We start from the raw sequence: 70489 nt of genomic DNA on the forward strand, positions 1-70489 counted from the left end.
TATCCTCTGCTATATGCATTTTTTTTTGTTAATTAAAGTAATCCAAAACTGGGATTGATATTTTTGCTCTTTTATTTTTACTTAAAGTACAATAACTTTTACCATTTTAATTTGTTTTAATAGTATATTGACAGTATTGTTTTCTTTCAAAAATCCAATTAATTTTCTTTACCCGATTATTAAAATGGTAATTGACAAAAACAAACTACATTGTCACCAGAAGAGCAATACAAAATGTACAAGTGATATATTAAAATCATCTTTCCAGCTTGAATTTCAATGATGCATTGGGGCAACGATTTTGTGAGAAACATCTTCACCCTTTAATAAAGATTTTCTTAATTCCTTACCTGTGTGCTAATTAGATATCACCTTGTTTTCACATTAAACAGACTTCCACATGAGAAAGCAGCAAGGATGCAGTGGCGTTAATGTTTCCTGGTGTCAACCTGTATTATTTCAGTAGATATTGAAATGAGGATGCATCTTGCTGCCTTTCCAATGAAGCAAGTTTAATTTAGTAATAGGTGAAAAACCATCCAAGAGCTGTTTAATCACTCAATTGGATTTTTTTGCCAGCATATTTCTTTTTCTCTGCAACCCACTGCTAAATTGTGCTTCCTAGCTGTTTTTATAAAATCACTGAATCAAATCTAACTCTGATTACATCAGAGAAGTCTAAATACCTAACACCATAACAGGGGGTTTGAAATTTTGACTTGTCTACTTAAAGATCACCAAAATCTGATAACAAAGTCAATTACATCCCTGGGTGGGATTGAACCACCAACCTTTTGGTTAATAGCCATACACACTAACTGATTGCGCCACAGCGACACTTTGCAAAATTACATACTGACAAAGGCTAATAAACAATCATCTAGAACGTTTCCTAGAAAAACTTTAAAAAGTCAATAATCTGGAGTGTTTTTGTAAGATGTTTCTGCCATCAACCAATGAAGAAACACATTGGTACTTTCCCATGATGAGTGAGTGCTTCAGGATCTCTTGCACTTACATGTGCAGCAGAGTACTGCAATGGAAGCATGCTGGGCCCATAACCCAGAGGTAGAAAGATTGAAACTATCCTCTGCTATATGCATTTTTTTTGTTAATTAAAGTAATCCAAAACTGGGATTGATATTTTTGCTCTTTTATTTTTACTTAAAGTACAATAACTTTTACCATTTTAATTTGTTTTAATAGTATATTGACAGTATTGTTTTCTTTCAAAAATTCACTTAATTTTCTTTTCTGTGTGCTAATTAGATATCACCTTGTTTTCACATTAAATAGACTTCCACATAAGAAAGCAGCAAGGATGCAGTGGCGTTAATGTTTCCTGGTGGTAGTGGGGTACTGTGTTTGTGCTTTCCTCTGGTCAGCTCTGGTAAAAGTCAGATTTCTTTGTCTCAGATCTTCCTCTAGCCTTGTTCTTCTTTCGAGAGTTCCCTTGTGCTGCCTCAGTTGGATCTCCTTCACTTGACAGGGGGGTACCCGAGCAGCGACCCTCCCCAGCACTAGCCCAACTCCTACTTACCTGCCAGGTGAGATACTATGATCAGGAAGGTGCTTCTCCCAGGGAAAGGCTCACCCATTGCACTCTGGGTGTGCTGCTCCTGCGATTTCCCCAAATGTGGGAAACTTGACTGCATAATTTGTGTTTCCCCTGGTCGGCTCTCGTATAATTCAGATCTCTTTGTCTCAGGTCTCTCTCCAGCCTAGTTTGCTGTCTGTTTCCACTTCTCTTTTCTTAAACCGCTCCCTTCTATGCCCTTGTGCACCTTAATTAAATCTAACTCTGATTACGTCAGAGAAGGCCAGGTACCCTACACCATAAGAGGGGGTTTGAAATTTTGACTTGTCTACTTAAAGATCACCAAAATCTGATCACAAGGTCAATTACATCACTGGGTGGGAACCTTTTGGTTAATAGCCCATGTAAGTGCAAGAGATCCTGAAGCACTCACTCATCATGGGAATGTACCAATGTGTTTCTTACAAAAATTCTCCAGATTATTGACTTTTTAAAGTTTTTCTAGGAAACGTTCTAGATGAATGCTTATTAGCCTTTGTCAGTATGTACTTTCGCAAAGTGTCGCTGTGGCGCAATCAGTTAGTGTGTATGGCTATTAACCTAAAGGTTGGTGATTCAATCCCACCCAGGGACGTAATAGACCTTGTTATCAGATTTTGGTGATCTTTAAGTAGACAAGTCAAAATTTCAAACCCCCTCTTATGGTGTAGGGTACCCGGCCTTCTCTGATGTAATCAGAATTAGATTTGATTAAGTGATTTTATAAAAAACAGCTAGGAAGCACAATTTAGCAGTGGGTTGCAGAGAAAAAAAATTATGCTGGCAGAAAAGTCCAATTGAGTGATTAAACAGCTCTTCATTTTCTGATTTTATGTTTATGCTAACAAATTTGCTCTCTGAAAAGTGTCCACAAAGCCAAGTCTCTGATTAACACCTTTGTAGGAATGGTTTTTCACCTATTACTGAATTAAACTTGCTTCATTGGAAAGGCAGCAAGATGCATCCTCATTTCAATGTCTACTGAAATAATACAGGTTGACACCAGGAAACATAAACGTCACTGCATCCTTGCTGCTTCCTCATGGGGAAGTCTGTTTAATGTGAAAACAAGGTGATATCTAATCAGCACACAGGTAAGGAATTAAGAAAATCTTTCTTTATGGGTGAAGATGTTTCTCACAAAATTGTTGCACCAAGGCATCATTGAAATTCAAGCTGGAAAGATGATTTTAATATATCACTTGTACATTTTGTACTGCTCTTCTGGTGACAATGTAGATTGTTTTTGTCAATTACCATTTTAATAATCGGGTAAAGAAAATTAATTGGATTTTTGAAAGAAAACAATACTGTCAATATACTATTAAAACAAATTAAAATGGTAAAAGTTATTGTACTTTAAGTAAAAATAAAAGAGCAAAAATATCAATCCCAGTTTTGGATTACTTTAATTAATAAAAACAATGCATATAGCAGAGGATAGTTTCAATCTGCCTACCTCTGGGTTATGGACCCAGCATGCTTCCATTACAGTACTCTGCTGCACATGTAAGTGCAAGAGATCCTGAAGCACTCACTCATCATAGGAAAGTACCAATGTGTTTCTTCATTGGTTGATGGAAGAAACATCTTACAAAAACTCTCCACATTATTGACTTTTTAAAATGTTTCTAGGAAACGTTCTAGATGAATGCTTATTAGCCTTTGTCAGTATGTACTTTTGAAAAGTGTCGCTGTGGCGCAATCAGTTAGTGTATAAGGCTATTAACCAAAAGGTTGGTGGTTCAATCCCACCCAGGGACGTAATTGACCTTGTTATCAGATTTCGGTGATCTTTAAGTAGACAAGTCAAAATTTCAAACCCCCTCTTATGGTGTAGGGTACCTGGCCTTCTCTGATGTAATCAGAGTTAGATTTGATTAAGTGATTTTATAAAAAAAACAGCTAGGAAGCACAATTTAGCAGTGGGTTGCAGAGAAAAAGAAAAATGCTGGCAGAAAAATCCAATTGAGTGATTAAACAGCTCTTCATTTTCTGGCTTTATTTTTATGCTAACAAATTTGTTCTCTGAAAAGTGTCCACAAAGCCAAGTCTCTGATTAACACCTTTGTAGGGATGGTTTTTAACCTATTACTAAATTAAACTTGCTTCATTGGAAAGGCAGCAAGATGCATCCTCATTTCAATGTCTACTGAAATAATACAGGTTGACACCAGGAAACATTAACGCCACTGCATCCTTGCTGCTTTCTCATGTGAAAGTCTGTTTAATGTGAAAACAAGGTGATATCTAATTAGCACACAGGTAGGGAATTAAGAAAATCTTTATTTAAGGGTGAAGATGTTTCTCACAAAATCGTTACCTCAATGAATCATTGAAATTCAAGCTGAAAAGATGATTTTAATATATCACTTGTACATTTTGTATTGCTCTTCTGGTGACAATGTAGTTTGTTTTTGTCAATTACCATTTTAATAATAGGGTAAAGAAAATTAAGTGGATTTTTGAAAGAAAACAATACTGTCAATATACTATTAAAACAAATTAAAACAGTAAAAGTTATTGTACTTTAAGTAAAAATAAAAGAGCAAAAATATCAATCCCAGTTTTGGATTACTTTAATTAACAAAAAAAATGCATATAGCAGAGGACAGTTGCAATCTGCCTACCTCTGGGTTATAGGCCCAGCATGCTTCCATTGTAGTCCTTTGCTGCACATGTAAGTGCAAGAGATCCTGAAGCACTCACTCATCATGGGAAAGTACCAATGTGTTTCTTCATTGGTTGATGGAAGGAACATCTTACAAAAACTCTCCAGATTATTGACTTTTTAAAGTTTTTCTAGGAAACGTTCTAGATGAATGCTTATTAACCTTTGTCAGTATGTACTTTTGCAAAGTGTCTCTGAGGCGCAAACAGTTAGCGTGTTCAGTCGTTAACCAAAAGGTTGGTGGTTCAATCCCACCTAGGGACGTAATTGACCTCGTTATCAGATTTTGGTGATCTTTAAGTAGACAAGTAAAAATTTCAAACCACCTCTTATGGTGTAGGGTACCTGGCCTTCTCTGATGTAATCAGAGTTAGATTTGATTAAGTGATTTTATAAAAAAAACAGCCACGAAGCACAATTTAGCAGTGGGTTGCAGAGAAAAAGAAATATGCTGGCAGAAAAATCCAATTGAGTGATTAAACAGCTCTTCATTTTCTGGCTTTATTTTTATGCTAACAAATTTGTGCTCTGAAAAGTGTCCACAAAGCCAAGTATCTGATTAACACCTTTGTAGGGATGGTTTTTCACCTATTATTAAATTAAACTTGCTTCATTGGAAAGGCAGCAAGTGATGTCATCCAAGCAGTGGGTCAAAGTTGGCTTCAAACCTCGTCTGCTTATGAAAAGAGAAAAGGGGTATGCAGGGCATGGCGGCCTTTTGCGGTGCTTTGATGACCCCTAGTTCGCATTAAATAATGCAGTCGAGTTTCCCACATTTGGGGAAATCACAGGGGTCAGCATACCCAGAATGCAATGAATGAACCGCACCCTGGGAGAACAGTCTTCATGACCATGGTATCTCCTATGCAAAATAAGTATGATTTGGGATAGGGCTGGGGAGGGCCGCTGCTCAGGCACATCTCTGTCAAGTAAAGGAGATTCAACTGAGGCAGCACAAGAGAACTCTCATCTGGGGACAACAACTGCAGGGAGAACACATATTTTCAGATGAACATGGGAGGGCAGAAGGCTGCCTAATACTGAAGCACCCCCAAACAACAAACCAAATGCAACAACTAGTGCAAGCATTCCTGGGGGAAGGCCTGCAGCAGATGGATTTGCATATGGCGATGTCATCCAAGCAGTGGGTCAAAGTTGGCTTCAACCCTCGTCTGCATATGAAAAGAGAAAAGGGGCGTGCAGGGCATGGCGGCCTTTTGCGGCACTTGGATGACCCCTAGTTTGCATTAAACACCTCCACCCTCCGTCGGTGTGGGGCTCATGTTGGCTATGCCCCAGCCCCTGAAGCATTCAAGCTGATTTCTTGCAGCAGCTGGGCACTGTAACAGCTCCAGAGCTGCTCTGTAAGGCAAGTAAAAGGGTGTGGGCCCTGCAGCACTACCTGTAGTTCGCATTGTGCGAGACCCCTAGTTCGCATTAAACACCCCCACCCTCCTTCGGTGTGGGGCTCATGTTGGCCATGCCCCAGCCCCTGAAGCATTCACGCTGATTTCTTGCAGCAGCTGGGCACTGTAACAGCTCAAGAGCTGCTCTGTAAGGCAAGTAAAAGGGTGTGGGCCCTGCAGCACTACCTGTAGTTTGCATTGTGCATTGGAAGGCACAAAGTAAGCAGACGGGAGGAGAAGTCAGGATAGTGCACAAGGGTATAGACGGGAGGGGCTCAAGAAAAAAGAAGTGGAAACAGACAGCAAACTAGGCTTCCAATGCACAATGCAAACTACAGGTAGTGCTGCAGGGCCCACACCCTTTTACTTGCCTTACAGAGCAGCTCTGGAGCTGTTTAATCACTCAATTGGATTTTTCTGCCAGCATAATTTTTCTCTTACGTCCTAGAGGATGCTGGGGACTCCGTAAGGACCATGGGGGATAGACGGGCTCCACAGGAGACATGGGCACTTAAAGAAAGACTTTAGATCTGGGTGTGCACTGGCTCCTCCCTCTATGCCCCTCCTCCAGACCTCAGTTTACTACTGTGCCCAGAGGAGACTGGGTGCTTTTCAGGGAGCTCTCCTGAGTTTCCTGACAGAAAGTATATTTGTTAGATTTTTTTATTTTCAGGGAGCCTGCTGGCAACAGACTCCCTGCATCGAGGGGCGGAGGGGAGAGATGCACACCTACTTCTGTGAGTTGATAGGCTCTGCTTCTTAGGCTACTGTACAGCATTAGCTCCAGAGGGATCGGTACGCAGGTCTCACCCTCGCCGTCCGTCCCAGAGCCGCGCCGCCGTCCCCCTCGCAGAGCCGGAAGATAGAAGCCGGGTGAGTATGAGAAGAAAAGAAGACTTCAGAGGCGGCGGAAGACTTCATGATCTTCACTGAGGTAACGCACAGCAGTAAAGCTGTGCTCCATTGCTCCCATACACCTCACACACGGCAGTCAGTGTAAGGGTGAAGGGCTCAGGGGGGACGCCCTGGGCAGCAATATAGACCTCTCTTTGGCAAAATAAATATATATGCAGCTAGGCACTGTATATATATATATAAGAGCCCCCGCCATTTTTTTACTATATTTGAGCGGGACAGAAGCCCGTCGCTGAGGGGGTGGGGCTTCTCCCTCAGCACTCACCAGCACCATTTTCTCCACAGCACCGCTGAGGGGAAGCTCCACGGACTCTCCCCTGCTTATACCACGGTAGAAAGAGGGTCTTAAAGAAGAGGGGGGCACATAATTAGGCGCATATATATATGGAAATACAGCGCTACTGGGTAAACATAAAATTATTGTGTTTTTTTCCTGGGTCATATAGCGCTGGGGTGTGTGCTGGCATACTCTCTCTCTCTGTCTCTCCAAAGGGCCTTGTTGGGGAACTGTCCTCAGATAAGAGGATTCCCTGAGTGTATGGTGTGTCGGTACACGTGTGTCGACATGTCTGAGGTAGAAGGCTCTCCTAGAGAGGAGCAGGAGCAAATTAATGTGGTATCTCCATCGACAACGCCGACACCTGACTGAATGGATATGTGAAATGTTTTAAGTGCTAATGTAAACTTATTACACAAGAGATTAGACAAAGCTGAAGCTAGGGAACAGTCAGGGAGTCAACCCATGCCTGTCCCTATGTCGCAGGGACCTTCGGGGTCTCAAAAGCGCCCACTATCCCAAATAGTTGACACAGATACCGACACGGATTCTGACTCCAGTGTCGACTACGATGATGCAAAGTTACAGCCAAAATTGGCTAAATGTATTCGATATATGATTATTGCAATAAAAGATGTTTTGCACATCACAGAGTCCCCTGTCCCTGACACGAGGGTACACATCTATAAGGGAAAGAAACCTGAGATAACCTTTCCCCCCTCACATGAGTTGAACGAATTATGTGAAAAAGCTTGGGAATCTCCAGACAAAAAGCTGCAGATTCCCAAAAGGATTCTTATGGCGTATCCTTTCCCGCCAATGGACAGGATACGGTGGGAATCCTCCCCTAGGGTGGATAAAGCATTGACACGCTTATCCAAAAAGGTAGCGCTGCCATCCCAGGATACGGCTACCATCAGGGACCATGCTGACCGCAAGCAGGAGGTTACCCTAAAGTCCATTTACACACATTCTGGTACCTTACTCAGACCGGCAATTGCGTCGGCCGGGGTTGTAGCGCGGTGGCAGCATGGACAGATACCTTATCAGCAGAGATTGAGACCCTAGATAAGGATGCTATGTTATTGACCATAGGGCATATAAAAGATGCTGTCCTATATATAAGAGATGCTCAAAGTGACATTAGTCTACTGGGTTCTAGAATAAACGCTATGTCAATTTCTGCTAGACGAGTCCTATGGACCCGGCAATGGACAGGTGATGCCGACTCAAAAAGGTATATGGAGGTTTTACCTTACAGGGGTGAGGAATTGTTTGGGGAAGGTCTCTCGGACCTAGTCTCCACAGCTACAGCTGGTAAATCAATTTTTTTGCCTTATATTCCCTCACAGCCTAAGAAAGCACCACATTATCAAATGCAGTCCTTTCGATCACAGAGAAACAAGAAAGTACGAGGTGTGTCCTTTCTTGCCAGAGGTAAGGGCAGAGGGAAGAAGCTGCACAACACAGCTAGTTCCCAGGAACAGAAGTCCTCCCCGGCCTCTACAAAATCCACCGCATGACGCTGGGGCTCCGCTAAAGGAGTCCGCCCAGTTGGGGGCACGTCTTCGAGTTTTCAGCCACATCTGGGTTCATTCGCAGGTGGATCCCTAGGCAATAGAAATTGTTTCTCAGGGTTACAAGCTGAAATTCGAAGAGGTGCCTCCTCGCCGGTTTTTCAAATCGGCCCTACCATCTTCTCCCCAGGAAAGGGAGATAGTGTTAAATGCAATTCACAAATTGTATCTTCAACAGGTGGTGGTCAAGGTTCCCCTGCTTCAACAAGGAAATGGAAATTATTCGACCCTGTTTGTAGTCCCAAAACCGGACGGTTTGGTCAGACCCATATTAAATTTAAAATCCCTGAACCTATACTTGAAAAGGTTCAAGTTCAAGATGGAATCGCTAAGAGCGGTCATCGCCAGCCTAGAAGGGGGGGATTTTATGATATCTCTGGACATAAAGGATGCATACCTTCATGTACTCATTTATCCACCTCATCAGGCGTACCTAAGATTTGCGGTACAGTATTGTCATTACCAATTTCAGACGTTGCCGTTTGGTCTCTCCAGAATTTTCTCCGAGAATTTTCACCAAGGTAATGACGGAAATTATGGTGCTCCTGCGAAAGCAAGGTGTCACAATTATCCCGTACTTGAACGATCTCCTCATAAAAGCGAGATCAAGAGAGCAGTTGCTGAACAGCGTATAACTTTCACTGAAGGTGTTACAGCAACACGGCTGGATTCTCAATATCCCGAAGTCGCAGTTGGTTCCTACGACTCGTCTGACTTTGCTTGGGCATTATTCTGGATACGGACCAGAAAAGGGTTTATCTTCCGATAGAAAAGGCCCAGGAACTCATGACTCTGGTCAGGAACCTATTGAAACCAAAACAGGTGTCAGTGCATCACTGCACTCGAGTCCTGGGAATGATGGTGGCATCATACGAGGCCATTCCCTTCGGCAGGTTCCATGCGAGGATCTTGCAATGGGACCTACTGGACAAGTGGTCCGGGTCACATCTACAGATTCATCAGTTGATCACCCTGTCCCCCAGGGCCAGGGTATCTCTCCTGTGGTGGCTGCAGAGTGCTCACCTTCTAGAGGGCCGCAGGTTCGGCATTCAGGACTGGATCCTGGTGACCACGAACGCGAGCCTCCGAGGTTGGGGAGCAGCCACACAGGGAAGAAATTTCCAAGGTCTTTGGTCAAGTCAGGAGACTTGTCTTCACATCAACATCCTGGAGCTAAGGGCCATATACAACGCCCTATGTCAAGCGGAGACCTTACTTCGCGACCAACCAGTTCTGATCCAGTCAGACAACGTCACAGCACTAGTTCATGTAAACCGCCAAGGCGGCACAAGGAACAGAGTGGCGATGGCGGAAGCCACCAGAATTCTTCGCTGGGCGGAGAATCATGTAAGCTGTCAAAGTCAGAAAAATATCACGATGCACACTGCCATATTTGCACCTCATATGTGTCCCTGCTGCGCATGCGTGCGCTCTCCCGTGCGTGCGCATACTCGCTGTTGCGGGCACCCGCAGGCGCACGGTATGCGCATTTACGGTAGAGATTGTGTGCGTCTAGCGGGCGACTCTTTCGTTACATATTTTCACCATATAATGCATTTTGTAGATTATGGTCCCTTTGATATATTCTGAAAGTTTAGTTAATGTAGTATGTTCCTGGACAGAGAGATCCCTCATTGTTTGATACGAAGGGTCAGACAGGAGTAATACAGTGGTGTTTAGTATCCATCGGAAGAGTATTTAATTAGCAATATTCCGGTGTTGGTTTGAAGCGGATCAATCGCTCGTGCGAATAGTTATGGACATAAGAAGTTTATGAACATTTACTGTATTTGCACTTACTTATCCATGCGGCGGGAAACCCAGTTTCCCTCCCACCTGAGCTGTTGGAAATAGTCACAGCCCACCTGTATGAATCAACCTATGACCTTTTGTTATAATGCGAAGACGAATTCCTGTGTCCAATGAACAATGAGATTGTAGGGACCATTGAATTGTATTGTGTGTGGGGCATAAATAGACAGGCCGATCACATCCAGCACTCACTCTTCATCGGTTATCATTGCTGAAAATCGGGAGCTGGATGTCCAGAGGCGCATGCGATCGTTTCCTTTGTGCGTAAGTTTTCTCCGTAATCATATTGTCTTTTCTTGTTATTATGGGCCATATCTTTCTCTCTCTCTCTTCTCTTTCTCTCATTTTCTCTTAAACGTACTTGTATTGTATTTACTGTGTAGTTACCTGGTTAGTTAGTCTATGTTATATTGTAGTGTATGACTTGTATTGTATTAATTCTTTTGCAAGTATAACATTCATAATATATATATTAGGCGTTGGACCCTAAGCACGGTATTTGTGTATTTCTTATAGTGTTAAGTATTCTCAGAGCGTCGGTGACGCTCGAACAGCTTTTGAGTTAATAAGGTTATACAGTGTTGCATTTACACCCTATCTCTACACTAAGGTTTTACAGCAAATTACATTGTTTGTGGTTTAGACATAAAGGTTTAACATTGTGAGCGTCGGCGCCGCTCGTGATCTCCTCGTGGTCTCGAGCGTCCGCTACGCTGATAGCGTAGCATTACGGTAGTCGCTCACCTATAAGTGTGCCCGATACCAACAGCGTATTCTCGTGAGCGTCTGTATCGCTTGAGCAGCCCGCTCCCGATACAGCGTCCGTTACGCTATAGCGAACCATTACGTTAGTCAGCAGCCAATAGCGTGCCTGCCTGTGATCTCTTGGCCGTGAGCGAACGTGACGCTTGAGCGTCTCGACCACGGCTAAGCGATTGTTACGCAACGAGCGTACCCTTACGGTACTCCATACGCAAATAGCGTACAGTGTTCTTAGACCTCACAAAGGGTTTTAAATAAGATAAATATTTAGCTTTATCAATTGGCGGCTCGTCCTGTCCTTCACATATCTCTGCTAGGTAATTTCAGCAGACATTATCCATCAGCAAAGGGCGGGAGATCATATTCTTCGCAGTGCTGACGGGATAAGCGTCTGTTTCGCTTAGTAAAGGGTGCTGAAGGAATCCGGGAACCGGAGGTAAGAACAACACACTAGTGTCTTTTAAAACTGTTTATTTCTATCTTGCGTACGCACACACGCATATCTGCATTTCTTTTTCATTCGTGTATTTTCATATATCACTCTCCTGTTTGCCATTTTATAATTGATAAAACGTGCTAAGAGAGATTTGTCGCTATTTCATAGTTAAAGTGTAAAAGTAATGCGTTAAGGGATAAAGTGTAAAGCACACACGCAGCTCTACCTAAAGGTAAAAGGAGAGATTGGTGTGTTGCACGGTAGACGACTGAGGATCATCTACATTGATAAAACGTGTTAGTTGTGTTACGGTGGACATTGGTTTTGTATACACGTGTCTCTAACAAAAGGCTGAGACTCGCGTACGCAAAGGCCGACGCACGCAGCGTAAATTATGCAACGGAGCATCTGGGTACGCCCACGTAACTCAAATCACACGATAGTGTTGATTTTTAAATAGCACAATAAGCGATAAATAGCGCAATAAGCGATAAATATCGCAACAGGCGATAAATAGCGCAACAAGCGATAAATAGCGCAACAGGCGATAAATAGCGCAAATCTATTTTAAATCCGAAATTTAAATTAACAGATCCTTCTCCAAATTTACAACACATCTGGTCTAAAGAAAAATTTCTGCGCAGAAATAGAAATAGAAACAAAAGTGTGTATGTGGTGAGTGAGTGTTTGTTTTTACAATTTTGGGGATTGAACCACAGAAATCATCGAGTTCTCGTGAAGTACATACGTGTAAGTGACATACGTGGTGGCTAGGGAGGCATCTCTGGTTAAACATAAAATTTGAGCATTAGAGTGTAGCAGACCAGGAGGTCATACTGTAACAGACCAGGAGGTCAGACCAGGAGGTCGCATAACAGACCAGGAGGTCCAAGTACAGCAGACAAGGAAGTCCGCTATAGAGACAAGGCACAACACCAAGAAGGGTTGGTGCGACACCCATATAGGCCATAAAAAGCTCAGGCTGAAGGAATTCGCAGCTGCTGAATGTCGATTCCACTGGTCGCTCCGTACATAAGATTAGTTGCTTATGTGCTGAACGATTGTACCGCACGTAATTGTGTGCATTAAGTTAGTCTGACCAGTACCATTTGTGTACAAACCCGGTCATAAAACTATTTGTACATTCTGACGTTATTTGTGTAATTTTTTATTTTCTGAAGGGAAGTTCGCTGGTCACTCAGGAATTGTCCAACAACCAATAGTTACTGGAAAGAGTAAGTGTTCTTCGGATATCTCTCGCATGTTCCAGTAAATAGAGGTTCATAGGGGCCCTGGGTCGAGTACGCCAGCGCTATATCAGTGTGTGGGCGTATTGGTCGGCGTGGGCGAGTGAGTGAGGTGCTCGGTAAACTTCACCGTCAACCTATCTTTTAATATTTTGGTTTTTTGTAAGGGTTCGCTGAAGACCCTGAGATAAAGGTCAGAGGTAGAGCAAGCAACACCTGCAAATTATGGGGGCCAGTTGTTCAGGAAGGGGGCGATCAACCTCGGTTCGGGTTGATTCAGTAAACCGACCAGTCGGGTCGGCAAGGTATGTAATGTGTGAAAAATATGGTTTACATACAGAAATTTTATGTGATGTATGGGAGAGAATGACAGTACATGACGGGGAGAAATTCCCAAGAGTAGGTAGCTTCAGCCCAGAAGTGTTAATGAATTTAAGGAGGAGGATATGTCTCATTAAATCAACAAAGAGACGAATCCAACATTATGATTATTTGCAGCTATGGCAACAGGAGGGTGAAATACAGAGAGGATTGGCTCTGGCGGCGGGATCTGGCCCTATCAGGAAACTGATAGCCACGGCCCCGCCGCCACCATACATATCAGGAGAGAAATTGGTTGCGGAGAATGACGCATCAGGGGGTAACAAACAGGCACTTAGCAACTGTATAAATGTTAAGGATAATGTTAATAAGTTAACCAATGCAAGCATTAACCCGTGCAAGTTGTACCCTGTTTTGAACTTTCCCCAGGAGTGTGATCAAGAGGACGAATCGGCAACAATATCGGCGCTCTCTCTAGCAGCCACTATATCAGAAACGACAGTAGGCACGGCCCAACCCATAAGATTAGTAACAAAGCCCCCTAGCGGAGGGACAGGTGAGGTCGTATCAACGGGTAAGTACGGCACCTTACACTATGCTGAAACCATTTCACCACAGGCTGTAGAATCTACACAGAATGATGTTAGTAGACTTAATCCTGTTAGGGTAATAGCTGTTCCAAATGGGAAAACTGACACATCAGGAGTCACTCCTATCAGGAACATTGCCATGTATATCCCATTTTCCAGAATGGAATTAAGGACCATAGTGTCTGAATTCCCTGACCCCAGAAAATACTTAGTTGCTAGCCAAAAATACATCAGAGACCTAGGAAACACTTTAGAGCCCAATAACAAAGACTGGCAGATATTGCTGAGGGCATGTTTACCCTCCAATGTCGACTCAGCTCAATTTTTAGCTGACTGTGGATTGGATCTGGATGTACCTCTTACAGATGTGTACAACAAAGATAACGTAAAAAGAATAAATTTACAGTTAAAGGAGTATTTCCCAGCTGTAGCCAAATGGAATAGAATTTTTTCCATTAAACAAAAAGAGACAGAAACAGCTGCTGATTATTTTCACCGGGCATTATTAGAAATGGCAAAGTACACTGGCATAGAGGACATTAGGACCAATGCAAACCATCAAGAAGTAGCAGTATCTGTGCTAATGGATGGTTTAAAAGAAGCATTAAAGACAAGGGTACAGACCACGCAACCATGTTGGCGAGGTCTGTCAGTGGCTACTTTGAGAGAGGCTGCTATTGATCACGACCGGAATATCACCAGACACAGGGAGTCGCAAGGTGATAAGTTAATGTCAGTAAGTATACAGGCCCTGACCACAAAACAGCCTGTGTTTATATCACCAAACCCTGTGGGTAAGTCAAATGTGGTAACATGTTATTTTTGTCATAAACAGGGACACATAGCACGAGACTGTAGAGCGAAAAATTCGCAAAGATCTTACCAACCCCCTAGACAACGACACGACACACGACATTGGGAGCAAGGTCCGCAGAGACGGAGTTATGAGCCACATGCAGGAGAAACAAAAAGATACCCCCCGAACAGAGACTGGCAAACTCCTGGCAGTTCCCATTTAACCCCTTCACAAGTAGTTGCTGCCAGCGGGATTCAGGGAGGTCACCATACCCAATAGGGGTGTAGCCATACCTGTAATCTGCAGCCAGTATAATTGATTGCAAGCCTTGGGAGTGAACCTGAAATTGCAATCAATGTAGCTGGTAAATCATTAAACTTTCTTGTAGACACAGGGGCGGCCAAATCAGTGATAAATTCGACAGTGGGCATGAGAACCACTGGTAAGACAATTCCAGCCATAGGGGTAACGGGAGTAGTCCAGCACTACCCTGTTAGCAAACCAGCCGAGATTACAGTAGGGCCTTTACATACCAAGCATTCCTTTTTGCTGGCTGCATCGGCACCGACTAATCTCCTGGGAAGAGACTTATTGTGTAAAATGGGGTGCGTCATTTATTGTACTCCTGAAGGTGTATTCTTGGACATACCTGAGAATCACGCTCAGGAAGTGCGAGACATGTTAGACTCCCCATCAAAATTAATGTCACATACCATTATGACAAATAGGACTCCATCCAAAGTAGAAGAAATGACATCCCAGATACCAGAGTCACTTTGGACTAAAGATGGACAGGACACTGGATTAATGGCAAACGTAGCTCCAGTAGTTGTACAAGTAAAAGATGGTAGGATAGCTCCAAAAATCCCACAGTACCCTCTGAAGCCAGAGGTGGAGTTAGGAGTGTATCCCGTAATAGAGCGCTTGCTACAACAGGGTATTCTGGTAAGAACGTCCAGCACTGCCAATAGTCCCATCTTCCCTGTGAAAAAGAGTGGGGGGAGGGGTTACCGGCTAGTGCAGGATCCAAGGGGGATCAACAAAATAGTTGAGAGTCAGTTCCCCGTAGTGCCAAATCCAGCTGTCATCCTTATGCAAATCCCTCCCACTGCGAAATTTTTCACTGTTATTGACCTCTGCTCCGCTTTCTTTTCGGTACCTCTGCACCCTGACAGCCAATATTTGTTTGCATTCACATACAGAGGAGTCCAATACACATGGACTCGATTACCACAAGGTTTCATAGACAGTCCAAGTATATTTTCCCAGGCTTTGCATGATTGTTTACAGTCTTTCCAACCAGAGAGTGGATCAGTATTAATACAGTACGTGGATGATCTACTACTGTGTTCTGATTCATTGGAAGCATCCCTGAAGGATACGAAACAGCTCCTGTTTCATCTTTCAGACACAGGACACAAGGTTTCCAAAGACAAGTTGCAATTATGCCAAACTAAGGTAAAATATTTGGGACACTGTCTAACACAAGGACTGAGACACCTGACCACTGATAGAATTCAAGCAATTAGAGACATGACTCTGCCAAAAACCCAGCAACAGATCAGAACATTTTTAGGAATGTGTGGGTATTGCCGTAACTGGATCCCAGGGTTTTCCATTCTAGCGTTACCTCTGCAGGAGATGGTCTCCTCAAACAAACCTGATCGGATTTCGCATACAGACGAGTCCGAGATGGCATTTGAGAGACTTAAACAGTGCCTAACGCAGGCACCAGCATTAGGTATGCCAGACTATGGGAAACCCTTTGAGCTGTACGGAACAGAAAGTGCTGGTTGCGCGGCAGGCGTCTTAACCCAAAAGCACGGTGATGCCAGCAGGCCAGTAGCATACTACAGCGCTCAGCTAGACACGGTAGCGCGATCCCTCCCCACATGCTTGCGAAGCGTCGCTGCGATAGCATTGCTAGTAACGAAAAGCGAAGATGTAGTGCTAGGTCACAACCTCACAATTCATACACCACATGCAGTGTCAGCCTTGCTAAATTCTGCCCAAACCAGGCACGTCTCATCAGCGCGGTTTACAAGATGGGAATTGGCACTAATGGCCCCCGTAAACATCACCATAAGGAGATGCAGTGCATTAAATCCTGCAACATATCTCCCAGGTGTGCCTGGACAGGCACAAAGGGTGGAGGATGAGAGTGGTGGGGAAGGAGAATTTAACACACAGGAGGACACACATGATTGTATGGAATATTTGACCCAAAATTTTACCGCAAGGCCTGACATCAGTGACAACCCGCTGGAAAATGTAGATCTAACTTTCTACACGGACGGTAGTTGTCACAGACAGTCAGACTCGGGAGACTTGTGTACTGGATACGCAGTCGTAGATGACCAAGGCACCATAGAAGCGGAACCGCTAGGCCCACCTCACTCAGCCCAGGTTGCTGAACTGGTCGCCCTAACCAGAGCATGTGAATTGGCTAAGGGCAAATCAGCCAATATCTACACCGACTCTAGATACGCATTCGGGGTAGTCCATGATTTCGGAGCCCTATGGCGCCTCAGAAATTTCATGACGGCAGCTGGTACACCGGTAGCGCATGCAGCTCACATCAAAAGGCTTCTAACAGCGATACAGGAACCCGACAGAGTGGCTGTTATCAAGTGTAAAGCACACACATATAGCCAGGACCCAGTATCACTTGGTAACAGCCGAGCAGACGAAGCAGCTAAGTTAGCAGCTGGTACCCCCAGACAGACAGACACCACACAACTGATGGTATTTAATACCATCAACACACAGAAGTTGTGTGAAATGCAAAATTTGTGTTCCACACAGGAAAAGGCATTCTGGAAGGCGAAGGGATATGGCCAGGAGTCCTCAGGACTCTGGACGGATGGACAAGGTAAACCGGTGGCCCCCAGAGCATATCTTCCATGTTTAGCTGAGGCAGCTCACGGGCTGACTCATCTGGGCAAGGAAGGAATGTGCAAGTTGGTAAGAGCATATTGGTGCGCCCCAGGATTTTCATCTCATGCAAGTAAGAGAGCAATGTCATGCCTTACCTGTTTGAGAAAGAATATCGGAAAGGCAATACCAACAGAACCATCTCATATCCCACCTGCAGGCGGTCCTTTCCAGGCAATACAGATTGACTTCATTCAATTACCCCCTTGTCGAAATTTGAAATATGTACTTGTTTGTATAGATGTGTTCTCAAATTGGGTTGAAGCATTCCCGGCGGCCACAAATACCGCTATGTTTACTGCTAAGAAAATTGTGCAGGAATTTGTATGTAGATATGGTATCCCTAGAATTATCGAAAGTGATAGGGGTACCCATTTTACAGGTGATGTCTTTCAAGGAATGTGTAAGTTGATGGGAATTGATAGCAAGCTGCACACTCCATACCGTCCACAGGCGAGTGCGAAGGTGGAAAGAGTGAATAGCACTATTAAAAATAATTTGAGCAAAGTTATGGCAGAAACAGGATTGACATGGCCAGAAGCTTTACCCATTGTACTGTACAGCATCAGAACCACTCCCAGGTCCCCTCTTAATCTGTCCCCTTTTGAAATCTTGTTTGGTCGACAACCGCATGTTATGATTAACCCTCAGGATGATTTGAAGTGTAACAATGAAGTGACTGTAAAGTACCTGGTTAATATGAGTAAACAGCTAAGGAATCAAAATAATAATTTGAAGTTGGTGATTCCTGATTTACCAGATAGTAATTGTCATGACATTGAACCTGGGGAGTATGTAATGATACGAAATTTTCTACGCTCAGGTTGCCTTATTGACAGATGGGAAGGACCATACCAAGTCTTATTGACTAGCACTACAGCATTGAAAGTTGCCGAGAGAGAGACTTGGGTTCATTCGTCCCATTGTAAGAAGGTTGCTGATCCAGAGAGGTCCCGTGATAAGGAACAGACGGTAGAGGACGTTGTATCACTGGAGTGTCTGTTCCAGGAGGACTGAGGCGGCACCTGAGCATTGAAAATCACAAGATCAAAAGCAGTTGTCGATTCCCTGTTCCCTTTTATTGTTTTTCTCCAACTTCCCATCCCCTCTCCCTCAAATTATTTTCCCCCCCCTTCTCATTCTTCTTCGTTTCCTCCTATAAGATGGACTTGCCCCAAGAGACTGTGATCCGGATTTTCCTGTTGACCATGATGTTGACCAGAGCAGTCTGTTCCGGCGAGAGTACCATGGAGGTCGAGAGAGGTTCTGGAATGGGTTCTGATGACAGAGATGGAGGCGTAGTTTTCCGAGAACAACATAATCAACAAGCAAAGGCGAGTATCAGAAAACGATCCGATAGCATTGACAATAGAAGGAATTGTGAAGGATTGTTAGCTGAAGAAAACTGTATCTGTAGGCTCTGTGACAACGTAGTCGAGGATGGGTGCATTAAAAATGCCAATCCAGTTTTAATATCCACATGGACCGGCATCCCTTGAGTGACTATCACTCCTTAGTGGGTAGCGTGTTAAATCAAACAGATTGTTGGGTATGCTCTCAAGTACCTCAAGGTCATAGCAAATCAGGACTAGTACCATTTCCTTTAACGATAGGGGAGGTACTTGAGCTAAGTGGTGGGAGACCGGTGGACAGGAGGTTTAATATCTCCAGTCCTCCTAGTTTGAAGCTCCACCAATATCATGTGGATAGATCCCTCATATGTTTTAACATTTCCAATCCCCGAAAGCCGGGAAATTGGGAAGTGTCATGGAGTAACCAAACCATGACCTTTTCATATAGAGCAGATAGAATGCCGACAGATACAGAGCTTATACGCCACATAGCCAGTAGAGGAAAATCTTTCCGGTATAGGTATACCCTAGGAAGTAGGATTACGAGAGTTGGAGAGGTATCACCAGGATACTGTGCACATATCGTACAAGCTGATACGTGTACTAGACAGATGGGAGAATTAGGGTTAGGAGATTTCACATGGAAAATGTGTAATATGGTTATGTCCTACTCCGTCCCATATGTTCTCCCCGATGATGCATATTTCATATGCGGGAGGAAGGCGTATAAGTGGCTTGCCCCAAACTCTGAAGGATTGTGTTATATTGGAAAAGTATTGCCTGAGGTAATGACTGTATCACATGCCAAAATGAAAGACATACACCGTGTTGCCCAAACTCCTTATACTCACACCCATTACGAGCACGTAGTTAAACGGCACCTGATAGAAAGAACAGAGCACCCGGCCTCTGACATGATCCATGAATCCACCGGGATTCAGTTTCTACTTGCGTTAGACCTCACTCGCACCGCCAGAGGAGTGTTGAATTATAAATACATATCTGCGCTCGCAAATTTGTTAGACAATATCACAGAAATGTATGATGACACGTTTAGGTATACTGGAAGAGAACTTCAAGCTTATAAAACAGAACTAGTTCAGCATAGAATGATTCTCAATTATCTCACAGCAGTAACAGGTGGATATTGTGTCACACTGGCAACGCAGTACGGCGTGAAATGCTGCACATATATAACGAATAGTACCGAGGACCCGGTCGAGGTCATAGACCAAAAGATGGACGATATTCTCCAATTGAAGTGGGAATTTCGCAGGAGACACAATCTCACCCTTGCTGCTGTGAGTAATGAGCTGACTAGTTGGGTGTCATGGTTGAACCCGCGAAATTGGTTCTCCGGTTTAGGAGAATGGGCTCAAGGAGTTATAATGGATGTAGGGAAGTTTCTCCTATGTATCTTAGGTGTTATCATAACGATTGGCTTGATATTTAGATGCGGTCAGGCTTTAACGAAGTGCAAACGAAGTACCAGGGTGATGAGTTTAAGGAGTGAGGAAATTGTAATGCGATTTCTACGGTCCGTTTCTTTCACCTGTTTTTCCGTTTTCCTCTGAGGTAAAAAGACCCACTTGGACGAGGAATTTGATGAGCCGATATACAGACAACAGATGGATTAAAGAAGAAGTTTTGACAACCTTATACACAGATTTTTGATGAACTATGCCATAGATCCCCAGTTTCCCTAGAAATTTTAAAATTACTCTAGCCCAACACTTTTGTAAATCTATGGACATTGACAAAGCTTTTTGCTCGCACCTTATGGGCAAAAGCACAAAGAAGACTGCATTCAACAGACACCAAACAAGACCTCAATCGACGAATGTTCATTAACCTGACATAGAATACCACTGCATTTACCGTAACTATGTATTTTCTTCATCTCTACAACCTTCAGGTAATTACAAACATAGTATAGGGAATACAGGCACAGATATCAGCAATCACATATTCCCCCATTCATGTATCATCAACTAAAATGTGCTCCCCATTTTTGTTACAACCAAAATCCGAAAAAAGCTCGGTAAAGTTTGACAGCCCATCCACAGACCCGTACCACGGGATAAGAAGGAATTCAAATGTATACTTCGCAATACCTCAAAGCTTGATTTAAAACACGTACGGCACGATGATACATGACCCCCCAAACATGGATTCATACACACATGCTTCTGCTATCTCACTAGGTCATACCCTTTTCCTACCTTCTCCTCTCCTCCCCTACCCAACCATGTAAATGTATTAACCCCTGACATATATTTTTCTCTTTTTGAAATGTTTTAGGAAGTGGCAGTTATTGTTGACTGCCAAAGGGTGGACTGTCAAAGTCAGAAAAATATCACGATGCACACTGCCATATTTGCACCTCATATGTGTCCCTGCTGCGCATGCGTGCGCTCTACCGTGCGTGCGCATACTCGCTGTTGCGGGCACCCGCAGGCGCACGGTATGCACATTTACGGTAGAGATTGTGTGCGTCTAGCGGGCGACTCTTTCGTTACATATTTTCACCATATAATGCATTTTGTAGATTATGGTCCCTTTGATAGATTCTGAAAGTTTAGTTAATGTAGTATGTTCCTGGACAGAGAGATCCCTCATTGTTTGATACGAAGGGTCAGACAGGAGTAATACAGTGGTGTTTAGTATCCATCGGAAGAGTATTTAATTAGCAATATTCCGGTGTTGGTTTGAAGCGGATCAATCGCTCGTGCGAATAGTTATGGACATAAGAAGTTTATGAACATTTACTGTATTTGCACTTACTTATCCATGCGGCGGGAAACCCAGTTTCCCTCCCACCTGAGCTGTTGGAAATAGTCACAGCCCACCTGTATGAATCAACCTATGACCTTTTGTTATAATGCGAAGACGAATTCCTGTGTCCAATGAACAATGAGATTGTAGGGACCATTGAATTGTATTGTGTGTGGGGCATAAATAGACAGGCCGATCACATCCAGCACTCACTCTTCATCGGTTATCATTGCTGAAAATCGGGAGCTGGATGTCCAGAGGCGCATGCGATCGTTTCCTTTGTGCGTAAGTTTTCTCCGTAATCATATTGTCTTTTCTTGTTATTATGGGCCATATCTTTCTCTCTCTCTCTTCTCTTTCTCTCATTTTCTCTTAAACGTACTTGTATTGTATTTACTGTGTAGTTACCTGGTTAGTTAGTCTATGTTATATTGTAGTGTATGACTTGTATTGTATTAATTCTTTTGCAAGTATAACATTCATAATATATATATTAGGCGTTGGACCCTAAGCACGGTATTTGTGTATTTCTTATAGTGTTAAGTATTCTCAGAGCGTCGGTGACGCTCGAACAGCTTTTGAGTTAATAAGGTTATACAGTGTTGCATTTACACCCTATCTCTACACTAAGGTTTTACAGCAAATTACATTGTTTGTGGTTTAGACATAAAGGTTTAACATTGTGAGCGTCGGCGCCGCTCGTGATCTCCTCGTGGTCTCGAGCGTCCGCTACGCTGATAGCGTAGCATTACGGTAGTCGCTCACCTATAAGTGTGCCCGATACCAACAGCGTATTCTCGTGAGCGTCTGTATCGCTCGAGCAGCCCGCTCCCGATACAGCGTCCGTTACGCTATAGCGAACCATTACGTTAGTCAGCAGCCAATAGCGTGCCTGCCTGTGATCTCTTGGCTGTGAGCGAACGTGACGCTTGAGCGTCTCGACCACGGCTAAGCGATTGTTACGCAACGAGCGTACCCTTACGGTACTCCATACGCAAATAGCGTACAGTGTTCTTAGACCTCACAAAGGGTTTTAAATAAGATAAATATTTAGCTTTATCAAAGTGCACTGTCAGCAGTGTTCATTCCGGGAGTGGACAACTGGGATGCAGACTTCCTCAGCAGACACGACCTACATCCAGGAGAGTGGGGACTCCATCAGGAAGTCTTCGCACAGATTGCAAGTCGGTGGGGACTGTTCCAGATAGACATGATGGCGTCCCGCCTCAACAAAAAGCTACAGAGGTATTGCAACAGGTCAAGAGACCCTCGGGCAGTAGCTGTAGACGCCCTAGTGACACCGTGGGTGTTCCGGTCGGTCTATGTATTTCCTCCTCTACCTCTCATACCCAAGGTGTTGATAATAGTAAGAAAAAGAGGAGTAAGAACAATTCTCATTGTTCCAGATTGGCCGCGAAGGACCTGGTATCCAGATCTGCAGGAAATGCTCACAGAAGATCCGTGGCCACTTCCTCTAAGACAGGACCTGTTGCAACAGGGGCCCTGTCTGTTCCAAGACTTACCGCGGCTGCGTTTGACGGCATGGCGGTTGAACGCCGGATCCTAGCGGAAAAGGGTATTCCAGATGAGGTCATTCCTACGCTAATAAAGGCTAGGAAGGACGTGACATCTAAACATTATCACTGTATATGGCGAAAATATGTTTCTTTGTGTGAGGCCAGGAATGCTCATACGTAAGAATTCCACCTGGGCCACTTCCTTCACTTCCTACAAACTGGAGTGAATTTGGGCCTAAAATTAGGCTCTATTAAGGTTCAGATTTTGGCCTTATCCATTTTCTTTCAAAAGGAATTGGCCTCTATTCCTGAAGTAAGTACAAACTTTTGTGAAGGGAGTACTGCATATTCAGCCTCCTTTTGTACCTCCGGTGGTCCCTTGGGACCTTAACGTGGTGTTAAGGTTATGGTTTGAACCACTTAAAATGGTGGAGTTTAAATATCTCACTTGGAAGGTGGTCATGTTATTAGCCTTGGCTTCCGCTAGGCGAGTGTCGGAATTAGCAGCTTTATCACATAAAATCCCCTATCTGGTTTTCCATATGGATAGAGCGGAATTGCAGACCCGTCCTCAATTCCTGCTAAAAGTGGACTCATCCTTTCATATGAACCAACCTATTGTGGTGCCTGTGGCTACGCGTGACTTGGAGGATTCCGAGTCCCTTGATGTGGTCAGGGCTTTGAAAATTTACGTGGCCAGAACGGCTAGAGTCAGAAAAACAGAAGCACTGTTTGTCCTGTATGCAGCCAACAAGATTGGCACCCCTGCTTCAAATCAGACTATTGCTCTCTGGATCTGTAACACGATTCAGCAGGCGCATTCTATGGCGGGATTGCCGTTGCCTAATTCAGTCAAGGCCCATTCCACTAGGAAGGTGGGCTCTTCTTGGGCAGCTGCCCGGGGGTCTCGGCACTACAGCTGTGCCGAGCTGCTACTTGGTCGGGTTCAAACACCTTTGCAAAGTTCTATAAGTTTGATACCCTGGCTGAGGAGGACCTCCTGTTTGCTCAATCGGTGCTGCAGAGTCATCCGCAGGAGCCCGTTTGGGAGCTTTGGTATAATCCCCATGGTCCTTACGGAGTCCCCAGCATCTTTTAGGACGTAAGAGAAAATAAGATTTTAAACCTACCGGTAAATCTTTTTCTCGTAGTCCGTAGAGGATGCTGGGTGCCCGTCCCAAGTGCGGACTACTTCTGCAAGACTTGTATATAGTTATTGCTTACATAAGGGTTATATGTTAGTTTTCATCGGTCTTGGACTGATGCTATGTTGTTTTCATACTGTTAACTGGGTAGTATATCACAAGTTATACGGTGTGATTGGTGTGGCTGGTATGAATCTTGACCTTGGATTAACAAAAATCCTTTCCTCGTACTGTCCGTCTCCTCTGATCACAGTTTCTCTAACTGAGGTATGGAGGAGGGGCATAGAGGGAGGAGCCAGTGCACACCCAGATCTAAAGTCTTTCTTAAAGTGCCCATGTCTGCTGCGGAGCCCGTCTATCCCCCATGGTCCTTATGGAGTCCCCATCATCCTCTACGGACTACGAGAAAAAAAATTTACCGGTAGGTTTAAAATGTTATTTTTTTCTCTGCAACCCACTGCTAAATTGTGCTTCCTAGCTGTTTTTTATAAAATCACTTAATTAAATCTGGGAGAACAATCTTCATGACAATAGTATCTCCTATGCAAAATAAGTATGATTTGGGATAGGGCTGGGGAGGGCCGTTGCTCAGGCACATCTCTGTCAAGTAAAGGAGATTCAACTGAGGCAGCACAAGGGAACTCTCATCTGGGGACAACAACTGCAGGGAGAACACATATTTTCAGATGAACATGGGGTGGCAGAAGGCTGCCTAATACTGAAGCACCCCCAAACAACAAACCAAATGCAACAACTAGTGCAAGCATTCCTGGGGGATGGCCTGCAGCAGATGGATTTGAATATGGTGATGTCATCCAAGCAGTGGGTCAAAGTTGGCTTCAACCCTCGTCTGCATATGAAAAGAGAAAAGGAGCGTGCAGGGCATGGAGGCCTTTTGTGGTGCTTGGATGACCCCTAGTTCGCATTAAGCACCCCCACCCTCCTTCGGTGTGGGGCTCATGTTGGCCATTCCCCAGCCCCTGAAGCATTCAAGCTGATTTCTTGCAGCAGCTGGGCACTGTAACAGCTCCAGAGCTGCTCTGTAAAGCAAGTAAAAGGGTGTGGGCCCTGCAGCACTACCCGTAGTTTGCATTGTGCATTGGGAGGCACAAAGTAAGCAGACGGGAGGAGAAGTCAGGATAGTGCACAAGGGTATAGAAGGGAGGGGCTCAAGAAAAAAGAAGTGGAACCAGACAGCAAACTAGGCTGGAGAGAGACCTGAGACAAAGAGATCTGAATTACATGAGAGCCGACCAGGGAAAACTCAAATTATGCAGTCAAGTTTCCCACATTTGGGGAAATCGCAGGGGCAGCACACCCAGAGTGCAATGGGTGAGCCTTGCCCTGGGAGAAGCAACTTCATGATCATAGTATCTCACCTGGCAGGTAAGTAGGAGTTGGGCTAGAGCTGGGGAGGGTCGCTGCTCGGGCACCCCCCTGTCAAGTGAAGGAGATCCAACTGAGGCAGCACAAGGGAACTCTCGAAAGAAGAACAAGGCTAGAGGAAGATCTGAGACAAAGAAATCTGACTTTTACCAGAGCTGACCAGAGGAAAGCACAAACACAGTCCCCCACTACCACAAATAATGCAGTCGAGTTTCCCACATTTGGGGAAATCACAGGGGTCAGCATACCCAGAATGCAATGAATGAACCTAACCCTGGGAGAACAATCTTCATGACCATGGTATCTCCTATGCAAAATAAGTATGATTTGGGATAGGGCTGGGGAGGGCCGTTGCTCAGGCACATCTCTGTCAAGTAAGTTGCATTTGATTTGTTGTTTGGGGGTGCTTCAGTATTAGGCAGCCTTCTGCCCTACCATGTTCATCTGAAAATATGTGTTCTCCCTGCAGTTGTTGTCCCCAGATGAGAGTTCCCTTGTGCTGCCTCAGTTGAATCTCCTTTTGGAGAAGACCTCAATAAGATTGTAGCTGATCTGGCTACTGCTAAAACAGCTTGCCTACCTAGTATGACTCCTACCACGCAGAAGGCTAAAAGTACTTTTCTTGGCCCTTTCATCCTCCAGGTAAAGCGTACCCAAGGTCAGGCATACCCAAAGCAAGCTCATGTTTCCAGACCTGCCAAGCCCAGACTGAAGCAATCCTGGGCTGCCCATCAGCCTGCTTCCAAAACGGACAAGCCTGCCGCATGACGGTGCAGGCCTCCCTCTGGGGGATCCCAGGGTGGGGGGCCCGACTTCTAGGTTTGGCAAAGAAAGGTATAATTCTAAGCTAGAGAATTCTGTTTGGAGCTCACCTTGTACTTTGTGAAGAAATAATCAGCATTGTGGCTGAGCAGATACATGTAGTGTGTGGCTGCAAACTGCATGGATCTGCTGCGTTGTAATGCTGATTCTTTTTTTTTGCAAAGTACCAATAGCTTCATATAATGTTCACAATTTTTATGCAGGATCAAATAGCTCAATAGGTAGGGTGTTTGATTAGAATTCAACAGGTTATAGGTTTGAATCCTGGGTATGGTAGTTTGAGATGTGTTATTTAATAAAGTATGTTGTTCTGACTGCCGGCATCCTATCACCTGGGATATCATACTAAATAAATGGAGTTGATAAAAAATTTTTTTTTTTTTTAACTAGGGACAATTTCCAGATACTTCTCTTTATAACTGAGATTGCCCCCTGGAACTTCACATCAGTTGACAACTATGCATGAGTGGGCAGTGCTTGCCCTGGATCTGTCCACCCATTTATGTGCCGCCATAAAATAAAGCATGACTAACAGTTATCCTGGGCGTACACTACACAATTATCTGTCAGGCTATCTATCCAGTCTGGATGGATGGAATGAAAATCTGGTAATGTATAGGAGCAAATGTCAATTAACCATTTGCTCCCAAACACTAGAAAAGTGGTCAAAAATGGTCATTACACAAATTGGTTAAACCCAAAATTTAACCAATTTGTTTAGGGGACCATTTTTGTCCATTTTTTAGTGTTTGAGAGTAAATCGTTGATGGTCATTTGCTCACATAGATAACCGGATTTCTATTCCAACCAGCCAGTGTTGGAGAGATGGTCTGCCAGATTACATAATGCATACCAGAGCCATAACTAGACTTTTTGGTGCCCTGTGACAGAGAATTATATGCCCTCCCCCCCATTTTTGCAATATGGACAAAAGGCGCATGCCTTGTGGGGAAGGGGCATAACAAGATTGGTCTCAGAGAAAGCACATGAGATATGAAGATATATCTAGTATACTTGACACTCAATGGTTTGTGGTATTGCAGGGGTGCCCTCCTTAAATGCATATACAGTCACACATGGCATGTTTGTGTAAATGGCATATCAGCAGTCAGCACTAACTGGTGACATGCCATTTGTACAAGTAAGCCATGTGTGACTAATATATAAACATACTTTATTAAATAACACCTCAAACTATCATACCCAGGATTCAAACCTATAACCTGTTAAATTCTAATCAAACACCCTACCCATTGAGCTACTTGATCCTGCATCTATTCTAACCTCCAAAAACAGATTCAGTTGCATTTTCCAGCGTGTTTTGTTTGCGCCTTTGCAAATGTCTTACATCGACAAACTTATTTAGTACTATTTTGCAAATAGGGTTACATTGTCGCAACATTGTGTTCCCTAATTGCTTGATTTTTTAAATGCAAAAATTGATAAAGACACCTGATAATTGCTCTGTGGAGTCTTCTTTTGTGTCTACTTCTTATCTACATTTAATTCCCTACCTATAATCAAGGCATTTTTAAATGCTGGGTGCTGCCAGGACGTGAGGCCTACCTAGTCTTTAGATCTGAATTTGAATGTACTTGTGAACTAACTTAATTTCCTACTTCTAAACTCATTCCTAAATTCACTACTTACATTAATCCTGTAGTTGGGCAATTTGAGCCTTCAATTGTGGGCATTGTTTTGTGTCCAGACCAGCAGCTGGTGGTGTGCATTTGCTGGAAAGGCATCGAAGACCTCCGATATGCTGCATCTCCTGATGTGTGTCTGCCTCAAGTGGCTGTCAGCAAATGCATGCTAGACACCCCATTCCAAGCTGATTGTGACATCACGGAACATGCATCATAGAACAGGCATGCTAGAACATGGGTCTTCAACCTGCGACCCTCCAGCTGCTGTGGAACTACATATCCCAGCATGCCCTGCCTCAGTTTTAGCATACCTTAATAGCAAAACTGTGGCAGGGCATGCTGGGATGTGTAGTTTCACAGCAGCTGGAGGGCCACAGGATGAAGACCCATGTGCTAGAACCAAACCGCAGGTACATTGAATGCTAGCAAGCTGAATGTTTAAATCCTTTTTGTTCCGCAGCATTCCAATGCGGAAGATTCCATGGAACCAGAGATTATTCCATTGAGAAGGACATGCTGCCTGGATGACTGCACTGTGCAAATTAAATCACGGAGCCAGTTGGCTTGTGGGTGGCTCTGGTGACTGGGTGGTTGGGTGGGCGGTGTGTCGGAGGTGGAGCACATGCAAATGAATGTGTATCATCCAGCTAGTGAGAGAGAAAACTCATGCAGGAGTGTGCCTGCTTGTCAGTGAGTTATGCACCTTGCCAGACGTCAAATCTACATGGAGCAACTGGAGGGGACAAGAGCAGGTTTGGAAAATATACACAGAAGAGCATATATGCTGGCGCATTCTCCATGATTGTGTCAGCTTATGTTTTGGTGCACTGCACTTTCCTCCACTAAGTTTTAGCCATTTTGTTTAAACGCAAGTGTAGTTGCTTCTCGCTCTTTTGGCTGTGATATTGTATTGTGGTTGAAGAGTCTGCTGGAGGGATTGTTTTCTTCATTGGCGAGAGACTGAAGATATTCCAGGATGGAAGGCTTGGGAACACTATCCGTTTTTCAGTTGTGGAAGAGTTGAAAGACCGGATTGGACTACATTCTATAGTAAAGGGTATCTTTGTATTTATTAATCCTCCCTTTATATGTGTCTGTCTTTTAATAAAGCTTTGGGCTTGTGATTCCGTCACCCTCTTACACTCCACACCCATAGCCTTATTAACTATTGTATTGTTTAAATGTATAGTGCAGTTCATGATTTATAGTGTAGGCTGACCTGTACTGTAGTTCTTGAACTGTACTATACCGACAGCATTTGTATTGTGTTTTGGCTGTGCTGCAACACAGTACTTATGTGTGTAATGTTTATGTATGTTTTTTTGCTTCTTTATGTCAATAAAGACTGCTTTTTCAATCCAATATCTGAAAACAATCAATGTTTATCTTTGATGGCAATAGAAGTGGTATGATATTTGCTGCTTTTGAAAGGCAATATCTGATATGTCCCCTATCTGGGAACCATATATTAAATGGCTTTTCAGAAAAGGGAGATGGGAGAAGAGCTTTCAGTACTTGTAGGACCGATGCACATTTCCTATTCTAGCCTCCAAAAACAGATTCAGTTGCATTTTCCAGCGTGTTTTGGATGCGCCTTTGCAAATGTCTTACATCGACAAACTTATTTAGTACTATTTTGCAAATAGGGTTACATTGTTGCAACATTGTGTTCCCTAATTGCTTGATTTTTTAAATGCAACAATTGATAAAAACACCTGATAACTGCTCTGCGGAGTCTTATTTTGTGTCTACTTCTTATCTACATTTAATTCCGTACCTCTAATCAAGGCATTTTTAAATGCTGGCGGCTGCCAGGACGTGAGGCCTACCTAGACTTTAGATCTGAATTTGAATGTACTTGTGAACTAACTTAATTTCCTACTTCTAAATTCATTCCTAAATTCACTACTTACATGAATCCTGTAGTTGGGCATTTTGGGACTTCGATTGTGGGCATTGTTTTGTGTCCAGACCAGCAGCAGGTGGTGTGCATTTGCTGGAAAGGCATCGAAGACCTCCGATATGCTGCATCTCCTGATGTGTGTCTCCCTCAAGTGGCTGTCAGCAAATGCCTGCTAGACACCCCATTCCAAGCTGATTGTGACATCATGGAACATGCATCATAGAACAGGCATGCTAAAACATGGGTCTTCAACCTGCGACCCTCCAGCTGCTATGGAACTACACATCCCAGCATGCCCTGCCTCAGTTTTAGCATACCTTATAGCAAAACTGTGGCAGGGCGTGCTGGGATGTGTAGTTTCACAGCAGCTGGAGGGCCACAGGATGAAGACCCATGTGCTAGAGCCAAGCCGCAGGTACATTGAATGCTAGCAAGCTGAATATTTAAATCCTTTTTGTTCCGCAGCATTCCAATGCGGAAGATTCCATGGAACCAGAGATCCTTCCATTGAGAAGGACATGCTGCCTGGATGACTACACTGTGCAAATTAAATCACGGAGCCAGTTGGTTTGTGGGTGGCTCTGGTGACTGGGTGGTTGGGTGGGTGGTGTGTCGGAGGTGGAGCACATGCAAATGATTGTGTATCATCCAGCTAGTGAGAGTGAAAACTCATGCAGGAGTGTGCCTGCTTGTCAGTGGGTTATGCACCTTGCCAGACGTTAAATCTACATAGAGCAGCTGGAGGGGACAAGAGCATGTTTGCAAAATATAGATAGAAGAGCATATATGCTGGCGCATTCTCCATGATTGTGTCAGCTTATGTTTTGGTGCACTGCACTTTCCTCCACTAAGTTTTAGCCATTTTTGTTAAGCTCAAGTGTAGTTGCTTCTCGGCCTTTTGGCTGTGATCTTGTATTGTGGTTGAAGGGTCTGCTGGAGGGAGGGATTGCTTTCTTCATTGGCGAAAGACCAAAGATATTCCAGGATGGAAGGCTTGGGAACACTATCTGTTTTTCAGTTGTGGAAGAGCACAGAGGTCGGATTGGACTACATTCTATAGTAAAGGATGTCTTTCTATTTATTAAACCTCCCCTTATATGTGTCAGTCTTTCAATAAAGCTTCGGGCTTGTGATTCCCTCACCCTCTTACACTCCACACCCATAGCCTTATTAACTGTTGTATTATTGTACAGTTTAAATGTATAGTGCAGTTCATGATTTATAGTGTAGGCTGGCCTGTGCTGTAGTTCTTGAACTGTACTATACCATCAGCATTTCTATTGTGTTTTGGCTGTGCCGCAACGCGGTACTTATGTGTGTAATGTTTATGTATGTTTTTTTGCTTCTTTATGTGCATCGGTCCTACAAGTAATGAAAGCTCTTCTCCCATCTCCCTTTTCTGAAAAGCCATTTAATATATGGTTCCCAGATAGGGGACATATCAGATATTGGATTTCAAAAGCATCAAATATCATACCACTTTTATTGCCATCAAAGATAAACATTGATTGTTTTCAGATATTGGCTTGAAAAAGCAGTCTTTATTGACATAAAAAAAACATACATAAACATTGCACACATAAATACAGTGTTGCAGCACAGCCAAAACACAATACAAATGCTGACGGTATAGTACAGTTCAAGAACTACAGCACAGGCCAGTCTACACTATAAATCATGAACTGCACTATACATTTAAAGTATACAATAATACAACAGTTAATAAGGCTATGGGTGTGGAGTGTAAGAGGGTGAGGGATTCACAAAACCGAAGCTTTATTGTAACACAGACACATATAAGGGGAGGGTCAATAAATAGAAAGATATCCTTTACTATAGAATGTAGTCCAATCCGACCTCTGTGCTCTTCCACAACTGAAAAACAGATAGTGTTCCCAAGCCTTCCATCCTGGAATATCTTTGATCTTTCGCCAATGAAGAAAACAATCCCTCCCTCCAGCAGACCCTTCAACCACGATACAAGATCACAGCCAAAAGGCCGAGAAGCAACTACACTTGAGCTTAACAAAAATGGCTAAAACTTAGTGGAGGAAAGTGCAGTGCACCAAAACATAAGCTGACACAATCATGGAGAATGCGCCAGCATATATGCTCTTCTATCTATATTTTGCAAACCTGCTCTTGTCCCCTCCAGCTGCTCTATGTAGATTTAACGTCTGGCAAGGTGCATAACCCACTGACAAGCAGGAACACTCCTGCATGAGTTTTCTCTCTCACTAGCTGGATGATACACAATCATTTGCATGCGCTCCACTTCCGACACACCACCCACCCAACCACCCAGTCACCAGAGCCACCCACAAGCCAACTGGCTCCGTGATTTAATTTGCACAGTGTAGTCATCCAGGCAGCATGTCCTTCTCAATGGAAGGATCTCTGGTTCCATGGAATCTTCCGCATTGGAATGCTGCGGAACAAAAAGGATTTAAATATTCAGCTTGCTAGCATTCAATGTACCTGCGGCTTGGCTCTAGCACATGGGTCTTCATCCTGTGGCCCTCCAGCTGCTGTGAAACTACACATCCCAGCATGCCCTGCCACAGTTTTGCTATTAAGGTATGCTAAAACTGAGGCAGGGCATGCTGGGATGTGTAGTTCCACAGCAGCTGGAGGGTCGCAGGTTGAAGACCCATGTTTTAGCATGCCTGTTCTATGATGCATGTTCCATGATGTCACAATCAGCTTGGAATGGGGTGTCTAGCAGGCATTTGCTGACAGCCACTTGAGGGAGACACACATCAGGAGATGCAGCATATCGGAGGTCTTCGATGCCTTTCCAGCAAATGCACACCACCTGCTGCTGGTCTGGACACAAAACAATGCCCACAATCGAAGTCCCAAAATGCCCAACTACAGGATTCATGTAAGTAGTGAATTTAGGAATGAATTTAGAAGTAGGAAATTAAGTTAGTTCACAAGTACATTCAAATTCAGATCTAAAGACTAAACACAAAACACAAAATAAGACTCCACAGAGCAATTATCAGGTGTCTTTATCAATTGTTGCATTTAAAAAATCAAGCAATTAGGGAACACAATGTTGCGACAATGTAACCCTATTTGCAAAATAGTACTAAATAAGTTTGTCGATGTAAGACATTTGCAAAGGCGCAAACAAAACACGCTGGAAAATGCAACTGAATCTGTTTTTGGAGGTTAGAAAAGATGCAGGATCAAGTAGCTCCATGGGTAGGGTGTTTGATTAGAATTCAACAGGTTATAGGTTTGAATCCTGGGTATGATAGTTTGAGGTGTTATTTAATAAAGCATGTTTATATATTAGTCACACATGGCTTACTTGTACAAATGGCATGTCACCAGTTAGTGCTGACTGCTGATATGCCATTTGCACTAAAACAAATTAAAATGGTAAAAGTTATTGTACTTTAAGTAAAAATAAAAGCTAAAATATCAATCCCAGTTTTGGATTACTTTAATGAACAAAAAAAAAATGCATATAGCAAAGGATAGTTTCAATCTGCCTACCTCTGGGTTATGGACCCAGCATGCTTCCATTACAGTACTCTGCTGCACATGTAAGTGCAAGAGATCCTGAAGCACTCACTCATCATGGGAAAGTACCAATGTGTTTCTTCATTGGTTGATGGAAGAAACATCTTACAAAAACTCTCCACATTATTGACTTTTTAAAATGTTTCTAGGAATCGTTCTAGATGAATGCTTATTAGCCTTTGTCAGTATGGACTTTTACAAAGTGTTGCTGTGGCGCAATCAGTTACTGTGTAAGGCTATTAACCAAAAGGTTGGTGGTTCAATCCCACCCAGGGACGTAATTGACCTTGTTATCAGATTTTGGTGATCTTTATGTAGACAAGTGAAAATTTCAAACCCCCTCTTATGGTGTAGGGTACCTGGCCTTCTCTGATGTAATCAGAGTTAGATTTGATTCAGTGATTTTATAAAAACAGCTAGGAAGCACAATTTAGCAGTGGGTTGCAGAGAAAAAGAAATATGCTGGCAAAAAAATCCAATTGAGTGATTAAACAGCTTTTCATTTTCTGGCTTTATTTTTATGCTAACAAATTTGTTCTCTGAAAAGTGTCCACAAAGCCAAGTTTCTGATTAACACATTTGTAGGGATGGTTTTTAACCTATTACTAAATTAAACTTGCTTCATTGGAAAGGCAGCAAGATGCATCCTCATTTCAATATCTACTGAAATAATACAGGTTGACACCAGGAAACATTAACGCCACTGCATCCTTTGTGCTTTCTCATGTGGAAGTCTGTTTAATGTGAAAACAAGGTGATATCTAATTAGCACACAGGTAAGGAATTAAGAAAATCTTTATTTAAGGGTGAAGATGTTTCTCACAAAATCGTTGCCCCAATGCATCATTGAAATTCAAGCTGGAAAGATGATTTTAATATATCACTTGTACATTTTGTATTGCTCTTCTGGTGACAATGTAGTTTGTTTTTGTCAATTACCATTTTAATAATCGGGTAAAGAAAATTAAGTGGATTTTTGAAAGAAAACAATACTGTCAATATACTATTAAAACAAATGAAAATGGTAAAAGTTATTGTACTTTAAGTAAAAATAAAAGAGCAAAAATATCAATCCCAGTTTTGGATTACTTTAATTAACAAAAAAAAAACGCATATAGCAGAGGATAGTTTCAATCTGCCTACCTTTGGGCTATGGACCCAGCATGCTTCCATTACAGTACTCTGCTGCACATGTAATTGCAAGAGATCCTGAAGCACTCACTCATCATGGGAAAGTACCAATGTGTTTCTTCATTGGTTGATGGAAGAAACATCTTACAAAAACTCTCCAGATTATTGACTATTTAAAGTTTTTCTAGGAAACGTTCTAGATGAATGCTTATTAGCCTTTGTCAGTATGTACTTTTACAAAGTGTAGCTGTGGCGCAATCAGTTAGTGTGTACAGCTATTAACCAAAAGGTTGGTGGTTCAATCCCACCCAGGGATGTAATTGACCTTGTTATCAGATTTTGGTGATCTTTAAGTAGACAAGTCAAAATTTCAAAAACCCCTGTTATGGTGTAGGGTACCTGGCCTTCTCTGATGTAATCAGAGTTAGATTTGATTCAGTGATTTTATAAAAACAGCTAGGAAGCACAATTTAGCAGTGGTTTGCAGAGAAAAAGAAATATGCTGGCAAAAAAATCAAATTGAGTGATTAAACAGCTCTTCATTTTCTGGCTTTATTTTTATGCTAACAAATTTGTTCTCTGAAAAGTGTCCACAAAGCCAAGTATCTGATTAACATCTTTGTAGGGATGGTTTTTCACCTATTACTAAATTAAACTTGCTTCATTGGAAAGGCAGCAAGATGCATCCTCATTTCAATATCTACTGAAATAATACAGGTTGACACCAGGAAACATTAACGCCACTGCATCCTTGCTGCTTTCTCATGTGGAAGTCTGTTTAATGTGAAAACAAGGTGATATCTAATTAGCACACAGGTAAGGAATTAAGAAAATCTTTATTTAAGGGTGAAGATGTTTCTCACAAAATCGTTGCCCCAATGCATCATTGAAATTCAAGCTGGAAAGATGATTTTAATATATCACTTGTACATTTTGTATTGCTCTTCTGGTGACAATGTAGTTTGTTTTTGTCAATTACCATTTTAATAATAGGGTAAAGAAAATTAAGTGGATTTTTGAAAGAAAACAATACTGTCAATATACTATTAAAACAAATTAAAATGGTAAAAGTTATTGTACTTTAAGTAAAAATAAAAGAGCAAAAATATCAATCCCAGTTTTGGATTACTTTAATTAACAAAAAAAAAATGCATATAGCAGAGGATAGTTTCAATCTGCCTACCTCTGGGTTAAGGGGCCCAGCATGCTTCCATTGCAGTACTCTGCTGCACATGTAAGTGCAAGAGATCCTGAAGCACTCACTCATCATGGGAAAGTACCAATGCGTTTCTTCATTGGTTGATGGAAGAAACATCTTACAAAAACTCTCCAGATTATTGACTTTTTAAAGTTTTCTAGGAAACGTTCTAGATGAATGCTTATTAACCTTTGTCAGTATGTACTTTTGCAAAGTGTCTCGGTGGTGCAATCGGTTAGTGTGTTTGGTTATTAACCAAAGGGTTGGTGGTTCAATCCCACCCAGGGATGTTATTGACCTTGTCATCAGATTTTGGTGATCTTTAAGTAGACAAGTCAAAATTTCAAACCCCCTCTTATGGTGTAGGGTACCTGGCCTTCTCTGATGTAATCAGAGTTAGATTTGATTAAGTGATTTTATAAAAGAACAGCTAGGAAGCACAACTTAGCAGTGGGTTGCAGAGAAAAAGAAATACGCTTGCAGAAAAATCCAATTGAGTGATTAAACAGCTCTTCATTTTCTGGCTTTATTTTTATGCTAACTAATTTGTTCTCTGAAAAGTGTCCACAAAGCCAAGTATCTGATTAACACCTTTGTAGGGATGGTTTTTCACCTATTACTAAATTAAACTTGCTTCATTGGAAAGGCAGCAAGTGATGTCATCCAAGCAGTGGGTCAAAGTTGGCTTCAACCCTCGTCTGCTTATGAAAAGAGAAAAGGGATATGCAGGGCATGGCGGCCTTTTGCGACGCTTGGATGACCCCTAGTTCGCATTAAACACCCCCACCCTCCTTCGGTGTGGGGCTCATGTTGGCCATGCCCCAGCCCCTGAAGCATTCAAGCTGATTTCTTGCAGCAGCTGGGTACTGTAACAGCTCCAGAGCTGCTCTGTAAGGCAAGTAAAAGGGTGTGGGCCCTGCAGCACTACCTGTAGTTTGCATTGTGCATTGGAAGGCACAAAGTAAGCAGACGGGAGGAGAAGTCAGGATAGTGCACATGGTTATAGAAGGGAGGGGCTCAAGAAAAGAGAAGTGGAAACAGACAGCATACTAGGCTGGAGAGAGACCTGAGACAAAGAGATCTGAATTATACGAGAGCCGTCCAGGGGAAACACAAATTATGCAGTCAAGTTTCCCACATTTGGGGAAATCGCAAGGGGCAGCACACCCAGAGTGCAATGGGTGAGCCTTGCCCTGGGAGAAGCACCTTCATGATCATAGTATCTCACCTGGCAGGTTAGTAGGAGTTGGGCTAGAGCTGGGGAGGGTCGCTGCTCGGGCACTACCTTTCAAGTGAAGGAGATCCAACTGAGGCAGCACAAGGGAACTCTCAAAAGAAGAACAAGGCTAGAGGAAGATCTGAGACAAAGAAATCTGACTTTACCAGAGCTGACCAGAGGAAAGCACAAACACAGTCCACCACTACCACAAATAATGCAGTCGAGTTTCCCACATTTGGGGAAATCACAGGGGTCAGCATACCCAGAATGCAATGAATGAACCTCACCCTGGGAAAACAATCTTCATGACAATAGTATCTCCTATGCAAAATAAGTATGATTTGGGATAGGGCTGGGGAGGGCCGCTGCTCAGGCACATCTCTGTCAAGTAAAGGAGATTCAACTGAGGCAGCACAAGGGAACTCTCATCTGGGGACAACAACTGCAGGGAGAACACATATTTTCAGATGAACATGGGGTGGCAGAAGGCTGCCTAATACTGAAGCACCCCCAAACAACAAACCAAATGCAACAACTAGTGCAAGCATTCCTGGGGGATGGCCTGCAGCAGATGGATTTGAATATGGTGATGTCATCCAAGCAGTGGGTCAAAGGTGGCTTCAACCCTTGTCTGCATATGAAAAGAGAAAAGGAGCGTGCAGGGCATGGAGGCCTTTTGTGGTGCTTGGATGACCCCTAGTTGGCATTAAGCACCCCCACCCTCCTTCGGTGTGGGGCTCATGTTGGCCATTCCCCAGCCCCTGAAGCATTCAAGCTGATTTCTTGCAGCAGCTGGGCACTGTAACAGCTCCAGAGCTGCTCTGTAAAGCAAGTAAAAGGGTGTGGGCCCTGCAGCACTACCCGTAGTTTGCATTGTGCATTGGGAGGCACAAAGTAAGCAGACGGGAGGAGAAGTCAGGATAGTGCACAAGGGTATAGAAGGGAGGGGCTCAAGAAAAAAGAAGTGGAACCAGACAGCAAACTAGGCTGGAGAGAGACCTGAGACAAAGAGATCTGAATTACATGAGAGCCGACCAGGGAAAACTCAAATTATGCAGTCAAGTTTCCCACATTTGGGGAAATCGCAGGGGCAGCACACCCAGAGTGCAATGGGTGAGCCTTGCCCTGGGAGAAGCAACTTCATGATCATAGTATCTCACCTGGCAGGTAAGTAGGAGTTGGGCTAGAGCTGGGGAGGGTCGCTGCTCGGGCACCCCCCTGTCAAGTGAAGGAGATCCAACTGAGGCAGCACAAGGGAACTCTCGAAAGAAGAACAAGGCTAGAGGAAGATCTGAGACAAAGAAATCTGAATTTTACCAGAGCTGACCAGAGGAAAGCACAAATACAGTCCCCCACTACCACAAATAAAGCAGTCGAGTTTCCCACATTTGGGGAAATCACAGGGGTCAGCATACCCAGAATGCAATGAATGAACCTAACCCTGGGAGAACAATCTTCATGACCATGGTATCTCCTATGCAAAATAAGTATGATTTGGGATAGGGCTGGGGAGGGCCGTTGCTCAGGCACATCTCTGTCAAGTAAGTTGCATTTGATTTGTTGTTTGGGGGTGCTTCAGTATTAGGCAGCCTTCTGCCCTACCATGTTCATCTGAAAATATGTGTTCTCCCTGCAGTTGTTGTCCCCAGATGAGAGTTCCCTTGTGCTGCCTCAGTTGAATCTCCTTTTGGAGAAGACCTCAATAAGATTGTAGCTGATCTGGCTACTGCTAAAACAGCTTGCCTACCTAGTATGACTCCTACCACGCAGAAGGCTAAAAGTACTTTTCTTGGCCCTTTCATCCTCCAGGTAAAGCGTACCCAAGGTCAGGCATACCCAAAGCAAGCTCATGTTTCCAGACCTGCCAAGCCCAGACTGAAGCAATCCTGGGCTGCCCATCAGCCTGCTTCCAAAACGGACAAGCCTGCCGCATGACGGTGCAGGCCTCCCTCTGGGGGATCCCAGGGTGGGGGGCCCGACTTCTAGGTTTGGCAAAGAAAGGTATAATTCTAAGCTAGAGAATTCTGTTTGGAGCTCACCTTGTACTTTGTGAAGAAATAATCAGCATTGTGGCTGAGCAGATACATGTAGTGTGTGGCTGCAAACTGCATGGATCTGCTGCGTTGTAATGCTGATTCTTTTTTTTTGCAAAGTACCAATAGCTTCATATAATGTTCACAATTTTTATGCAGGATCAAATAGCTCAATAGGTAGGGTGTTTGATTAGAATTCAACAGGTTATAGGTTTGAATCCTGGGTATGGTAGTTTGAGATGTGTTATTTAATAAAGTATGTTGTTCTGACTGCCGGCATCCTATCACCTGGGATATCATACTAAATAAATGGAGTTGATCAAATTTTTTTTTTTTTTTTAACTAGGGACAATTTCCAGATACTTCCCTTTATAACTGAGATTGCCCCCTGGAACTTCACATCAGTTGACAACTATGCATGAGTGGGCAGTGCTTGCCCTGGATCTGTCCACCCATTTATGTGCCGCCATAAAATAAAGCATGACTAACAGTTATCCTGGGCGTACACTACACAATTATCTGTCAGGCTATCTATCCAGTCTGGATGGTTGGAATGAAAATCTGGTAATGTATAGGAGCAAATGTCAATTAACCATTTGCTCCCAAACACTAGAAAAGTGGTCAAAAATGGTCATTACACAAATTGGTTAAACCCAAAATTTAACCAATTTGTTTAGGGGACCATTTTTGTCCATTTTTTAGTGTTTGAGAGTAAATCGTTGATGGTCATTTGCTCACATAGATAACCGGATTTCTATTCCAACCAGCCAGTGTTGGAGAGATGGTCTGCCAGATTACATAATGCATACCAGAGCCATAACTAGACTTTTTGGTGCCCTGTGACAGAGAATTATATGCCCTCCCCCCCATTTTTGCAATATGGACAAAAGGCGCATGCCTTGTGGGGAAGGGGCATAACAAGATTGGTCTCAGAGAAAGCACATGAGATATGAAGATATATCTAGTATACTTGACACTCAATGGTTTGTGGTATTGCACGGGTGCCCTCCTTAAATGCATATACAGTCACACATGGCATGTTTGTGTAAATGGCATATCAGCAGTCAGCACTAACTGGTGACATGCCATTTGTACAAGTAAGCCATGTGTGACTAATATATAAACATACTTTATTAAATAACACCTCAAACTATCATACCCAGGATTCAAACCTAAAACCTGTTTAATTCTAATCAAACACCCTACCCATTGAGCTACTTGATCCTGCATCTATTCTAACCTCCAAAAACAGATTCAGTTGCATTTTCCAGCGTGTTTTGTTTGCGCCTTTGCAAATGTCTTACATCGACAAACTTATTTAGTACTATTTTGCAAATAGGGTTACATTGTCGCAACATTGTGTTCCCTAATTGCTTGATTTTTTAAATGCAAAAATTGATAAAGACACCTGATAATTGCTCTGTGGAGTCTTCTTTTGTGTCTACTTCTTATCTACATTTAATTCCCTACCTATAATCAAGGCATTTTTAAATGCTGGGTGCTGCCAGGACGTGAGGCCTACCTAGTCTTTAGATCTGAATTTGAATGTACTTGTGAACTAACTTAATTTCCTACTTCTAAATTCATTCCTAAATTCACTACTTACATTAATCCTGTAGTTGGGCATTTTGAGCCTTCAATTGTGGGCATTGTTTTGTGTCCAGACCAGCAGCTGGTGGTGTGCATTTGCTGGAAAGGCATCGAAGACCTCCGATATGCTGCATCTCCTGATGTGTGTCTGCCTCAAGTGGCTGTCAGCAAATGCATGCTAGACACCCCATTCCAAGCTGATTGTGACATCACGGAACATGCATCATAGAACAGGCATGCTAGAACATGGGTCTTCAACCTGCGACCCTCCAGCTGCTGTGGAACTACATATCCCAGCATGCCCTGCCTCAGTTTTAGCATACCTTAATAGCAAAACTGTGGCAGGGCATGCTGGGATGTGTAGTTTCACAGCAGCTGGAGGGCCACAGGATGAAGACCCATGTGCTAGAACCAAACCGCAGGTACATTGAATGCTAGCAAGCTGAATGTTTAAATCCTTTTTGTTCCGCAGCATTCCAATGCGGAAGATTCCATGGAACCAGAGATTATTCCATTGAGAAGGACATGCTGCCTGGATGACTGCACTGTGCAAATTAAATCACGGAGCCAGTTGGCTTGTGGGTGGCTCTGGTGACTGGGTGGTTGGGTGGGCGGTGTGTCGGAGGTGGAGCACATGCAAATGAATGTGTATCATCCAGCTAGTGAGAGAGAAAACTCATGTAGGAGTGTGCCTGCTTGTCAGTGAGTTATGCACCTTGCCAGACGTCAAATCTACATGGAGCAACTGGAGGGGACAAGAGCAGGTTTGGAAAATATAGACAGAAGAGCATATATGCTGGCGCATTCTCCATGATTGTGTCAGCTTATGTTTTGGTGCACTGCACTTTCCTCCACTAAGTTTTAGCCATTTTGTTTAAACGCAAGTGTAGTTGCTTCTCGCTCTTTTGGCTGTGATATTGTATTGTGGTTGAAGAGTCTGCTGGAGGGATTGTTTTCTTCATTGGCGAGAGACTGAAGATATTCCAGGATGGAAGGCTTGGGAACACTATCCGTTTTTCAGTTGTGGAAGAGTTGAAAGACCGGATTGGACTACATTCTATAGTAAAGGGTATCTTTGTATTTATTAATCCTCCCTTTATATGTGTCTGTCTTTCAATAAAGCTTTGGGCTTGTGATTCCGTCACCCTCTTACACTCCACACCCATAGCCTTATTAACTATTGTATTGTTTAAATGTATAGTGCAGTTCATGATTTATAGTGTAGGCTGACCTGTGCTGTAGTTCTTGAACTGTACTATACCGACAGCATTTGTATTGTGTTTTGGCTGTGCTGCAACACAGTACTTATGTGTGTAATGTTTATGTATGTTTTTTTGCTTCTTTATGTCAATAAAGACTGCTTTTTCAATCCAATATCTGAAAACAATCAATGTTTATCTTTGATGGCAATAGAAGTGGTATGATATTTGCTGCTTTTGAAAGGCAATATCTGATATGTCCCCTATCTGGGAACCATATATTAAATGGCTTTTCAGAAAAGGGAGATGGGAGAAGAGCTTTCAGTACTTGTAGGACCGATGCACATTTCCTATTCTAGCCTCCAAAAACAGATTCAGTTGCATTTTCCAGCGTGTTTTGGATGCGCCTTTGCAAATGTCTTACATCGACAAACTTATTTAGTACTATTTTGCAAATAGGGTTACATTGTTGCAACCTAATTGCTTGATTTTTTAAATGCAACAATTGATAAAAACACCTGATAACTGCTCTGCGGAGTCTTATTTTGTGTCTACTTCTTATCTACATTTAATTCCGTACCTCTAATCAAGGCATTTTTAAATGCTGGCGGCTGCCAGGACGTGAGGCCTACCTAGACTTTAGATCTGAATTTGAATGTACTTGTGAACTAACTTAATTTCCTACTTCTAAATTCATTCCTAAATTCACTACTTACATGAATCCTGTAGTTGGGCATTTTGGGACTTCGATTGTGGGCATTGTTTTGTGTCCAGACCAGCAGCAGGTGGTGTGCATTTGCTGGAAAGGCATCGAAGACCTCCGATATGCTGCATCTCCTGATGTGTGTCTCCCTCAAGTGGCTGTCAGCAAATGCCTGCTAGACACCCCATTCCAAGCTGATTGTGACATCACGGAACATGCATCATAGAACAGGCATGCTAAAACATGGGTCTTCAACCTGCGACCCTCCAGCTGCTGTGGAACTACACATCCCAGCATGCCCTGCCTCAGTTTTAGCATACCTTATAGCAAAACTGTGGCAGGGCATGCTGGGATGTGTAGTTTCACAGCAGCTGGAGGGCCACAGGATGAAGACCCATGTGCTAGAGCCAAGCCGCAGGTACATTGAATGCTAGCAAGCTGAATATTTAAATCCTTTTTGTTCCGCAGCATTCCAATGCGGAAGATTCCATGGAACCAGAGATCCTTCCATTGAGAAGGACATGCTGCCTGGATGACTACACTGTGCAAATTAAATCACGGAGCCAGTTGGTTTGTGGGTGGCTCTGGTGACTGGGTGGTTGGGTGGGTGGTGTGTCGGAGGTGGAGCACATGCAAATGATTGTGTATCATCCAGCTAGTGAGAGTGAAAACTCATGCAGGAGTGTGCCTGCTTGTCAGTGGGTTATGCACCTTGCCAGACGTTAAATCTACATAGAGCAGCTGGAGGGGACAAGAGCAGGTTTGCAAAATATAGATAGAAGAGCATATATGCTGGCGCATTCTCCATGATTGTGTCAGCTTATGTTTTGGTGCACTGCACTTTCCTCCACTAAGTTTTAGCCATTTTTGTTAAGCTCAAGTGTAGTTGCTTCTCGGCCTTTTGGCTGTGATCTTGTATTGTGGTTGAAGGGTCTGCTGGAGGGAGGGATTGCTTTCTTCATTGGCGAAAGACCAAAGATATTCCAGGATGGAAGGCTTGGGAACACTATCCGTTTTTCAATTGTGGAAGAGTTGAAAGACCGGATTGGACTACATTCTATAGTAAAGGATGTCTTTCTATTTATTAATCCTCCCCTTATATGTGTCAGTCTTTCAATAAAGCTTCGGGCTTGTGATTCCCTCACCCTCTTACACTCCACACCCATAGCCTTAATAACTGTTGTATTATTGTACAGTTTAAATGTATAGTGCAGTTCATGATTTATAGTGTAGGCTGGCCTGTGCTGTAGTTCTTGAACTGTACTATACCGTCAGCATTTCTATTGTGTTTTGGCATTGCCGCAACGCGGTACTTATGTCTGTAATGTTTATGTATGTTTTTTTGCTTCTTTATGTGCATCGGTCCTACAAGTACTGAAAGCTCTTCTCCCATCTCCCTTTTCTGAAAAGCCATTTAATATATGGTTCCCAGATAGGGGACATATCAGATATTGCCTTTCAAAAGCATCAAATATCATACCACTTTTATTGCCATCAAAGATAAACATTGATTGTTTTCAGATATTGGCTTGAAAAAGCAGTTTTTATTGACATTAAAAAAACATACATAAACATTACACACATAAGTACAGTGTTGCAGCACAGCCAAAACACAATACAAATGCTGACGGTATAGTACAGTTCCAGAACTACAGCACAGGCCAGCCTACACTATAAATCATGAACTGCACTATACATTTAAACTATACAATAATACAACAGTTAATAAGGCTATGGGTGTGGAGTGTAAGAGGGTGAGGGATTCACAAAACCGAAGCTTTATTGTAACACAGACACATATAAGGGGAGGGTCAATAAATAGAAAGATATCCTTTACTATAGAATGTAGTCCAATCCGACCTCTGTGCTCTTCCACAACTGAAAAACAGATAGTGTTCCCAAGCCTTCCATCCTGGAATATCTTTGGTCTTTCGCCAATGAAGAAAACAATCCCTCCCTCCAGCAGACCCTTCAACCACGATACAAGATCACAGCCAAAAGGCCGAGAAGCAACTACACTTGAGCTTAACAAAAATGGCTAAAACTTAGTGGAGGAAAGTGCAGTGCACCAAAACATAAGCTGACACAATCATGGAGAATGCGCCAGCATATATGCTCTTCTATCTATATTTTGCAAACCTGCTCTTGTCCCCTCCAGCTGCTCTATGTAGATTTAACGTCTGGCAAGGTGCATAACCCACTGACAAGCAGGCACACTCCTGCATGAGTTTTCTCTCTCACTAGCTGGATGATACACAATCATTTGCATGCGCTCCACTTCCGACACACCACCCACCCAACCACCCAGTCACCAGAGCCACCCACAAGCCAACTGGCTCCGTGATTTAATTTGCACAGTGTAGTCATCCAGGCAGCATGTCCTTCTCAATGGAAGGATCTCTGGTTCCATGGAATCTTCCGCATTGGAATGCTGCGGAACAAAAAGGATTTAAATATTCAGCTTGCTAGCATTCAATGTACCTGCGGCTTGGCTCTAGCACATGGGTCTTCATCCTGTGGCCCTCCAGCTGCTGTGAAACTACACATCCCAGCATGCCCTGCCACAGTTTTGCTATTAAGGTATGCTAAAACTGAGGCAGGGCATGCTGGGATGTGTAGTTCCACAGCAGCTAGAGGGTCGCAGGTTGAAGACCCATGTTTTAGCATGCCTGTTCTATGATGCATGTTCCATGATGTCACAATCAGCTTGGAATGGGGTGTCTAGCAGGCATTTGCTGACAGCCACTTGAGGGAGACACACATCAGGAGATGCAGCATATCGGAGGTCTTCGATGCCTTTCCAGCAAATGCACACCACCTGCTGCTGGTCTGGACACAAAACAATGCCCACAATCGAAGTCCCAAAATGCCCAACTACAGGATTCATGTAAGTAGTGAATTTAGGAATGAATTTAGAAGTAGGAAATTAAGTTAGTTCACAAGTACATTCAAATTCAGATCTAAAGACTAAACACAAAACACAAAATAAGACTCCACAGAGCAATTATCAGGTGTCTTTATCAATTGTTGCATTTAAAAAATCAAGCAATTAGGGAACACAATGTTGCGACAATGTAACCCTATTTGCAAAATAGTACTAAATAAGTTTGTCGATGTAAGACATTTGCAAAGGCGCAAACAAAACACGCTGGAAAATGCAACTGAATCTGTTTTTGGAGGTTAGAAAAGATGCAGGATCAAGTAGCTCCATGGGTAGGGTGTTTGATTAGAATTCAACAGGTTATAGGTTTGAATCCAGGGTATGATAGTTTGAGGTGTTATTTAATAAAGTATGTTTATATATTAGTCACACATGGCTTACTTGTACAAATGGCATGTCACCAGTTAGTGCTGACTGCTGATATGCCTTTTGCACTAAAACAAATTAAAATGGTAAAAGTTATTGTACTTTAAGTAAAAATAAAAGCTAAAATATCAATCCCAGTTTTGGATTACTTTAATGAACAAAAAAAAAATGCATATAGCAAAGGATAGTTTCAATCTGCCTACCTCTGGGTTATGGGCCCAGCATGCTTCCATTGCAGTACTCTGCTGCACATGTAAGTGCAAGAGATCCTGAAGCACTCACTCATCATGCGAAAGTACCAATGTGTTTCTTCATTGGTTGCTGGAAGAAACATCTTACAAAAACTCTCCAGATTATTGACTTTTTAAAGTTTTTCTAGGAAACGTTCTAGATGAATGCTTATTAATCTTTGTCAGTATGTACTTTTTGCAAAGTGTCTCTGTGGCGCAATCGGTTAGTGTGTTCAGCTATTAATCAAAAGGTTGGTGGTTCAATCCCACCCAGGGACGTAATTGACCTTGTAATCAGATTTTGGTGATATTTAAGTAGACAAGTCAAAATTGCAAACCCCCTCTTATGGTGTAGGGTACCTGGCCTTCTCTGATGTAATTAGATTTGATTAAGTGATTTTATAAAAAAAACAGCTAGGAAGCACAATTTAGCAGTGGGTTGCAGAGAAAAAGAAAAATGCTGGCAGAAAAATCCAATTGAGTGATTAAACAGCTCTTCATTTTCTGGGTTTATTTTTATGATAACAAATTTGTTCTCTGAAAAGTGTCCACAAAGCCAAGTATCTGATTAACATCTTTGTAGGGATGTTTTTTCACCTATTACTAAATTAAACTTGCTTCATTGGAAAGGCAGCAAGATGCATCCTCATTTCAATATCTACGGAAATAATACAGGTTGACACCAGGAAACATTAACGCCACTGCATCTTTGCTGTTTTCTCATGTGGAAGTCTGTTTAATGTGAAAACAAGGTGATATCTAATTAGCACACAGGTAAGGAATTAAGAAAATCTTTATTTAAGGGTGAAGATGTTTCTCACAAAATCGTTGCCCCAATGCATCATTGAAATTCAAGCTGGAAAGATGATTTTAATATATCACTTGTACATTTTGTATTGCTCTTCTGGTGACAATGTAGTTTGTTTTTGTCAATTACCATTTTAATAATCGGGTAAAGAAAATTAATTGGATTTTTGAAAGAAAACAATACTGTCAATATACTATTAAAACAAATTAAAATGGTAAAAGTTATTGTACTTTAAGTAAAAATAAAAGAGCAAAAATATCAATCCCAGTTTTGGATTAATTTAATTAACAAAAAAAAATGCATATAGCAGAGGATAGTTTCAATCTGCCTACCTCTGGGTTATGGACCCAGCATGCTTCCATTACAGTACTCTGCTGCACATGTAAGTGCAAGAGATCCTGAAGCACTCACTCATCATGGGAAAGTACCAATGTGTTTCTTCATTGGTTGATGGAAGAAACATCTTACAAAAACTCTCCACATTATTGACTTTTTAAAATGTTTCTAGGAATCGTTCTAGATGAATGCTTATTAGCCTTTGTCAGTATGTACTTTTGCAAAGTGTCGCTGTGGCGCAATCAGTTAGTGTGTAAGGCTATTAACCAAAAGGTTGGTGGTTCAATCCCACCCAGGGACTTAATTGACCTTGTTATCAGATTTTGGTGATCTTTAAGTAGACAAGTCAAAATTTCAAACCCCCTGTTATGGTGTAGGGTACCTGGCCTTCTCTGATGTAATCAGAGTTAGATTTGATTCAGTGATTTTATAAAAACAGCTAGGAAGCACAATTTAGCAGTGGGTTGCAGAGAAAAAGAAATATGCTGGCAGAAAAATCCAATTGAGTGATTAAACAGCTCTTCATTTTCTGGCTTTATTTTTATGCTAACTAATTTGTTCTCTGAAAAGTGTCCACAAAGCCAAGTATCTGATTAACATATTTGTATGGATGGTTTTTCACCTATTACTAAATTAAACTTGCTTCATTGGAAAGGCAGCAAGATGCATTCTCATTTCAATATCTACTGAAATAAAACAGGTTGACACCAGGAAACATTAACGCCACTGCATCCTTGCTGCTTTCTCATGTGGAAGTCTGTTTAATGTGAAAACAAGGTGATATCTAATTAGCACACAGGTAAGGAATTAAGAAAATCTTTATTTAAGGGTGAAGATGTTTCTCACAAAATCGTTGCCCCAATGCATCATTGAAATTCAAGCTGGAAAGATGATTTTAATATATCACTTGTACATTTTGTATTGCTCTTCTGGTGACAATGTAGTTTGTTTTTGTCAATTACCATTTTAATAATAGGGTAAAGAAAATTAAGTGGATTTTTGAAAGAAAACAATACTGTCAATATACTATTAAAACAAATTAAAATGGTAAAAGTTATTGTACTTTAAGTAAAAATAAAAGCTAAAATATCAATCCCAGTTTTGGATTACTTTAATGAACAAAAAAAAAATGCATATAGCAAAGGATAGTTTCAATCTGCCTACCTCTGGGTTATGGGCCCAGCATGCTTCCATTGCAGTACTCTGCTGCACATGTAAGTGCAAGAGATCCTGAAGCACTCACTCATCATGCGAAAGTACCAATGTGTTTCTTCATTGGTTGCTGGAAGAAACATCTTACAAAAACTCTCCAGATTATTGACTTTTTAAAGTTTTTCTAGGAAACGTTCTAGATGAATGCTTATTAGTCTTTGTCAGTATGGACTTTTTGCAAAGTGTCTCTGTGGCGCAATCGGTTAGTGTGTTCAGCTATTAGTCAAAAGGTTGGTGGTTCAATCCCACCCAGGGACGTAATTGACCTTGTGATCAGATTTTGGTGATATTTAAGTAGACAAGTCAAAATTGCAAACCCCCTCTTATGGTGTAGGGTACCTGGCCTTCTCTGATGTAATCAGAGTTAGATTTGATTAAGTGATTTTATAAAAAATCAGCTAGGAAGCACAATTTAGCAGTGGGTTGCAGAGAAAAAGAAAAATGCTGGCAGAAAAATCCAATTGAGTGATTAAACAGCTCTTCATTTTCTGGCTTTATTTTTATGATAACAAATTTGTTCTCTGAAAAGTGTCCACAAAGCCAAGTATCTGATTAACATCTTTGTAGGGATGGTTTTTCACCTATTACTAAATTAAACTTGCTTCATTGGAAAGGCAGCAAGATGCATCCTCATTTCAATATCTATGGAAATAATACAGGTTGACACCAGGAAACATTAACGCCACTGCATCTTTGCTGTTTTCTCATGTGGAAGTCTGTTTAATGTGAAAACAAGGTGATATCTAATTAGCACACAGGTAAGGAATTAAGAAAATCTTTATTTAAGGGTGAAGATGTTTCTCACAAAATCGTTGCCCCAATGCATCATTGAAATTCAAGCTGGAAAGATGATTTTAATATATCACTTGTACATTTTGTATTGCTCTTCTGGTGACAATGTAGTTTGTTTTTGTCAATTACCATTTTAATAATCGGGTAAAGAAAATTAATTGGATTTTTGAAAGAAAACAATACTGTCAATATACTATTAAAACAAATTAAAATGGTAAAAGTTATTGTACTTTAAGTAAAAATAAAAGAGCAAAAATATCAATCCCAGTTTTGGATTACTTTAATTAACAAAAAAAATGCATATAGCAGAGGATAGTTTCAATCTGCCTACCTCTGGGTTATGGACCCAGCATGCTTCCATTACAGTACTCTGCTGCACATGTAAGTGCAAGAGATCCTGAAGCACTCACTCATCATGGGAAAGTACCAATGTGTTTCTTCATTGGTTGATGGAAGAAACATCTTACAAAAACTCTCCACATTATTGACTTTTTAAAATGTTTCTAGGAATCGTTCTAGATGAATGCTTATTAGCCTTTGTCAGTATATAGTTTTGCAAAGTGTCGCTGTGGCGCAATCAGTTAGTGTGTAAGGCTATTAACCAAAAGGTTGGTGGTTCAATCCCACCCAGGGACTTAATTGACCTTGTTATCAGATTTTGGTGATCTTTAAGTAGACAAGTCAAAATTTCAAACCCCCTGTTATGGTGTAGGGTACCTGGCCTTCTCTGATGTAATCAGAGTTAGATTTGATTCAGTGATTTTATAAAAACAGCTAGGAAGCACAATTTAGCAGTGGGTTGCAGAGAAAAAGAAATATGCTGGCAGAAAAATCCAATTGAGTGATTAAACAGCTCTTCATTTTCTGGCTTTATTTTTATGCTAACTAATTTGTTCTCTGAAAAGTGTCCACAAAGCCAAGTATCTGATTAACATATTTGTAGTGATGGTTTTTCACCTATTACTAAATTAAACTTGCTTCATTGGAAAGGCAGCAAGATGCATCCTCATTTCAATATCTACTGAAATAATACAGGTTGACACCAGGAAACATTAACGCCACTGCATCCTTGCTGCTTTCTCATGTGGAAGTCTGTTTAATGTGAAAACAAGGTGATATCTAATTAGCACACAGGTAAGGAATTAAGAAAATCTTTATTTAAGGGTGAAGATGTTTCTCACAAAATCGTTGCCCCAATGCATCATTGAAATTCAAGCTGGAAAGATGATTTTAATATATCACTTGTACATTTTGTATTGCTCTTCTGGTGACAATGTAGTTTGTTTTTGTCAATTACCATTTTAATAATCGGGTAAAGAAAATTAATTGGATTTTTGAAAGAAAACAATACTGTCAATATACTATTAAAACAAATTAAAATGGTAAAAGTTATTGTACTTTAAGTAAAAATAAAAGCTAAAATATCAATCCCAGTTTTGGATTACTTTAATGAACAAAAAAAAAATGCATATAGCAAAGGATAGTTTCAATCTGCCTACCTCTGGGTTATGGGCCCAGCATGCTTCCAGTGCAGTACTCTGCTGCACATGTAAGTGCAAGAGATCCTGAAGCACTCACTCATCATGCGAAAGTACCAATGTGTTTCTTCATTGGTTGCTGGAAGAAACATCTTACAAAAACTCTCCAGATTATTGACTTTTTAAAGTTTTTCTAGGAAACGTTCTAGATGAATGCTTATTAGTCTTTGTCAGTATGTACTTTTTGCAAAGTGTCTCTGTGGCGCAATCGGTTAGTGTGTTCAGCTATTAATCAAAAGGTTGGTGGTTCAATCCCACCCAGGGACGTAATTGACCTTGTGATCAGATTTTGGTGATATTTAAGTAGACAAGTCAAAATTTCGAAAACCCCTGTTATGGTGTAGGGTACCTGGCCTTCTCTGATGTAATCAGAGTTAGATTTGATTCAGTGATTTTATAAAAACAGCTAGGAAGCACAATTTAGCAGTGGGTTGCAGAGAAAAAGAAATATGCTGGCAAAAAAATCCAATTGACTGATTAAACAGCTCTTCATTTTCTGGCTTTATTTTTATGCTAACAAATTTGTTCTCTGAAAAGTGTCCACAAAGCCAAGTATCTGATTAACATCTTTGTAGGGATGGTTTTTCACCTATTACTAAATTAAACTTGCTTCATTGGAAAGGCAGCAAGATGCATCCTCATTTCAATATCTACTGAAATAATACAGGTTGACACCAGGAAACATTAACGCCACTGCATCCTTGCTGCTTTCTCATGTGGAAGTCTGTTTAATGTGAAAACAAGGTGATATCTAATTAGCACACAGGTAAGGAATTAAGAAAATCTTTATTTAAGGGTGAAGATGTTTCTCACAAAATCGTTGCCCCAATGCATCATTGAAATTCAAGCTGGAAAGATGATTTTAATATATCACTTGTACATTTTGTATTGCTCTTCTGGTGACAATGTAGTTTGCTTTTGTCAATTACCATTTTAATAATCGGGTAAAGAAAATTAATTGGATTTTTGAAAGAAAACAATACTGTCAATATACTATTAAAACAAATTAAAATGGTAAAAGTTATTGTACTTTAAGTAAAAATAAAAGAGCAAAAATATCAATCCCAGTTTTGGATTACTTTAATTAACAAAAAAAAAATGCATATAGCAGAGGATAGTTTCAATCTGCCTACCTCTGGGTTATGGACCCAGCATGCTTCCATTACAGTACTCTGCTGCACATGTAAGTGCAAGAGATCCTGAAGCACTCACTCATCATGGGAAAGTACCAATGTGTTTCTTCATTGGTTGATGGAAGAAACATCATACAAAAACTCTCCACATTATTGACTTTTTAAAATGTTTCTAGGAATCGTTCTAGATGAATGCTTATTAGCCTTTGTCAGTATGTACTTTTGCAAAGTGTCGCGGTGGCGCAATCAGTTAGTGTGTAAGGCTATTAACCAAAAGGTTGGTGGTTCAATCCCACCCAGGGACTTAATTGACCTTGTTATCAGATTTTGGTGATCTTTAAGTAGACAAGTCAAAATTTCAAACCCCCTGTTATGGTGTAGGATACCTGGCCTTCTCTGATGTAATCAGAGTTAGATTTGATTCAGTGATTTTATAAAAACAGCTAGGAAGCACAATTTAGCAGTGGGTTGCAGAGAAAAAGAAAAATGCTGGCAGAAAAATCCAATTGAGTGATTAAACAGCTCTTCATTTTCTGGCTTTATTTTTATGCTAACTAATTTGTTCTCTGAAAAGTGTCCACAAAGCCAAGTATCTGATTAACATATTTGTAGGGATGGTTTTTCACCTATTACTAAATTAAACTTGCTTCATTGGAAAGGCAGCAAGATGCATCCTCATTTCAATATCTACTGAAATAATACAGGTTGACACCAGGAAACATTAACGCCACTGCATCCTTGCTGCTTTCTCATGTGGAAGTCTGTTTAATGTGAAAACAAGGTGATATCTAATTAGCACACAGGTAAGGAATTAAGAAAATCTTTATTTAAGGGTGAAGATGTTTCTCACAAAATCGTTGCCCCAATGCATCATTGAAATTCAAGCTGGAAAGATGATTTTAATATATCACTTGTACATTTTGTATTGCTCTTCTGGTGACAATGTAGTTTGTTTTTGTCAATTACCATTTTAATAATAGGGTAAAGAAAATTAAGTGGATTTTTGAAAGAAAACAATACTGTCAATATACTATTAAAACAAATTAAAATGGTAAAAGTTATTGTACTTTAAGTAAAAATAAAAGCTAAAATATCAATCCCAGTTTTGGATTACTTTAATGAACAAAAAAAAATGCATATAGCAAAGGATAGTTTCAATCTGCCTACCTCTGGGTTATGGGCCCAGCATGCTTCCAGTGCAGTACTCTGCTGCACATGTAAGTGCAAGAGATCCTGAAGCACTCACTCATCATGCGAAAGTACCAATGTGTTTCTTCATTGGTTGCTGGAAGAAACATCTTACAAAAACTCTCCAGATTATTGACTTTTTAAAGTTTTTCTAGGAAACGTTCTAGATGAATGCTTATTAGTCTTTGTCAGTATGTACTTTTTGCAAAGTGTCTCTGTGGCGCAATCAGTTAGTGTGTTCAGCTATTAATCAAAAGGTTGGTGGTTCAATCCCACCCAGGGACGTAATTGACCTTGTGATCAGATTTTGGTGATATTTAAGTAGACAAGTCAAAATTGCAAACCCCCTCTTATGGTGTAGGGTACCTGGCCTTCTCTGATGTAATCAGAGTTAGATTTGATTCAGTGATTTTATAAAAACAGCTAGGAAGCACAATTTAGCAGTGGGTTGCAGAGAAAAAGAAATATGCTGGCAGAAAAATCCAATTGAGTGATTAAACAGCTCTTCATTTTCTGGCTTTATTTTTATGCTAACTAATTTGTTCTCTGAAAAGTGTCCACAAAGCCAAGTATCTGATTAACATATTTGTAGTGATGGTTTTTCACCTATTACTAAATTAAACTTGCTTCATTGGAAAGGCAGCAAGATGCATCCTCATTTCAATATCTACTGAAATAATACAGGTTGACACCAGGAAACATTAACGCCACTGCATCCTTGCTGCTTTCTCATGTGGAAGTCTGTTTAATGTGAAAACAAGGTGATATCTAATTAGCACACAGGTAAGGAATTAAGAAAATCTTTATTTAAGGGTGAAGATGTTTCTCACAAAATCGTTGCCCCAATGCATCATTGAAATTCAAGCTGGAAAGATGATTTTAATATATCACTTGTACATTTTGTATTGCTCTTCTGGTGACAATGTTTTTGTCAATTACCATTTTAATAATCGGGTAAAGAAAATTAATTGGATTTTTGAAAGAAAACAATACTGTCAATATACTATTAAAAAAAATTAAAATGGTAAAAGTTATTGTACTTTAAGTAAAAATAAAAGCTAAAATATCAATCCCAGTTTTGGATTACTTTAATGAACAAAAAAAAATGCATATAGCAAAGGATAGTTTCAATCTGCCTACCTCTGGGTTATGGGCCCAGCATGCTTCCAGTGCAGTACTCTGCTGCACATGTAAGTGCAAGAGATCCTGAAGCACTCACTCATCATGCGAAAGTACCAATGTGTTTCTTCATTGGTTGCTGGAAGAAACATCTTACAAAAACTCTCCAGATTATTGACTTTTTAAAGTTTTTCTAGGAAACGTTCTAGATGAATGCTTATTAGTCTTTGTCAGTATGTACTTTTTGCAAAGTGTCTCTGTGGCGCAATCGGTTAGTGTGTTCAGCTATTAATCAAAAGGTTGGTAGTTCAATCCCACCCAGGGACGTAATTGACCTTGTGATCAGATTTTGGTGATATTTAAGTAGACAAGTCAAAATTTCGAAAACCCCTGTTATGGTGTAGGGTACCTGGCCTTCTCTGATGTAATCAGAGTTAGATTTGATTCAGTGATTTTATAAAAACAGCTAGGAAGCACAATTTAGCAGTGGGTTGCAGAGAAAAAGAAATATGCTGCAAAAAAATCCAATTGACTGATTAAACAGCTCTTCATTTTCTGGCTTTATTTTTATGCTAACAAATTTGTTCTCTGAAAAGTGTCCACAAAGCCAAGTATCTGATTAACATCTTTGTAGGGATGGTTTTTCACCTATTACTAAATTAAACTTGCTTCATTGGAAAGGCAGCAAGATGCATCCTCATTTCAATATCTACTGAAATAATACAGGTTGACACCAGGAAACATTAACGCCACTGCATCCTTGCTGCTTTCTCATGTGGAAGTCTGTTTAATGTGAAAACAAGGTGATATCTAATTAGCACACAGGTAAGGAATTAAGAAAATCTTTATTTAAGGGTGAAGATGTTTCTCACAAAATCGTTGCCCCAATGCATCATTGAAATTCAAGCTGGAAAGATGATTTTAATATATCACTTGTACATTTTGTATTGCTCTTCTGGTGACAATGTAGTTTGCTTTTGTCAATTACCATTTTAATAATCGGGTAAAGAAAATTAATTGGATTTTTGAAAGAAAACAATACTGTCAATATACTATTAAAACAAATTAAAATGGTAAAAGTTATTGTACTTTAAGTAAAAATAAAAGAGCAAAAATATCAATCCCAGTTTTGGATTACTTTAATTAACAAAAAAAAAATGCATATAGCAGAGGATAGTTTCAATCTGCCTACCTCTGGGTTATGGACCCAGCATGCTTCCATTACAGTACTCTGCTGCACATGTAAGTGCAAGAGATCCTGAAGCACTCACTCATCATGGGAAAGTACCAATGTGTTTCTTCATTGGTTGCTGGAAGAAACATCTTACAAAAACTCTCCAGATTATTGACTTTTTAAAGTTTTTCTAGGAAACGTTCTAGATGAATGCTTATTAGTCTTTGTCAGTATGGACTTTTTGCAAAGTGTCTCTGTGGCGCAATCGGTTAGTGTGTTCAGCTATTAGTCAAAAGGTTGGTGGTTCAATCCCACCCAGGGACCTAATTGACCTTGTGATCAGATTTTGGTGATATTTAAGTAGACAAGTCAAAATTGCAAACCCCCTCTTATGGTGTAGGGTACCTGGCCTTCTCTGATGTAATCAGAGTTAAATTTGATTAAGTGATTTTATAAAAAATCAGCTAGGAAGCACAATTTAGCAGTGGGTTGCAGAGAAAAAGAAAAATGCTGGCAGAAAAATCCAATTGAGTGATTAAACAGCTCTTCATTTTCTGGCTTTATTTTTATGATAACAAATTTGTTCTCTGAAAAGTGTCCACAAAGCCAAGTATCTGATTAACATCTTTGTAGGGATGGTTTTTCACCTATTACTAAATTAAACTTGCTTCATTGGAAAGGCAGCAAGATGCATCCTCATTTCAATATCTACGGAAATAATACAGGTTGACACCAGGAAACATTAACGCCACTGCATCTTTGCTGTTTTCTCATGTGGAAGTCTGTTTAATGTGAAAACAAGGTGATATCTAATTAGCACACAGGTAAGGAATTAAGAAAATCTTTATTTAAGGGTGAAGATGTTTCTCACAAAATCGTTGCCCCAATGCATCATTGAAATTCAAGCTGGAAAGATGATTTTAATATATCACTTGTACATTTTGTATTGCTCTTCTGGTGACAATGTAGTTTGTTTTTGTCAATTACCATTTTAATAATCGGGTAAAGAAAATTAATTGGATTTTTGAAAGAAAACAATACTGTCAATATACTATTAAAACAAATTAAAATGGTAAAAGTTATTGTACTTTAAGTAAAAATAAAAGAGCAAAAATATCAATCCCAGTTTTGGATTACTTTAATTAACAAAAAAAATGCATATAGCAGAGGATAGTTTCAATCTGCCTACCTCTGGGTTATGGACCCAGCATGCTTCCATTACAGTACTCTGCTGCACATGTAAGTGCAAGAGATCCTGAAGCACTCACTCATCATGGGAAAGTACCAATGTGTTTCTTCATTGGTTGATGGAAGAAACATCTTACAAAAACTCTCCACATTATTGACTTTTTAAAATGTTTCTAGGAATCGTTCTAGATGAATGCTTATTAGCCTTTGTCAGTATATAGTTTTGCAAAGTGTCGCTGTGGCGCAATCAGTTAGTGTGTAAGGCTATTAACCAAAAGGTTGGTGGTTCAATCCCACCCAGGGACTTAATTGACCTTGTTATCAGATTTTGGTGATCTTTAAGTAGACAAGTCAAAATTTCAAACCCCCTGTTATGGTGTAGGGTACCTGGCCTTCTCTGATGTAATCAGAGTTAGATTTGATTCAGTGATTTTATAAAAACAGCTAGGAAGCACAATTTAGCAGTGGGTTGCAGAGAAAAAGAAATATGCTGGCAGAAAAATCCAATTGAGTGATTAAACAGCTCTTCATTTTCTGGCTTTATTTTTATGCTAACTAATTTGTTCTCTGAAAAGTGTCCACAAAGCCAAGTATCTGATTAACATATTTGTAGTGATGGTTTTTCACCTATTACTAAATTAAACTTGCTTCATTGGAAAGGCAGCAAGATGCATCCTCATTTCAATATCTACTGAAATAATACAGGTTGACACCAGGAAACATTAACGCCACTGCATCCTTGCTGCTTTCTCATGTGGAAGTCTGTTTAATGTGAAAACAAGGTGATATCTAATTAGCACACAGGTAAGGAATTAAGAAAATCTTTATTTAAGGGTGAAGATGTTTCTCACAAAATCGTTGCCCCAATGCATCATTGAAATTCAAGCTGGAAAGATGATTTTAATATATCACTTGTACATTTTGTATTGCTCTTCTGGTGACAATGTAGTTTGTTTTTGTCAATTACCATTTTAATACTCGGGTAAAGAAAATTAATTGGATTTTTGAAAGAAAACAATACTGTCAATATACTATTAAAACAAATTAAAATGGTAAAAGTTATTGTACTTTAAGTAAAAATAAAAGCTAAAATATCAATCCCAGTTTTGGATTACTTTAATGAACAAAAAAAAAAATGCATATAGCAAAGGATAGTTTCAATCTGCCTACCTCTGGGTTATGGGCCCAGCATGCTTCCAGTGCAGTACTCTGCTGCACATGTAAGTGCAAGAGATCCTGAAGCACTCACTCATCATGCGAAAGTACCAATGTGTTTCTTCATTGGTTGCTGGAAGAAACATCTTACAAAAACTCTCCAGATTATTGACTTTTTAAAGTTTTTCTAGGAAACGTTCTAGATGAATGCTTATTAGTCTTTGTCAGTATGTACTTTTTGCAAAGTGTCTCTGTGGCGCAATCGGTTAGTGTGTTCAGCTATTAATCAAAAGGTTGGTGGTTCAATCCCACCCCGGGATGTAATTGACCTTGTGATCAGATTTTGGTGATATTTAAGTAGACAAGTCAAAATTTCGAAAACCCCTGTTATGGTGTAGGGTACCTGGCCTTCTCTGATGTAATCAGAGTTAGATTTGATTCAGTGATTTTATAAAAACAGCTAGGAAGCACAATTTAGCAGTGGGTTGCAGAGAAAAAGAAATATGCTGGCAAAAAAATCCAATTGACTGATTAAACAGCTCTTCATTTTCTGGCTTTATTTTTATGCTAACAAATTTGTTCTCTGAAAAGTGTCCACAAAGCCAAGTATCTGATTAACATCTTTGTAGGGATGGTTTTTCACCTATTACTAAATTAAACTTGCTTCATTGGAAAGGCAGCAAGATGCATCCTCATTTCAATATCTACTGAAATAATACAGGTTGACACCAGGAAACATTAACACCACTGCATCCTTGCTGCTTTCTCATGTGGAAGTCTGTTTAATGTGAAAACAAGGTGATATCTAATTAGCACACAGGTAAGGAATTAAGAAAATCTTTATTTAAGGGTGAAGATGTTTCTCACAAAATCGTTGCCCCAATGCATCATTGAAATTCAAGCTGGAAAGATGATTTTAATATATCACTTGTACATTTTGTATTGCTCTTCTGGTGACAATGTAGTTTGCTTTTGTCAATTACCATTTTAATAATCGGGTAAAGAAAATTAATTGGATTTTTGAAAGAAAACAATACTGTCAATATACTATTAAAACAAATTAAAATGGTAAAAGTTATTGTACTTTAAGTAAAAATAAAAGAGCAAACATATCAATCCCAGTTTTGGATTACTTTAATTAACAAAAAAAAAATGCATATAGCAGAGGATAGTTTCAATCTGCCTACCTCTGGGTTATGGACCCAGCATGCTTCCATTACAGTACTCTGCTGCACATGTAAGTGCAAGAGATCCTGAAGCACTCACTCATCATGGGAAAGTACCAATGTGTTTCTTCATTGGTTGCTGGAAGAAACATCTTACAAAAACTCTCCAGATTATTGACTTTTTAAAGTTTTTCTAGGAAACGTTCTAGATGAATGCTTATTAGTCTTTGTCAGTATGTACTTTTTGCAAAGTGTCTCTGTGGCGCAATCAGTTAGTGTGTTCAGCTATTAATCAAAAGGTTGGTGGTTCAATCCCACCCAGGGACGTAATTGACCTTGTGATCAGATTTTGGTGATATTTAAGTAGACAAGTCAAAATTGCAAACCCCCTCTTATGGTGTAGGGTACCTGGCCTTCTCTGATGTAATCAGAGTTAGATTTGATTCAGTGATTTTATAAAAACAGCTAGGAAGCACAATTTAGCAGTGGGTTGCAGAGAAAAAGAAATATGCTGGCAGAAAAATCCAATTGAGTGATTAAACAGCTCTTCATTTTCTGGCTTTATTTTTATGCTAACTAATTTGTTCTCTGAAAAGTGTCCACAAAGCCAAGTATCTGATTAACATATTTGTAGTGATGGTTTTTCACCTATTACTAAATTAAACTTGCTTCATTGGAAAGGCAGCAAGATGCATCCTCATTTCAATATCTACTGAAATAATACAGGTTGACACCAGGAAACATTAACGCCACTGCATCCTTGCTGCTTTCTCATGTGGAAGTCTGTTTAATGTGAAAACAAGGTGATATCTAATTAGCACACAGGTAAGGAATTAAGAAAATCTTTATTTAAGGGTGAAGATGTTTCTCACAAAATCGTTGCCCCAATGCATCATTGAAATTCAAGCTGGAAAGATGATTTTAATATATCACTTGTACATTTTGTATTGCTCTTCTGGTGACAATGTAGTTTGTTTTTGTCAATTACCATTTTAATAATCGGGTAAAGAAAATTAATTGGATTTTTGAAAGAAAACAATACTGTCAATATACTATTAAAAAAAATTAAAATGGTAAAAGTTATTGTACTTTAAGTAAAAATAAAAGCTAAAATATCAATCCCAGTTTTGGATTACTTTAATGAACAAAAAAAAATGCATATAGCAAAGGATAGTTTCAATCTGCCTACCTCTGGGTTATGGGCCCAGCATGCTTCCAGTGCAGTACTCTGCTGCACATGTAAGTGCAAGAGATCCTGAAGCACTCACTCATCATGCGAAAGTACCAATGTGTTTCTTCATTGGTTGCTGGAAGAAACATCTTACAAAAACTCTCCAGATTATTGACTTTTTAAAGTTTTTCTAGGAAACGTTCTAGATGAATGCTTATTAGTCTTTGTCAGTATGTACTTTTTGCAAAGTGTCTCTGTGGCGCAATCGGTTAGTGTGTTCAGCTATTAATCAAAAGGTTGGTGGTTCAATCCCACCCAGGGACGTAATTGACCTTGTGATCAGATTTTGGTGATATTTAAGTAGACAAGTCAAAATTTCGAAAACCCCTGTTATGGTGTAGGGTACCTGGCCTTCTCTGATGTAATCAGAGTTAGATTTGATTCAGTGATTTTATAAAAACAGCTAGGAAGCACAATTTAGCAGTGGGTTGCAGAGAAAAAGAAATATGCTGGCAAAAAAATCCAATTGACTGATTAAACAGCTCTTCATTTTCTGGCTTTATTTTTATGCTAACAAATTTGTTCTCTGAAAAGTGTCCACAAAGCCAAGTATCTGATTAACATCTTTGTAGGGATGGTTTTTCACCTATTACTAAATTAAACTTGCTTCATTGGAAAGGCAGCAAGATGCATCCTCATTTCAATATCTACTGAAATAATACAGGTTGACACCAGGAAACATTAACGCCACTGCATCCTTGCTGCTTTCTCATGTGGAAGTCTGTTTAATGTGAAAACAAGGTGATATCTAATTAGCACACAGGTAAGGAATTAAGAAAATCTTTATTTAAGGGTGAAGATGTTTCTCACAAAATCGTTGCCCCAATGCATCATTGAAATTCAAGCTGGAAAGATGATTTTAATATATCACTTGTACATTTTGTATTGCTCTTCTGGTGACAATGTAGTTTGCTTTTGTCAATTACCATTTTAATAATCGGGTAAAGAAAATTAATTGGATTTTTGAAAGAAAACAATACTGTCAATATACTATTAAAACAAATTAAAATGGTAAAAGTTATTGTACTTTAAGTAAAAATAAAAGAGCAAACATATCAATCCCAGTTTTGGATTACTTTAATTAACAAAAAAAAAATGCATATAGCAGAGGATAGTTTCAATCTGCCTACCTCTGGGTTATGGACCCAGCATGCTTCCATTACAGTACTCTGCTGCACATGTAAGTGCAAGAGATCCTGAAGCACTCACTCATCATGGGAAAGTACCAATGTGTTTCTTCATTGGTTGCTGGAAGAAACATCTTACAAAAACTCTCCAGATTATTGACTTTTTAAAGTTTTTCTAGGAAACGTTCTAGATGAATGCTTATTAGTCTTTGTCAGTATGGACTTTTTGCAAAGTGTCTCTGTGGCGCAATCGGTTAGTGTGTTCAGCTATTAGTCAAAAGGTTGGTGGTTCAATCCCACCCAGGGACCTAATTGACCTTGTGATCAGATTTTGGTGATATTTAAGTAGACAAGTCAAAATTGCAAACCCCCTCTTATGGTGTAGGGTACCTGGCCTTCTCTGATGTAATCAGAGTTAAATTTGATTAAGTGATTTTATAAAAAATCAGCTAGGAAGCACAATTTAGCAGTGGGTTGCAGAGAAAAAGAAAAATGCTGGCAGAAAAATCCAATTGAGTGATTAAACAGCTCTTCATTTTCTGGCTTTATTTTTATGATAACAAATTTGTTCTCTGAAAAGTGTCCACAAAGCCAAGTATCTGATTAACATCTTTGTAGGGATGGTTTTTCACCTATTACTAAATTAAACTTGCTTCATTGGAAAGGCAGCAAGATGCATCCTCATTTCAATATCTACGGAAATAATACAGGTTGACACCAGGAAACATTAACGCCACTGCATCTTTGCTGTTTTCTCATGTGGAAGTCTGTTTAATGTGAAAACAAGGTGATATCTAATTAGCACACAGGTAAGGAATTAAGAAAATCTTTATTTAAGGGTGAAGATGTTTCTCACAAAATCGTTGCCCCAATGCATCATTGAAATTCAAGCTGGAAAGATGATTTTAATATATCACTTGTACATTTTGTATTGCTCTTCTGGTGACAATGTAGTTTGTTTTTGTCAATTACCATTTTAATAATCGGGTAAAGAAAATTAATTGGATTTTTGAAAGAAAACAATACTGTCAATATACTATTAAAACAAATTAAAATGGTAAAAGTTATTGTACTTTAAGTAAAAATAAAAGAGCAAAAATATCAATCCCAGTTTTGGATTACTTTAATTAACAAAAAAAATGCATATAGCAGAGGATAGTTTCAATCTGCCTACCTCTGGGTTATGGACCCAGCATGCTTCCATTACAGTACTCTGCTGCACATGTAAGTGCAAGAGATCCTGAAGCACTCACTCATCATGGGAAAGTACCAATGTGTTTCTTCATTGGTTGATGGAAGAAACATCTTACAAAAACTCTCCACATTATTGACTTTTTAAAATGTTTCTAGGAATCGTTCTAGATGAATGCTTATTAGCCTTTGTCAGTATATAGTTTTGCAAAGTGTCGCTGTGGCGCAATCAGTTAGTGTGTAAGGCTATTAACCAAAAGGTTGGTGGTTCAATCCCACCCAGGGACTTAATTGACCTTGTTATCAGATTTTGGTGATCTTTAAGTAGACAAGTCAAAATTTCAAACCCCCTGTTATGGTGTAGGGTACCTGGCCTTCTCTGATGTAATCAGAGTTAGATTTGATTCAGTGATTTTATAAAAACAGCTAGGAAGCACAATTTAGCAGTGGGTTGCAGAGAAAAAGAAATATGCTGGCAGAAAAATCCAATTGAGTGATTAAACAGCTCTTCATTTTCTGGCTTTATTTTTATGCTAACTAATTTGTTCTCTGAAAAGTGTCCACAAAGCCAAGTATCTGATTAACATATTTGTAGTGATGGTTTTTCACCTATTACTAAATTAAACTTGCTTCATTGGAAAGGCAGCAAGATGCATCCTCATTTCAATATCTACTGAAATAATACAGGTTGACACCAGGAAACATTAACGCCACTGCATCCTTGCTGCTTTCTCATGTGGAAGTCTGTTTAATGTGAAAACAAGGTGATATCTAATTAGCACACAGGTAAGGGATTAAGAAAATCTTTATTTAAGGGTGAAGATGTTTCTCACAAAATCGTTGCCCCAATGCATCATTGAAATTCAAGCTGGAAAGATGATTTTAATATATCACTTGTACATTTTGTATTGCTCTTCTGGTGACAATGTAGTTTGTTTTTGTCAATTACCATTTTAATACTCGGGTAAAGAAAATTAATTGGATTTTTGAAAGAAAACAATACTGTCAATATACTATTAAAACAAATTAAAATGGTAAAAGTTATTGTACTTTAAGTAAAAATAAAAGCTAAAATATCAATCCCAGTTTTGGATTACTTTAATGAACAAAAAAAAAAATGCATATAGCAAAGGATAGTTTCAATCTGCCTACCTCTGGGTTATGGGCCCAGCATGCTTCCAGTGCAGTACTCTGCTGCACATGTAAGTGCAAGAGATCCTGAAGCACTCACTCATCATGCGAAAGTACCAATGTGTTTCTTCATTGGTTGCTGGAAGAAACATCTTACAAAAACTCTCCAGATTATTGACTTTTTAAAGTTTTTCTAGGAAACGTTCTAGATGAATGCTTATTAGTCTTTGTCAGTATGTACTTTTTGCAAAGTGTCTCTGTGGCGCAATCGGTTAGTGTGTTCAGCTATTAATCAAAAGGTTGGTGGTTCAATCCCACCCAGGGATGTAATTGACCTTGTGATCAGATTTTGGTGATATTTAAGTAGACAAGTCAAAATTTCGAAAACCCCTGTTATGGTGTAGGGTACCTGGCCTTCTCTGATGTAATCAGAGTTAGATTTGATTCAGTGATTTTATAAAAACAGCTAGGAAGCACAATTTAGCAGTGGGTTGCAGAGAAAAAGAAATATGCTGGCAAAAAAATCCAATTGACTGATTAAACAGCTCTTCATTTTCTGGCTTTATTTTTATGCTAACAAATTTGTTCTCTGAAAAGTGTCCACAAAGCCAAGTATCTGATTAACATCTTTGTAGGGATGGTTTTTCACCTATTACTAAATTAAACTTGCTTCATTGGAAAGGCAGCAAGATGCATCCTCATTTCAATATCTACTGAAATAATACAGGTTGACACCAGGAAACATTAACGCCACTGCATCCTTGCTGCTTTCTCATGTGGAAGTCTGTTTAATGTGAAAACAAGGTGATATCTAATTAGCACACAGGTAAGGAATTAAGAAAATCTTTATTTAAGGGTGAAGATGTTTCTCACAAAATCGTTGCCCCAATGCATCATTGAAATTCAAGCTGGAAAGATGATTTTAATATATCACTTGTACATTTTGTATTGCTCTTCTGGTGACAATGTAGTTTGCTTTTGTCAATTACCATTTTAATAATCGGGTAAAGAAAATTAATTGGATTTTTGAAAGAAAACAATACTGTCAATATACTATTAAAACAAATTAAAATGGTAAAAGTTATTGTACTTTAAGTAAAAATAAAAGAGCAAACATATCAATCCCAGTTTTGGATTACTTTAATTAACAAAAAAAAAATGCATATAGCAGAGGATAGTTTCAATCTGCCTACCTCTGGGTTATGGACCCAGCATGCTTCCATTACAGTACTCTGCTGCACATGTAAGTGCAAGAGATCCTGAAGCACTCACTCATCATGGGAAAGTACCAATGTGTTTCTTCATTGGTTGCTGGAAGAAACATCTTACAAAAACTCTCCAGATTATTGACTTTTTAAAGTTTTTCTAGGAAACGTTCTAGATGAATGCTTATTAGTCTTTGTCAGTATGGACTTTTTGCAAAGTGTCTCTGTGGCGCAATCGGTTAGTGTGTTCAGCTATTAGTCAAAAGGTTGGTGGTTCAATCCCACCCAGGGACCTAATTGACCTTGTGATCAGATTTTGGTGATATTTAAGTAGACAAGTCAAAATTGCAAACCCCCTCTTATGGTGTAGGGTACCTGGCCTTCTCTGATGTAATCAGAGTTACATTTGATTAAGTGATTTTATAAAAAATCAGCTAGGAAGCACAATTTAGCAGTGGGTTGCAGAGAAAAAGAAAAATGCTGGCAGAAAAATCCAATTGAGTGATTAAACAGCTCTTCATTTTCTGGCTTTATTTTTATGATAACAAATTTGTTCTCTGAAAAGTGTCCACAAAGCCAAGTATCTGATTAACATCTTTGTAGGGATGGTTTTTCACCTATTACTAAATTAAACTTGCTTCATTGGAAAGGCAGCAAGATGCATCCTCATTTCAATATCTACGGAAATAATACAGGTTGACACCAGGAAACATTAACGCCACTGCATCTTTGCTGTTTTCTCATGTGGAAGTCTGTTTAATGTGAAAACAAGGTGATATCTAATTAGCACACAGGTAAGGAATTAAGAAAATCTTTATTTAAGGGTGAAGATGTTTCTCACAAAATCGTTGCCCCAATGCATCATTGAAATTCAAGCTGGAAAGATGATTTTAATATATCACTTGTACATTTTGTATTGCTCTTCTGGTGACAATGTAGTTTGTTTTTGTCAATTACCATTTTAATAATCGGGTAAAGAAAATTAATTGGATTTTTGAAAGAAAACAATACTGTCAATATACTATTAAAACAAATTAAAATGGTAAAAGTTATTGTACTTTAAGTAAAAATAAAAGAGCAAAAATATCAATCCCAGTTTTGGATTACTTTAATTAACAAAAAAAATGCATATAGCAGAGGATAGTTTCAATCTGCCTACCTCTGGGTTATGGACCCAGCATGCTTCCATTACAGTACTCTGCTGCACATGTAAGTGCAAGAGATCCTGAAGCACTCACTCATCATGGGAAAGTACCAATGTGTTTCTTCATTGGTTGATGGAAGAAACATCTTACAAAAACTCTCCACATTATTGACTTTTTAAAATGTTTCTAGGAATCGTTCTAGATGAATGCTTATTAGCCTTTGTCAGTATATAGTTTTGCAAAGTGTCGCTGTGGCGCAATCAGTTAGTGTGTAAGGCTATTAACCAAAAGGTTGGTGGTTCAATCCCACCCAGGGACTTAATTGACCTTGTTATCAGATTTTGGTGATCTTTAAGTAGACAAGTCAAAATTTCAAACCCCCTGTTATGGTGTAGGGTACCTGGCCTTCTCTGATGTAATCAGAGTTAGATTTGATTCAGTGATTTTATAAAAACAGCTAGGAAGCACAATTTAGCAGTGGGTTGCAGAGAAAAAGAAATATGCTGGCAGAAAAATCCAATTGAGTGATTAAACAGCTCTTCATTTTCTGGCTTTATTTTTATGCTAACTAATTTGTTCTCTGAAAAGTGTCCACAAAGCCAAGTATCTGATTAACATATTTGTAGTGATGGTTTTTCACCTATTACTAAATTAAACTTGCTTCATTGGAAAGGCAGCAAGATGCATCCTCATTTCAATATCTACTGAAATAATACAGGTTGACACCAGGAAACATTAACGCCACTGCATCCTTGCTGCTTTCTCATGTGGAAGTCTGTTTAATGTGAAAACAAGGTGATATCTAATTAGCACACAGGTAAGGAATTAAGAAAATCTTTATTTAAGGGTGAAGATGTTTCTCACAAAATCGTTGCCCCAATGCATCATTGAAATTCAAGCTGGAAAGATGATTTTAATATATCACTTGTACATTTTGTATTGCTCTTCTGGTGACAATGTAGTTTGTTTTTGTCAATTACCATTTTAATACTCGGGTAAAGAAAATTAATTGGATTTTTGAAAGAAAACAATACTGTCAATATACTATTAAAACAAATTAAAATGGTAAAAGTTATTGTACTTTAAGTAAAAATAAAAGCTAAAATATCAATCCCAGTTTTGGATTACTTTAATGAACATAAAAAAAATGCATATAGCAAAGGATAGTTTCAATCTGCCTACCTCTGGGTTATGGGCCCAGCATGCTTCCAGTGCAGTACTCTGCTGCACATGTAAGTGCAAGAGATCCTGAAGCACTCACTCATCATGCGAAAGTACCAATGTGTTTCTTCATTGGTTGCTGGAAGAAACATCTTACAAAAACTCTCCAGATTATTGACTTTTTAAAGTTTTTCTAGGAAACGTTCTAGATGAATGCTTATTAGTCTTTGTCAGTATGTACTTTTTGCAAAGTGTCTCTGTGGCGCAATCGGTTAGTGTGTTCAGCTATTAATCAAAAGGTTGGTGGTTCAATCCCACCCAGGGATGTAATTGACCTTGTGATCAGATTTTGGTGATATTTAAGTAGACAAGTCAAAATTTCGAAAACCCCTGTTATGGTGTAGGGTACCTGGCCTTCTCTGATGTAATCAGAGTTAGATTTGATTCAGTGATTTTATAAAAACAGCTAGGAAGCACAATTTAGCAGTGGGTTGCAGAGAAAAAGAAATATGCTGGCAAAAAAATCCAATTGACTGATTAAACAGCTCTTCATTTTCTGGCTTTATTTTTATGCTAACAAATTTGTTCTCTGAAAAGTGTCCACAAAGCCAAGTATCTGATTAACATCTTTGTAGGGATGGTTTTTCACCTATTACTAAATTAAACTTGCTTCATTGGAAAGGCAGCAAGATGCATCCTCATTTCAATATCTACTGAAATAATACAGGTTGACACCAGGAAACATTAACGCCACTGCATCCTTGCTGCTTTCTCATGTGGAAGTCTGTTTAATGTGAAAACAAGGTGATATCTAATTAGCACACAGGTAAGGAATTAAGAAAATCTTTATTTAAGGGTGAAGATGTTTCTCACAAAATCGTTGCCCCAATGCATCATTGAAATTCAAGCTGGAAAGATGATTTTAATATATCACTTGTACATTTTGTATTGCTCTTCTGGTGACAATGTAGTTTGCTTTTGTCAATTACCATTTTAATAATCGGGTAAAGAAAATTAATTGGATTTTTGAAAGAAAACAATACTGTCAATATACTATTAAAACAAATTAAAATGGTAAAAGTTATTGTACTCTAAGTAAAAATAAAAGAGCAAAAATATCAATCCCAGTTTTGGATTACTTTAATTAACAAAAAAAAAATGCATATAGCAGAGGATAGTTTCAATCTGCCTACCTCTGGGTTATGGACCCAGCATGCTTCCATTACAGTACTCTGCTGCACATGTAAGTGCAAGAGATCCTGAAGCACTCACTCATCATGGGAAAGTACCAATGTGTTTCTTCATTGGTTGATGGAAGAAACATCATACAAAAACTCTCCACATTATTGACTTTTTAAAATGTTTCTAGGAATCGTTCTAGATGAATGCTTATTAGCCTTTGTCAGTATGTACTTTTGCAAAGTGTCGCGGTGGCGCAATCAGTTAGTGTGTAAGGCTATTAACCAAAAGGTTGGTGGTTCAATCCCACCCAGGGACTTAATTGACCTTGTTATCAGATTTTGGTGATCTTTAAGTAGACAAGTCAAAATTTCAAACCCCCTGTTATGGTGTAGGGTACCTGGCCTTCTCTGATGTAATCAGAGTTAGATTTGATTCAGTGATTTTATAAAAACAGCTAGGAAGCACAATTTAGCAGTGGGTTGCAGAGAAAAAGAAAAATGCTGGCAGAAAAATCCAATTGAGTGATTAAACAGCTCTTCATTTTCTGGCTTTATTTTTATGCTAACTAATTTGTTCTCTGAAAAGTGTCCACAAAGCCAAGTATCTGATTAACATATTTGTAGGGATGGTTTTTCACCTATTACTAAATTAAACTTGCTTCATTGGAAAGGCAGCAAGATGCATCCTCATTTCAATATCTACTGAAATAATACAGGTTGACACCAGGAAACATTAACGCCACTGCATCCTTGCTGCTTTCTCATGTGGAAGTCTGTTTAATGTGAAAACAAGGTGATATCTAATTAGCACACAGGTAAGGAATTAAGAAAATCTTTATTTAAGGGTGAAGATGTTTCTCACAAAATCGTTGCCCCAATGCATCATTGAAATTCAAGCTGGAAAGATGATTTTAATATATCACTTGTACATTTTGTATTGCTCTTCTGGTGACAATGTAGTTTGTTTTTGTCAATTACCATTTTAATAATCGGGTAAAGAAAATTAATTGGATTTTTGAAAGAAAACAATACTGTCAATATACTATTAAAACAAATTAAAATGGTAAAAGTTATTGTACTTTAAGTAAAAATAAAAGCTAAAATATCAATCCCAGTTTTGGATTACTTTAATGAACAAAAAAAAATGCATATAGCAAAGGATAGTTTCAATCTGCCTACCTCTGGGTTATGGACCCAGCATGCTTCCATTGCAGTACTCTGCTGCACATGTAAGTGCAAGAGATCCTGAAGCACTCACTCATCATGCGAAAGTACCAATGTGTTTCTTCATTGGTTGCTGGAAGAAACATCTTACAAACACTCTCCAGATTATTGACTTTTTAAAGTTTTTCTAGGAAACGTTCTAGATGAATGCTTATTAGTCTTTGTCAGTATATACTTTTTGCAAAGTGTCTCTGTGGCGCAATCGGTTAGTGTGTTCAGCTATTAATCAAAAGGTTGGTGGTTCAATCCCACCCAGGGACGTAATTGACCTTGTGATCAGATTTTGGTGATATTTAAGTAGACAAGTCAAAATTGCAAACCCCCTCTTATGGTGTAGGGTACCTGGCCTTCTCTGATGTAATCAGAGTTAGATTTGATTCAGTGATTTTATAAAAACAGCTAGGAAGCACAATTTAGCAGTGGGTTGCAGAGAAAAAGAAATATGCTGGCAGAAAAATCCAATTGAATGATTAAACAGCTCTTCATTTTCTGGCTTTATTTTTATGCTAACTAATTTGTTCTCTGAAAAGTGTCCACAAAGCCAAGTATCTGATTAACATATTTGTAGTGATGGTTTTTCACCTATTACTAAATTAAACTTGCTTCATTGGAAAGGCAGCAAGATGCATCCTCATTTCAATATCTACTGAAATAATACAGGTTGACACCAGGAAACATTAACGCCACTGCATCCTTGCTGCTTTCTCATGTGGAAGTCTGTTTAATGTGAAAACAAGGTGATATCTAATTAGCACACAGGTAAGGAATTAAGAAAATCTTTATTTAAGGGTGAAGATGTTTCTCACAAAATCGTTGCCCCAATGCATCATTGAAATTCAAGCTGGAAAGATGATTTTAATATATCACTTGTACATTTTGTATTGCTCTTCTGGTGACAATGTAGTTTGTTTTTGTCAATTACCATTTTAATAATCGGGTAAAGAAAATTAATTGGATTTTTGAAAGAAAACAATACTGTCAATATACTATTAGAAAAAATTAAAATGGTAAAAGTTATTGTACTTTAAGTAAAAATAAAAGCTAAAATATCAATCCCAGTTTTGGATTACTTTA

General features: G+C 40.1%; 7 non-coding genes and 1 pseudogene across 7 annotated transcripts; 1 reads left to right on the plus strand and 7 right to left on the minus strand.

Annotated features, from left to right (window-relative positions):
* Positions 1 to 1532: 1532 nt before the first annotated feature.
* Positions 1533 to 1695, plus strand: LOC135004855 (U1 spliceosomal RNA). Its single transcript, XR_010205578.1, has one exon. It is a non-coding gene; the product is annotated as a U1 spliceosomal RNA (small nuclear RNA).
* A 3252-nt stretch (positions 1696 to 4947) lies between these two features.
* On the minus strand, positions 4948 to 5126 carry LOC135004982 (U1 spliceosomal RNA; annotated as a pseudogene).
* Positions 5127 to 25340: 20214 nt separating this feature from the next.
* On the minus strand, positions 25341 to 25503 carry LOC135004910 (U1 spliceosomal RNA). The gene has a single exon (XR_010205626.1). It is a non-coding gene; the product is annotated as a U1 spliceosomal RNA (small nuclear RNA).
* Positions 25504 to 25655: 152 nt separating this feature from the next.
* LOC135004650 (U1 spliceosomal RNA) lies at positions 25656 to 25819 on the minus strand. Its single transcript, XR_010205381.1, has one exon. It is a non-coding gene; the product is annotated as a U1 spliceosomal RNA (small nuclear RNA).
* A 10989-nt stretch (positions 25820 to 36808) lies between these two features.
* LOC135004791 (U1 spliceosomal RNA) lies at positions 36809 to 36972 on the minus strand. The gene has a single exon (XR_010205515.1). It is a non-coding gene; the product is annotated as a U1 spliceosomal RNA (small nuclear RNA).
* A 150-nt stretch (positions 36973 to 37122) lies between these two features.
* On the minus strand, positions 37123 to 37286 carry LOC135004691 (U1 spliceosomal RNA). Its single transcript, XR_010205419.1, has one exon. It is a non-coding gene; the product is annotated as a U1 spliceosomal RNA (small nuclear RNA).
* A 674-nt stretch (positions 37287 to 37960) lies between these two features.
* On the minus strand, positions 37961 to 38123 carry LOC135004912 (U1 spliceosomal RNA). Its single transcript, XR_010205628.1, has one exon. It is a non-coding gene; the product is annotated as a U1 spliceosomal RNA (small nuclear RNA).
* A 152-nt stretch (positions 38124 to 38275) lies between these two features.
* Positions 38276 to 38439, minus strand: LOC135004659 (U1 spliceosomal RNA). The gene has a single exon (XR_010205389.1). It is a non-coding gene; the product is annotated as a U1 spliceosomal RNA (small nuclear RNA).
* Positions 38440 to 70489: the final 32050 nt, after the last annotated feature.

Source organism: Pseudophryne corroboree, unplaced genomic scaffold (genome assembly GCF_028390025.1).
Source record: "Pseudophryne corroboree isolate aPseCor3 unplaced genomic scaffold, aPseCor3.hap2 scaffold_195, whole genome shotgun sequence".
In the NCBI taxonomy this organism is placed as follows: Eukaryota; Metazoa; Chordata; class Amphibia; order Anura; family Myobatrachidae; genus Pseudophryne; species Pseudophryne corroboree.